The sequence below is a fragment of the Crotalus tigris genome, unplaced genomic scaffold (assembly GCF_016545835.1).
Source record: "Crotalus tigris isolate CLP2741 ecotype Arizona unplaced genomic scaffold, ASM1654583v1 scf7180000018549.3470463, whole genome shotgun sequence".
NCBI classification, from domain to species: domain Eukaryota; kingdom Metazoa; phylum Chordata; class Lepidosauria; order Squamata; family Viperidae; genus Crotalus; species Crotalus tigris.
The window spans coordinates 1-60,000 of NW_024097072.1; the positions used below are offsets into that span (position 1 = coordinate 1).

The 60,000-nt window shown below is 38.8% G+C and overlaps 1 protein-coding gene across 2 annotated transcripts; it reads left to right on the forward strand.

Moving 5' to 3' along the window:
• Positions 1-3,577: 3,577 nt before the first annotated feature.
• Positions 3,578-37,096, forward strand: ADRA1A (adrenoceptor alpha 1A). Of its 2 annotated transcripts, none has more exons than XM_039354171.1 (3): positions 3,578-3,941; positions 7,492-9,184; positions 33,562-37,096. In XM_039354171.1, the coding sequence occupies exons 2-3, from the start codon at positions 8,305-8,307 to the stop codon at positions 34,077-34,079; spliced, it is 1,398 nt and encodes a 465-aa protein (XP_039210105.1). In that variant the 5' UTR covers positions 3,578-3,941; positions 7,492-8,304; the 3' UTR covers positions 34,080-37,096. The 2 variants fall into 2 exon arrangements, with proteins under 2 accessions (XP_039210105.1, XP_039210106.1); XM_039354172.1 differs by having other exon boundaries at positions 3,578-3,773.
• Positions 37,097-60,000: the final 22,904 nt, after the last annotated feature.

A 60,000-nucleotide genomic window follows, 5' to 3' on the forward strand; every position in this document is an offset into this window, starting at 1 on the left:
GACGAGGTCTTGATTGCAGGAGACTCCACACCCATTCTAGCTGAAAGACTTAGGGCTGTCCTGTTAAGATTCAGGGAATCAGGCCTCAAGCTCAGAAAAGACAAATGCAAGATCGGGGTGCCTTCTACTGAATTTCTGGGATTCAAAATTGATGCTGCTGGGATTCATCCTGCTGAATCCAACCTAACTGCTATTTTAGAAGCACCCAGGCCAAAGTCTAAGGCCGAACTTCAGGCCTTCTTAGGCCTCCTGAATTTCTACAATTCTTTTCTTCCACATAAAGCTAGTGTAGCTGAGCCTCTTCACAGGCTACTAGACAAACAGGCTGTGTGGCTGTGGTCACAAGCGCATGAGGCTTGCTTTAAAGAAGTCCAGGCCTTGCTCACTTCTAACAGTGTTCTTGCACATTTCAACGAGTCTCTTCCTGTGTGCATCGCTTGTGATGCATCCCCCTACGGGGTTGGAGCTGTCCTGCGTCACCTCAGGTCTGATGGAACTCAGGTTCCTATTGCATACTACTCCAGAACATTGTCTTCTGTCCGAGCGCAACTACGCTCAGATAGACAGGGAGGCTCTGGCTGTTGTTGCTGGAATTAAAAAATTCCACGATTTTCTATATGGCAGGCATTTCACGGTCTTCACTGACCATGAGCCTGCTGCTTGGACTGTTTACCACACGTAAGCGATAAGCAGAGTAGGAGGGGAGAAGTAAGGAGAACAGAGAGAGGACAGAAAGAGAAAGGAGATGAGAGAACAACTATTCCCCATCATTTCCCCTAGAAAGCTTAGGTGGTCTATTTTTTTGTCTGCATATGATATTTTCATTACTCCACAAAGCCTGGGAAAAGAAATGGCCTGCTGATGGCCTCAGTAGGTTGCCTCTGCACAGTAGTAGAAGCTGCCCGCGCCAGCTTGTCCACATTCCTAATCAATCCACCTTGGCCCGAGCTTCTCTTAGTGCCATGGATGTTACCGCTGAAACAGGTACAGATCACACACTTTCACGTGTCCGCTCCTGGGTCCTGTCCGGGTGGCCTGAGCACTGCCCTAGTCCTGAGTTTCAGAGTTTCTGGTCCAAAAGGAACGAATTGTCCCTTTCTCAGGGTTGTTTGCTTTGGGGAAACAGAGTTGTCATTCCAACCTCAATGAGGACTAGGGTCTTAGAATCCCTCCACGAGGGTCATCCTGGCATTGTTCGCATGAAGGCTCTTGCACGCAGCCACTTGTGGTGGCCTGCTTGAGATAAAGATATTGAGGCTAAGGTACACGCATGCCACATGTGCCAACGATCTCGCCCAGAGATGCCCCAAGCTCCTGTGCATAAATGGGAGGAAACACAGTCCCCATGGTCTAGGGTGCACATTGACTACGCTGGGCCCTTTCAGGTCCAGTTCTTCTTGGTCCTTGTTGACAGCCATTCAAAATGGCTTGAGGTTGTGCCTGTCTCGTCCACCACCACTGCAAAGACTATTCAGGTACTGAGGGGGATTTTTGCTGCACACGGGCTGCCAGTTGTCATTGTGTCTGACAACGGCCCTCAATTCACCTCCTCCGAATTCCAAGCTTTCTTACAGGCAAACCTGATTCGTCATGCCACATCTGCGCCTTTTCACCCATCCCCCCACGGTATGGCTGAACGCATGGTGCGCATCGCAAAGGACGCCTTGAAGAGACTCACCTACGGGGACTGGCATCACAGGTTGGCTGACTTTCTCCTTTCTTATCGCACCACACAGTCCACTTCTACAGGGAGAAGTCCAGCTGAACTTCGTTGGGGGCGCCAACTTACTACGAGACTTGACCGGTTGCATCCGGACAGACTGCCTTCATCTACCTCACATCCTAGGGCACCTAGACAACTACTTGTGGGTGCCCCGGTTTGGGCTCGCAATTACGGGCCTGGTCATACATGGGTCCCCGCTTCTGTGTCCCGGATCACAGGTCCTCTCTCCTACGAGGTTGCCCTGGACAACGGTCGTGTCCTGCGTCGGCACATCGACCAACTCCGCTCTAGGCGGGACTTTTCTGCTGAAACTCCTGGGTCTTTTCCAGGGGGGGAGGGGGACCCTTTGGAGCAAAGGGAAGGGCAAGAGCTACTGCCCATCGCCACTGAGGGAGCCACAAACGGCTCGTCCCAAGATTCTGCAATTGCTCCGAAAAGGAAGTCTTGGAGCTTACCCACACAACAGGCACTCACGCCTACTCCAGCCAGGGAGTTACCCCGGGGGCATACTCACTTTCCACACACAGCACACAGCACTCCAGCAACGGAGGATACCCGGGGGCATCCCAACAAATCATTCCCCTCAAGAGAGCTGGCACACAATGCCCAAGGTTGGCCTGACCTTACCCCAAATCCTACAGGGGGTCAAACATACACAGAGCTAGTCGAGGAACCAAGTCCCGACTACAACACCCCTAGCACAAAACAGGGGACACCTGAGTTTTGGGAGAGTACAGAAACCCACACGAGCCCAAACACAGAATGGGGTTCAGGGAATAGACAGCCTCCTGACAGGTCTTGGACTGACCTAGGGGGTTCTACAGAGACGCCCAGCAGTGGCTATCACTTCAAGGGGCCTGAGGGTCTACAGCTAGGTAGGACAACCAGGTCACAAGCAACAGAAGCCCTGGCCTGACGAGCCCGGTGGGCAAGCAAGCAGGCCAGGCATCGGGGCACAGTCCTTGGAAGACACCAGGGCACAGTAGAGAGAACAGGCTCACGCCTCCCTCCAGTCAGGGGACTTATGCCAGTAACCAAGAGCTAAGAAGGTCACAGAGAGCAAAGAAATCTCCTAAGTACCTAGAAGATTACATAACATTGTTGGCAAGACAAAAGCCAGTAAACAGTGGGAACACTGGGGAGCAAATTGTCGTGTAAAATAAATGTTGTATGTTGATAGTAGTTTTCGCCCGGGGGAAAGGGGTGTTATGTCCCGAGCCTTGCAAACGGCTCGGGCGTTTGCAGGCAGTCCCGGGCAGGTGCAAAGCTGCCCGGGACCAGACAGGCTGTCGCCAGCGCCGTGCGCATGCGCGGGTGCTGGCGCGGGAAAGTAACCCATTTACCCGGGAGTTGCCTATATAAGAGGCTGTGAGGCGTTTGGGCTGAGCTGAAGCCATCTTCCTGTAAGCTGAACGCTGAATAAAAGAACCTGAGAACTCCAGCTGTTTCTCGTGTCTGTTTTCCCGCCAAGGACGCAACACATCCTTTTCTTCACAATCTTGTTACTCCTTTCTTTCCCCCCCCCCCACACACACCCTTAACAAACTGCATGTAGGTGTAATTCAGAATGTGCAAACATCCAGCATAAATAGGACAGGTGGTGTGTAAATGCAAACTAGCATCTCACCACTTGCGGTAGTAAACCTTTGGCACTTGGTTCCCTTTTTTCCCTTCTTTAAAGCAGACTGAGTATTTGCTCATCGCTGACAAGCAGACTCACACAGAAAGAGGGAGGGAGGGAGGGAGGGAGGGAGGGAGAGAGAGAGAGACAGAGGGAGGGAAAGAAAAGAAAGAGGAGTCAACAGAAAAAAATGTTGACAACTGTCAGAAATGCCCTTTCTTGTGCTGAAATACGGTAACCAGCAAGAGATTACGGTAAATCACAACAGGGACCGTAGTGCTGCCTGCATCGGCTCCTACAGCACAGTAAAGTTACTGCTTCTCCCTGACAGTCGAGCAGGGGAGCATTATTCACCCAGGAAGAGGGTGGTATCATAAAATCAGCACTCAGCCACCCTTAGCCATTGGGACAGAGGGAATTCATGTAATTGTGAGTCATCAAAATATACTACAGGGGGGTGGAAGGAGGATGCTGATTTATTTATTTCATTGTTGTTATTTGCAAGCAAAGTATCCCACTGTGCTATTCGGATGACTGCCTTTGATTCGTCCCCTTTTAACCAGCCTGCAACAGGAGGCTTTCAGGAGCCTAGAGGAGGTAAGTGGAGAAAGACCTTGGATATCTATGCAAAAGAAGTCCTTAGCTGAAGATGATATAACCTGCCTATCTTCCTTCCTTCCTCCCTTCCTTCCTTCTTTCCTTCTTTCTTTCCTTATTTCTTTCCTTCCTTCCTTTCCTTCCTTCCTTTCTTCCTTTTCTTTCTTTCTTCCTTCTTTCCTTCCTTCTTTCCTGCCTTCTTTTTCTTCCTTCTTTCCTTTAAATAATGTTGACAAGATTGACAGTGTTTCTTTCTCTGTTTGGGGTTTGCCTCCATCCTCCATTCTATGGAATTCTCGTATTTAATTGCCCGAGTCCACAACAATCAACTGAGAAGAAGCAATGAAGGGAAAATTGACTAGAAATGTGTTGCGATATATTTATTTGCTTACTAATATTCGTTGGCTCCTAAAAATTTTATACTGGGTCGCATTCCCCCCAAGCCATGTTTTTGGTGATGGTGGGGCCACATTTATTGATTCAATTACCAATTGGCTATGAAATGTTCTCCCACTAAAGGTATGTCTGGCTTTTCACCTATTTTCTCCATTGCAATCGAAGCATCGTCAGCTTCTTGAAAGAAGGAATACCTTTGGTTGGTTGTTTTTTTTAAAGGAAAAAAAATGGCTGGATGAAGTTTTTCTTTAAAAAAAATACACATTTAAAATAGAATTATCTTTTATTAATTATCAGCTCAATTATTAATTATTATCGAGGGGAAATCCAGCAAAGTTTCTATTTGCAGGAAGTGTGTGTCCGATTAAAGACAAGGAGAGTGCTTTTTTTTACTGCATGGAGTTTAGTTCATGAGATGGATGGATTGCTGTCCTTAGTTGACCAAGCTTCTACCCAAAAACAGTTGTAAACAGTGGGTCCAAAAGGCCAGGCGTCCAACAGTTCTGTTCTCTATACTATTTGTATGCAAAACCCATTTGTATCCAAAGAGATAAGTGCAATGACCCACAGTCAGAAACAACTGGCAATAACACAATGTTCTGAGCTTTGCTGCTAATTTGACCCATGCTGTAGGAAAGAAACCCCGAAGCCCTAAAAGAAACAAAATCTAAGTTTAAAATATCACTTCTAAAGCAGCACCCCTCTGACTTGTATGTATGTGTATGTATATTCAGAATCTATTTATGGAAGGCATGTTCAGACTCATGCCTTATTTCATTTTTTTCTACCATTATTAATCTTATAGGAAAAAGTTCCTATTGTATGATGTTATTCTCTTTGCTATTCTTAATTAAGAACAGCCCTTTGCGAAATTGTAGCTCAGGAACACAAAACATGTTTAAAGTCCTAGGTGCAGTTCTTGGACTGCCCAGATATAGCTGGAAGGACACTTTGCAGTTGTTCTGGCTGCCAATGCCATGCTAATAATCCATTGGTCTAGAATAGTCCTATGCCTTTTGTTTTGTTTTGCAATCCTTTGCATTGTCCATCATTTTTGCCCTCTGCCTAATAAATTTGAGTTGAACTTCTTGTTGATCAGTGGACCCTAAACATTTGTAGCCTCTGGAATTTCCCCAGATTACTGCACTGAAATTTGGCAGCAAACAAGCCGATTACCTTGGTATGATTTCCAACTGTGTTCTTTTTTCTGGGAAATAAAAAGAAATCCATAATAGGCTTAACACACCTATTGAGAATTAACCCCTCAAAATCACAGCCCATAAACCCAAGTTTCAGAATGTTGGTCCTGGTGTCTCTGATTGCATCAGCTTCAAATTCTAGAAGCACTCAACAGCCAAAGAATAATTTAATAATCTATAATGTAACACATTTAATTTAACAATAATGTTGTTTTCTCCCATCAGCCATAACATGGTTGCCCACCTCTAAAATAAAAAAATAGAGAAAGGATTTAGTGACTTCTAGGAGCTGTTTATCTATAATTCCCAACACATCTAACTATTCTGACTAGCAGTAACAGAAGTTAAAATCCAACAAAATCTGGAATCCCAAAAGAAGATTATCCAAAGCCAAGATAAAGAAATTGAGACTAGGAAAAAAAAAATCCGAGAATCTGCGAAGAAAAAACACATTTCATGGTTACAAATGGGATGAGTGCTTGGGCTTAGCGTGCTAGAACGGGGAGAGGGATTTTAAAGTCTGTGGAAACTAAATGAGTAAATTATGCAACTAACTCCTGTGCTTGCTTATTTGGAGGACCCAAAATTGAGTCTGTGGGGATATTGGTCCCTCCTCTGTAGAAAGAAATGCATGTACTTATTTCTCCAAGGATATATTTCCTATTGTGGTCTAATGTATAAGCCTAGTTGGGACACTAGGAATGACATGCTGTTGCTTGCTTGAAAACTTGCATTTGTTCAAAACAAATTCTTATATTTTTGATTTTAACCTACTGCATGCACCAGAGACAAATACCTTGTGTCCAATTACACTTCTATTCTATTCTATTCTATTCTATTCTATTCTATTCTATTCTATTCTATTCTATTCTATTCTATTCCATTTCATTCTATTCCACTCCATTCCATTCCATTCTATTCCATATTGTCTATTCTATTCTAGTCTAGTCTAGTCTAGTCTAGTCTATTTTCCATTCTCTATTCTATTCTATTCTATTCTATTCTATTCTATTCTATTCTATTCTATTCTATTCTATTTTCTGTTCTGTTCTTTGAATGCCCAGCATTCTAATCTTGAAACATAAGCAGCTTTATTTGGCCAAATCAGACTTAAAGTCCAGTAAGGTTTCTTCCCCCACTTTCTGAAGTTTTACATAAGGAATTGGTCTTTATAGTCATTGTTGTTTGTTCCTTTTAATTAGAGATCCCCAGATCTGGCCCTGGGATCTCCTGTATGTGTATTACAATATACACCATCTATGCCAAAAGTATTTTTTACTGAGCCCAGAGCTAAATCCAGATATTTCAAACAGATCATTCCCTGATACCAATCAAGCTGTCTTGATCAGACCAAATGAAAACTAGGTTGCAAGGAGAATTCCATACATAGTAAGCATTGCAACTTCAGCCATGCATCTTAAATCGCAAGCGGAGCTTTCAGAGTTACCCTCTCAGTTAACGTAAGGCACATTTGTAATGTAGAGGAGAAAATGGAAGAGAAATCACTGCAATATTGGTTTTCTTATGTTGCAAATTACCGTGAGGCTAGCATGGAAATGTCCATGATTTCTTCTTAGCATAAAGCTGCAGATTGTTTTGCTTGCAGCAGAATTAACAGAAAGAAGGCACACATAAGACCCGCTTGTTCTAAAAAGACCCAAATCTTGCCTTTTTTTCTGGGGGGATGCTGCAGGATAATCAATAGCCAATTTGTCGGAGAGCAACATTTTTATTGCCCAAGATTCGGAGGTATTTGATGAAAAAACATAAGAAGCAATCAGCCTGAAGAGCACCAACTGATGAGCAAGCAGCATTGCAGTCAACAACAGTCTGTATGCAATGTTAAAAACTCAGTAAAGTTTGATTCCTAATTTTGGAAAAAATATTGCTGTTGGAATATTGGCCAACAAGAAGCCTGGTGTTTGAAATGTGTTTTCTCCTTTTGACTTCTTTAGGAAACAGCTCATCTGTCAAGCAGAAGAGCACAGACCACCATCTCCTCCGAGTTCCTAGCAGGTCTATAACCATTGTTTGTTAAAAGGATTATATGCTGGGTCAAGTTGTCACAACTTTACAATTATTACAGCTTCTTTGGCAACTTGAGGTCATAAAGCTAGTCATGGATGAAAAGACTAGATGTTGAGAAGTGTCAACCAGAGTGACAGACAGCAATTTTTCTTTCACCTGGGAAGATTTTTCGAAGTCAAATATGAAGAAGACATAAGAAAGAGCAAATAATACTCTGCTATTATTTGTGCTGTGTCTTTCCATGAAGAACTTCTAGACAGTCTGGAAGCTGATGGCCTTTCTACATCTGCAACTTTCCTTGCTTAGTAACAAAAAGCATCTTGTGGCTCAATGGGTATTATTTTAAAAACTAAAAAAGAAACTAAGAAAGAGGTCTTTAGCTCAGTTTTAATATGGTTTCATCAACAAACATCCAGCAAGGTGTGTTAAACTTCAAAGAGACTATTTTAAAGAGAACCATTATAATTGCTTTGGAATTATTTATGAAACAAGAAACGCCTATGTTTTTCCTGGGAGCAAATGAAAAAGAAGAAATGTGGATTTTCAAATATGTTCATTAGGCTAGGGTTTTGCTCTCTCCTCTGCATTTATAAAGCCAGACTAGTATTTCCAATTAGTTTCTATCTACAATGTGGAAATAAAGCTTCTCATAACACTACCAAATATTTGCTCTTGGCTCTTTCAAAGAGAGAGAAGAGAGAATCACAAACACCCTGGATGAACATTAACCAGTTTTGATAATGGGACTGACCTCTGAGAACATCTCTGCCCCTGACTGCTTCAATTGCACCCAGACTGTGGAGCAAGTAAATATTTTTAAGGCCATATTATTAGGTGTCATCTTTGGAGGGCTGATAGTTTTTGGGGTCCTGGGCAACATTGTGGTCATCCTTTCCGTAGCCTGTCATAAACATCTGCAAAGCGTAACCCATTACTACATTATCAACTTGGCTGTGGCTGATCTCCTCTTGACTTCTATTGTTCTCCCCTTTTCTGCTATTTTTGACATCCTGGGCTACTGGGTTTTTGGGAGGATCTTCTGCAACATCTGGGCAGCCGTTGACGTTCTGTGCTGCACAGCTTCTATCATGAGCCTTTGTGTCATCTCCATAGACCGATATATTGGAGTGAGCTACCCACTGAGATACCCAGCAATAGTGACTGAAAAAAGAGGTCTCTTGGCTCTCCTGTGTGTGTGGGCATTGTCGCTTGTGATATCCATAGGTCCTCTTTTTGGCTGGAGACAACCACCTCCAAAAGATGAAACAAACTGCCAAATCAACACTGACCCAAGTTATGTAGTGTTTTCTGCTCTCGGGTCCTTCTATCTGCCCCTGGTCATCATACTGGTGATGTATTGCCGGGTATACGTGGTAGCCAAAAGGGAAAGCAAAGGATTGTCATGTGGCCTGAAGACTGAGAAGTCCCACTCAGAAGAAGTGACTCTTCGTATCCACCGCAAGAACAACACTGAAACTGCCCCTACCACCAAGCAGAAATCCAATTTTTCCATAAGGCTTCTAAAGTTCTCTCGGGAGAAGAAAGCAGCCAAAAGCTTGGGAATAGTTGTGGGATGTTTCATCCTGTGTTGGCTTCCTTTCTTTTTAATCATGCCACTTGGTAAGTAGAATATAAATACACTGGCCAATGAAAATGTGGGGTTATGTGATATGGGTGCTTCTCTGAATATCTGAGATTCTAGATGAGTTCTTCATCTGATGTAACTGGGGAATGTCTTTCTGAGTTGAGTCATATATAGTGATAGAGTAATTTATGAGGTAAGAGTAGTGTTATTTTTGTACCCCTGTGTCCTTTTTCTCTACTGTTGAAGATGTACAGATACAGATTTAAGCGGCTAGGTATTGGGTAAAAGAAGATGGGATTTTGGCACTGGCCATGGGGATCTAGATAAGGCAGAGGATAGTTCTGCTTCACGGGCATTATTTTTGATAAGAAAATCAGATAGCACATCCTGTTTGAGTCATAATAAGAACAGGAGATGATCAAACAAATGTGACTCACTGGGCATCATTCTGTGAATTCTTAATATTTGCTCAGCCATTCAGAACTTATATGGATATGTGGTCTTAATTAATAACAGAATGCCTCTGAGAACATAATCAGGCTAGGAATTCATGATCACCACACCAGAGCCAAGCTCACAATTCCTTTCATCCAAAACTCCTCCCCTTACTTCTCCTCAAACATTATTTTCAGCAACTTAGTTTATAGGCAATGAGTAACAAATCAGCTGTTTTGATGGTTAAGTAAGTGGCAAGTGTTTTTGACTTCTAGTCTTCTGCATGTCACCCCAACATTTATCTATCTACACAATTATTTCCATATCATAAAGTCCAGGTTACATTTGAGAGCATACACAGAATAATCTTCAAAAGATCTGCTCTCGAGATAGAACTTTGGATTGCATTGAATTTGTCTTACTATCATTTGTAAGAAACTATCTTTCCTGTGATTTTCAAAAAGTTTATCTTTCTGTCAAATGTATGAAACCTATTTATCAAGGTTTATCAAAACTACTTTAACACCTGTTGCTGGAGAAAATTTTTAAAAAGGTCAAGGACAACCCAATCCAACACAGCACTAGCTAAGGGGAGATATCTTCAATTCTTCTCTTATGCATGTTGGGTTGTAAAAAAAAATGAAGAAGCTACCAATGAAAGGTCTTAATGTGTATGTTTGAGAAATGAACGTGAGCAATTGAACAATCAAAATGCATCTGAAAACAGTTCAAATCCTGCTTTAAATCGATGTTATTCCCAGCTTAGAAGGAATGTTGATATTAGTTTTAAATGATGGATAAGGTTGTGGTGTCTTATTTGGTCTCCTTCAAACAGCCCAAGTGCCTTCTGTCTTCCATAATTTAGACCAGGGGTTTTCAAACTTGGCAACTTTAAGACTTGTGGACTTCAACCCCCAGAATTCCTCAGCCATTTAAGTCCACAAGATTTAAAGTTGCCAAGTTTGAAAACCCCTGGATTTAGGCATTTGAATGACAATCATACTGTCTGGGTACAGCTTAGAGTCCATTAACAAATATATGTTTTCAGATTTAAATGCTAAGCAGTTGAAGAAAAAAGCTGAATATAGGAAAAGTTTCTTCTGGAAACACATAATATTGGATTCAGGAAAAAGGAGCATAATCCAAAAAATTGGTGGTTTTAGGCTAGTTAGTCTTCAACTGCCTGATTATTGCCAAAATGTGATGTGGGGGGGAGGTGAGAGACAGACAATAATAAGAATATTAACAACAATAAACAATAGAAATTAGCCATGTAAAAGTAACAGGTGGAAATCTCCTTCGCTCATAGATCTGTTGATTTAGGGCTTGTAGCCACTTGTCTAGTTAGGATTTCTGACTGAGTGGAGTCTTTGAGTGGACTCATAGATCCCAAAGAAATCTATATGTCAATACCCAGAATGTTTTCTTTGTTTAAAAAATACACCTTTCCTTTGTAATGTTTATTAGATCTTTTTTTTTAATTGATATGAAAATAAGTTTTAATAACAGCCAAGTTACTTTGGGGAAGAATTTCACTATAAAACCAATAGACTGTGGTCCTGTCATTAAGTAGCTGTTAGTTGCAGATGGTTTACTCTGTGGTTATTAGAAGTTCCTCCTTAATGAAGTTCCTCTTGGAATTACGAAACTATGCGTTTCCAGATATATAGTGTGTGTGTTTTTCTCAAGAATTCAGCAGCCTGTTATGGATGGAAACTGTTACGGAATTCAGCAACTCACACACCCACAACTGTGGTGAACAATCCTAGCAATGCTTTAGAGCCCGTAGTCAAAATAAGTGTGTTGAACAAGTCATACCAAATATTTCTGTTTTGTATAATTATCACTCATGTTGTCTGTGGAGATTCTCAAGTCATCCAGGTCACAGTTGTCTCAAAGATGCTTTTTTCTTCAAAACTCAGCTGGACTATTTTTTTTCTTTGAGGGAGAAGTAGAAAATGAAAAGAAAAATTCTTCCTCAAAGAAAAAAACAGTCCATTTGCTTGTGAGGGGGGACACTTTTGAAATATCACTCGTGTTTTAACTTTTCCTAAGTAAAACTCTGAGAATTTTTTTTTCTTGCTTTAAACAACTTTTCCTACCTCAATTATAATCCAAACCTATAAAATATAGATTTCTACAAAGCAAAAAAAAAAAAAAAAAGGCCAAGGACTGCATACAATTCTTCTTCCTATTTTGGAAATACTTTGAATGAAACATCCTTTACAAATTCTGGATATTAAATTAGTTCTAGTTCAAACTCGTTAGAGCTTTAAAATTGCCAGCATGTAAAATCCAGAATTGTGGTCAAGCATGCCCAGAAGGATAGATTAAGAAGGATGCTGGCCTCTTATTCTGGGAAGTATAAATGCCAAAAGTGATTTAACAAAAGTTCATCAGATGGAGCCTGACTCAATTAATTTAAAAGAGAGGCTAATCTACTTTTGCTTAATTTTACTATATACATCGTACCTAGTTTGGGGCTGAAATATGAGAGTGGGCAGTAATAAATGAGAAGAATACTTTTAGGAGAAAGGAATAGCTGGAATGGCAGGATTTCATTTAATATGAACAATATGTTTTGTAATCCATGTTATGCTATTGTTTTATTACTTTCAAATAGCAAACTTAGTTTGGAAAAAAAAGCAGGCTTTGGTAAAAATGCTAAATACTCTTTCATCTATCATTTATTTCAAGGACTTGTGTTCAACAAAGTTCACTATCTTAGTAATTAAAATATTATTTAACTTCAGGTATGTTCATCAATTATTAATTTCATTCATTCTTTTCAAAGGAGAAGATGGATTTTCAGGATCATTTTTTAAATTAATATTCAATTGTTCAGCAACCTCAGGAAATGCCTTTCTATAATCTGTTCACCAATAGTTTTTATGCCAATGTTTTACTTAAACGCCTTTGAAAAGCCTGTAATTCAGTTCAACAGAGGAATCTTATTGTGTGTGTTTTTCTTCCTACAAAATCGATCAACTTATCTTAAAAAATCTTCCTTTATGTACATATCATCAAATGGTGAAATTATTAAACCCAAAGAGAAGCAGTTTAATAATCACAATTTGGGATTGTGTGAACAGCTGGTACAAATAAATGTTATGATGAGGATGTATATTAGAAAAAATTGAGTGCTAGGTTTGTTTATTTTTTTTCTTCTTTTAAAATGATTGCTTATCCATCATAAAAGACAAATAACAAATAAAAGTTAATGATTAAGAATACTGCCAGGGAACTCGTTACTCTAAAAAATAAAAACATAGTAACATGGAAAGTTTGTCCTTTAAAGCAGCTGTTTAAATTATGTTTATTTATTTATTAAGTTTATTTGATGCCCATCTTACTACAAGGTGACTCTTATGTTCAATAAGATGCGCTTGCTAGTAAATTTACAATTGTTGCTTTAGCAGCACTCATATACATTTATTTCTAAATTGTAATTGCATTATTTATAGTTACTAAATTGATAGGAATCCGCTGTTAATTGCATTTATTGATGACTTTTCTATTTAGCTCAGGTCTTAGAGATGTTGACTAAATTTGCTTTCATGTTTTGATTTTGAATTCAGCATAACATATGAACCTACCCCAGGCTTCTTAATAGGTGTTAATTCAAAATTCTACTTTTTATTTAAGAAGGTTGGCCAAAGCTAAATACATAGATGACCCAGTTCCATTGCTCCTACTGTATTTGTTCTGGCTTCCACAAATGAAGTTATTCCATTATTATATTCATTTTTTAATCTCTGGCATCATTGGGATGTGAATTGCCTTCTGAGTTATGAACGGAAATGAAGCATAAGAAGAGGGGCAGAACAGGGGTATAGAAATGCAAGCAATTGAAAAATCAACTTTGTCCAATGGTTAGGGTGAAGGATTCTCAATCAAACTGATCTCCCAGATTGTTATAATGATAAAACTGGAGTGACCAGGTGATGGGAATTGCCCTAACCATAACTTTAGAGGAAAGGTGGGCTATAAATAATGATTATGTGCCAACATGTCATTGTCAACTTAGCAATTACATAGATATTATAGATATTGACGTGACAAGCTGTCTCCAACCAAGTCTTTTAGGTTTTCCAATGGTGCATCCAATGCCATTGTAACTTTCTCTATTTGCTTTGCTGCTGATCATCCTCTTCTTCTCTTTCCTTCCACATTTTCCAGCACTATATCCTGATTTATAAAATAATAAGAAGGCATTAAGCTGATTGTTAAAGCTCTGACGAGTTTAGGAGTAGAACATTCAAATGAAGATACCGACATTCACATATATTCCTGCAGAGAGAGTTTCTTCTCATTGCTTACCATGTCAATGTAATTTCCCCTCTACGTTGCCTTTTGTTCAACAGCTCAATAAATAATGGATGAAATTCAGACTTCTGAAATAACTGTTGCATTCCATTTGAATTCATGAGTTTCACTACCATGAATGAGAGAAAGTGATCCAGTTCCCCCCGGAGATTAGGACCGCTCCCACCCTGCTGGTTTTCCGTAAGCTGCTTAAGACCTGGCTTTTCCGGCAGGCCTGGGGTTTATAAAATCTGACCCCTGGATGACTGTAATTGTACTGTTCGTTTGTCATGTTTTACATTGTTTTTATTGTTAGCCGCCCAGAGTCCTATGGGAGTGGGGCGGCTTATAAATTTTAAAAATAAATAAATAAAAATAAATAAATCCATTTTATCACTCCAAACACTAAACCATATTTGGGCTGGCATGTCCTCCATCTGTGGATGCTTCAGACCATTCTCTCAGCTTTAAAAATGGAAACATTAATGTATTTGTTCATCTGTTTATTGATTTACGTTCAATAGCTTTCTACTACTTTTCCCCTACGAGATGAAAATAATATGAACAGGATAATGTCCTTTTTTTTCTCTTCATATAGCAGTATTTTGGGGGAGACTGGGCCAAGGAAAAGTAATTGGCTCAGAGTCACTTGAGGTTAGACTTGACCATGTTTGTCCTGCATCCTGGTCCAACAGCTTAACCATCATGGGACAGTGGCAATCACAATCTTCTATAAAGATTCTCTCATGAAGATTTTGGATGGCGCAGTGCTTAGAATGCAGTACTGCAAGCTACTTCTGCCAACTGCCAACTGCCAGCAGTTCGGCAGTTCGATTCTCACTGGCTCAAGATTGACTCAGTTTTCCATCTTTCCAAAGTCAGTAAAATGAGGGCCCAGATTGTTGGGGGCAATAGGCTGACTCTGTAAACTGCTTAGGGAGGGTGTAAAGTACTGTGAAGTGGTATATAAGTCTAAGGGCTATTGCTATCAAGTACATTGATTAAGAGGTCAACGCAAAGATTCAAATTTAAATCTGATTCAATCATCCCTTCCAATTCCATCATCAAGGTCATTTAGCATGCTAAATTGAATCAGGTGCCTTGAATCAGTTCTGACTGGCTGCTGAACACCAGCCTCCATGCTTTTATCCCATCTTCAAATCTTTTTGATTCAAGGGCACAAATTGTAAACCTGAAGCGGTTTGACTCTTTGAATCAATCAAAATTCAAAATGAATGAGCTCTACAGATAAAATTGCAAATTCATATAAGATGTTGACTAGCTGTGCTCCCCTAATAATTACATTTTTCCATTGGATTCAACAGGAAGGCGAGAGCTTCCAAAGTATAAATACCTTATGCTTTTGAAGGCCCAGAAACCTTCATCTTGGCCAGCATCACCCAGTGCTTCTAAAGCTTGCATTGTCTCACATCTTCTATCTAGACCAGGGCTTAAGAAATTGAGTTCTCTTCCCTTTATCCTACTTAGGATTTTTTCTGCCAACTCAGAGTTTCCCAAGATTTCATGGGAGGAAGTCATGACAGGGAGATCTTGGTATGTAGCCTCATTGTGCTTCTCAAGATGCTGTCTCTGGAATCCTCTACTTCTGTAGACATGCTTGGCAGCATCTGGATTTTAATCATTCTTCCATCCATTTTCATGAAGTATTATGGCAAGGTTCATTTGCAAAAATAAATAGAAAGGAAATAAAAATAGAGGAACTGCTCCACAAGAGTAAAGATGTCTTGCTTTGGAAGCAGACTTAATCCATCTTTCTTATAGCAAAACCCAAAACCGTTTGTGGGGGAAAGGAGAGGAATGGGATACCATAAATCTCAAAGACATGTTTCTGAGAGTCATTGCAACCCATTTGTGCTGTCTGGGTGTTTTTAACCTCCAGATCAAAAACAAGGACCATTTACTATACTATTCAAGGCAGAAATTCACCTATTCCAGATGGTGTATCATGTTTAACTGCTCTTGAGAGATGTGGTGATCATTCAATTGCACTTTTCCTTTTTGCTTATTCTTGTCAACTTTGAATACATTGTAAACATGAATGCCATCAGCATCTTGACTCTTGTTGGGTATGATCAACCATCAAGAACCGGGATATGATGGAACAAAGAAATAACATTACAATGAGGTGATAAGGGCACAATTTTGGAACATAACACAATAACCTTCCAGCTTTGTTAATATTTCCCAAGGTTGAAACTTTAACAAATTAAAGTAAAATGCAATATTAAACATATGCATTGTTTATAATGTACCATTATTTCTCTTTCAGATCCTCTCGTAATATAGCTATATATGTGTGTGTGTGTGAGAGAGAGAGAGAGAGAGAGGGAGGGAGGGAGGGAGGGAGGGAGGGAGGGAGGGAGGGAGGGAGGGAGGGAGAGAGAGAGAGAGAGAGGGAGAGAGGGAGTGAGAGTGAGAGTTTCTCTTAATAGGAAAACTAGCCATTTGGGAGAAAATGAATTAAAAGCTGCTAATCTGGACACCCTCCAGAGGTTTTAAATTTTGATATCTCCAGATTCTAGACCTTTGGAGGATCCTCAAGTTGGAGAAAGTTGTTTCAGTTTATCATAATAATCAGTTTACCAGGGCAATCACAAGTGAGCAGAGTGGGATGTCAAAAGCTAGCAATTATAACTGCATGTCCAAACTCCTGCCCATTGTCTTTATATATACCAAGTCATGGGGCTTTGATTGAATAACTGGAACCCCAATCTTGACTTTCTCGGCCCTCTGTGGACTCCACTGGTACTTGATACACTTTTCTCTTCCATGGATGCCTTAATTTAATGGAAACTAAATGGAGTCACTGGTCTATAACCCTAACCCTCTCGATCAATACTTATATATATATATATATATATACATAAGCATATGAATACAACTCTTCAACAAAACCCATCTTCCAGTTTCCTGAATTTTTCTTCTCCAGTGAAAGTTGTTTGTATTCCTCCAGATCTGGATGCTTAAGGAAAAGGTGTAGGTTTCCCCTGTCCATTTGTGTCCAACTCTATGGGGCAATCCTCATCTCCTTTTCTTAGCCGAAAGAGCCAGTGTTGTCCGAAGACATTTCTGTCTTCATGTGGCCAACGTGACTATAAGCTGAGGTGCACAGAATGCTGTTCCCTTCCCATCTAAGTGGTATTTATTTATTCAAATTAGCATGCTTTCAAACTGCTAGGTGGGAAGAAGCTGGGACAAGTAACAGGAGCTCTCCCCATTATACGACGCTTGGGTCTTGTTTGCTTTTGCTTTTGCTTTTGCTTTTTTTTTTTTTTTTTGCAAATTGCCTTGTCTCTGAATAAAGTTCACAAATGAGTCCCATCAGAACTGAAGTGAGATGCTGGAAGTCAGGAAGGCTGATGGAAAAATATTTGAATGCGCCTACGGATTTGTTAAGCTATATAGAAAAGTGTTTTTACCTATTGTTAGAAGAAGAAAATGGAAACTACTTGACTTTCCATTACAGAATTCCAAGTCCTATAAGTAGTCACCAATGTTCCCACCACATTGATCTCTGGTAATTGTGTGACAGCAAGAGAATATCTTATGATGCAGATCTTGTTCTTTAGAGAGACTTAAAAGATTCCAGACTAATGGGAAGTGTTGCTATCTGATCGGAATGTTCTGTCTATGATGCCTGATTCACACATGAAAGTTCCCATCTCTTGCTACAACTACCACATAAACAATGCTATTTTAAGAAGCCAAGAATCTATTGCAGCAGTTGTTTTCATCAGAGGTTATAAGACAACTGCTAAGGAGCTACCCAGCTTCGTGAATACGACTGTGCGATTGTTCATTTTAAATCATGAACATCTTGCTGGTTTGACTAATTACATCATTTATCTAAACTCTATTAGGGGAGGCAATTTTTAGTAAGCAGTGAGCTAAGAGAGGATTTAGGAGAAGAAATTAGCAAAGCAGCCATTGAATGTGGCTTAAGGGAGGGGAAATGGCAAGATACATTCTGAACAGCTTGTGTCAGAACTGAAGGAATACAGAATAACGGAGACACAACATTTCTGTACTACGGCAAATTATTAATAATTGTGTGATTTGCCTTTGTTTCTATAAAAGGACTGCAATATAATTCTGGCTGCAATATACCTTATACAATATGCCAGATACTTCCATTCATTGGTCTTGCCAACTACCCACAGATGATCATTTTTAGGATATAATGATCTATTCATTCCAATGTTACCTCTGTTTACCCCAACAGACCTTCATTCTTCTCTCTTAGCACTGTGATTTGATTATCCTATGGAAGAGGAGGAGGAGGAGGAGGAGGAGGAAGAGTCTGACAGAAGCAGCCTTCCAGTGTTGCTGCCATTTCCTTTCAATCAATCAATCAATCAATCAATCAATCAATCAATCAATCAGAATAAAGCTGGAAGGGACCTTGGGGGTCTTTTAGCCCTTTCCCCTGCTCAAGCAGGAGACCCTATACCATTTCAGACAAGTGGCTGTCCAATCTCTTCTTAAAAACCTCCAGTGATGAAGCACCCACAACTTCTGAACGCAAGCTATTCCACTGTGCTCGCTGTTAGGAAGCTTCTCCTTAATTCCAGGTTCCTTCTTTCCCATCCATTGTTTCTCATCTTGCCTTATCACCATCACCTTTGGAAAATAAGTTGACCCCCTCTTCTTTGTACAGCCCCTCCAAATACTGGAACACTGCTATCATGTCATCCTTAGTCGTTCTTTTCTCTAGACTTCCTCAAGTTGTTAAATCTCATCCTACTCATAAAAAAAGAGTTGTAAATGCTAATATAAGCTCTTGTCAAGTCCAAATCAAATGACCTCACCTATCTTCACTGGTCCAATATATTTTCTCTCCCTCCTCCCAAACATTTCCCAGCATGAAGACAATCAACTTGTACAACCTGATTACGCAGCACATTATTCAAATTTGCGGGTTGATGTGGTTGGCTACCAGCTTTGCTGACTTCAAAATAGGATTGGATGTATGTTTCCATCTCCTTCCCTTACGAAATGTTAAACGTGTGAGAAAAAAATGATATCAGCCTAGTTCAACTAATCAGATGGATTTCAGCTAAGGATATAACATCAATCCTCCTCTTGATCTCATATATCCCTGCAGGATCCAATCTGGGTTAGTCACTGGGACCAAAGGTTAGTCTTCCAAACTTTTCATGGAGCCCATCTTCAGGGAACTTCTCTCTAGCAGAAAGTTAGAGAGAAGTTCCCTGAGGATGGGCTCCAACACAAGTCCAAAAGTTTAAAAAATTAAACCTCTGGTTCCGGTGACCAACCCAGATTTGATCCTGCAACATTATCCTGGGACACGTATGTTTGCCTTCTTTCATATATTCTTTTTAACTCCATAATAGAGCAGTTGGTATTAGCTAGTCTTCATTTTTGCTTTGCATGATGCCCTGTGGAATCAGCCAAAGGACGAAGCCACAAGGCAAACCAATTGTGCATGAAATTAAATCAGCATATGCAGTTCAGACACGGATCTTTTAATCTGGCATTCAGTGACAACTACTTACAGTAATCCGTAGAAGGTCTTGGCACAATGTCATTATTTTCCTTTCAGATATGTGGCCTGATTCTCAGATTTCAAATAGGCATGGGAATAAATTGTGTTAGAGCTAAAAATGGCTGTTTGTTTGGAGATAGGATGACTTGCAACGGTGTGTGTCCATATTGGGCTCTTTGGGATGTTTGTATGATCTCAGTTACACAGTTACTTGTTAGGTTGGCATAATCTTTTTTTTAAAAAAAAGACTAACTAACAAACTTTCAACAAAGTTTTCAACTGGGCCTTACAAACTCAAGCAATTTCAGAACGATCTCTAGGATCATTGTTTGAAAATAACAGGATGGTTTTTACAAAAATTGCACTCTTTTCGGTAGATAAGACTTTTGTAGAGGTTTTTTTTGTCCTATGCAATTTTCTTTGTTTAAACAAAGCTGTGGGAGTTGTTGTTTCATTCTTGAAGAGCTTAACAGAACATTCCACCCCAATCAGATAAATGGTGGATATGGGGGTGAGGAAGGCTTTTAAAGAACAGAGTCGGGGAATCATGGCAGCAAATTTCATAATAATAAGAATTGAATTGAGAAGAATAAGAATTGAATTAAAGTTGCTATCTTGAATTAAGGTACCAACCAGCTCATCAGCATAATTAAAGTGGGTTTTCTTACAGGTAGTCCTTGCTTACAACCATTTCTTTGAAGTTACAGTGGTGCTGAAAAAAGAAGACTTATTATTGGTCCTGGAAGCTGTGGCCATAATAGCACCCTTGCAGTCAGGTAACCATGATTTGAGCACTTGGTAACCAGTTCACACTTATGATGGTTGCCGTGTCTCTGGTCACATGATGTCCATTTGCAAACTCTCCTTCCAGTTTCCCATTGCACACCCTGCCTTCCCTGCTTGCTGCTCTGCTTGTGAGCCACCTGGGACTCATTTAATGACCCATGAGATTCTCTTAACAATATCAACTGGGAGTGCCAGGATCTCTGTCACTAAGCAATGCAGTCACATGGCATCTTGCTTTATAACTGCATTGCTTAGCAACGGAGATTCTAGCCCCAATTACCTTCATTAAACAAGGATTACCTATATTCTATTTCAGATCAAATTAGGAATGATAGTTAACTGGACAAAACCTGTTTTCATGAAGCACGTGTGATATTAAAGTAGAAGGCCTGTGTGTCCGGGGGGGGGGGGATATTTCTTTATATGTAAGCTTTTCTTACTAAGAAATTAGCTTTGCAAGTTGCAATGTGCTCAAAGCAAACCATTAACTGGAATGAAAGAAATATGTCTGCTGAAGGATTTGGGAGCAAACCTATGTTTTCCAGATAAAATGGATCAGAAAACATGTCATGATAAATATCTCTTTGACCCTTTAGCTCAAGGCAGCCAGTTTTTCTGCATCCAAGGATGTACTTGATTATTAATATAATTGCTCCTGAGGGAGTAATAAAAACTCCTTTAAGTATTATGACAAAGATATCAACAAACTGAGTAAGGCTGGATGTTTTCAGCCCTGTTGGGAATAAAGGATAGAAATTGATGTGCTGTTAATCCACTTCTATCTTTGTTTTGCTTAGAAGTAGCAAATATGACACCCCTGAAAATATTGTGGCTGCTGAACCTCAAGCTGTTCTACCACAGCAGTGGTGGGATTCAGCCAGTTTGTACCACTTTGGCCGAACTGGTAGCTAATATTTTGTTACCCAGGCCCAGAATGGACTTCCGGAAACAGCATCCACACAGAGAACCAGTTGTTCACATATTTGAATCCCACCAATGTACCACAGATACGCTACATATCATGGACTGTTTTCTTTTATTCTAAGAGTTAGGGTGACCAACTCAAGAAAGTCAGGATGGTGGTCACAACTGTGTAATCAAAGCCCAACTCTTTTAAAATGTGTTGAATGTAAAAAAATAAGGACAGGGATTCAATTGCACAAATGCAAATGAATCGTGGTGGCACAGTGGTTAGAATGCAGTATTGCAGGCAAACTCTGCCCACAACTTGGAGTTGGATCAAGGTTGACTCAGCCGTCCATCCTTCCTAGGTCAGTAAAATAAGGACCCAGATTGTTTGGGACAATATTCTGACATTGTAAACTGCCCAGAGAGTGCTGTAAAGCACTGTGGGACAGTATATAAATCTAAGTGCTATTGCTATTGTCATTTTTACTTTTGTGATTACTTCCCACATATGCTGGATTATTCCCTCTATAATGCATGTATATATAGAGAGGCATATTTCTCCAAACATTACTTTCTCAAATACTTGCAATTTTACCGACGTACATTGTTTTTGCAAACAACCTTCCCAAAGGACTTTATTACAGTAATAAATGTGCACATTTTAGAAGAACACTTCATACAGATGTACATGGACTTCACTGCAAAATCCACTGATGTGCAAACTTCAAAAGAATGCTAAATTTTCATGTTGGTTGGATCAAAAATATAAAATTAAGTACATTAATTCCTCTCTCTCTCTCTCTCTCTCTCTCTCTCTCTCTCTCTCTCTCTCTCTCTCTCTCTCTCTCTCTCTCATTTTTCTTTCCTCTCTCTCATTTTTCTTTCCAACAGCTAACAAAATCAGCATCAGAAGCAAAAACTGCTAATAGAAACTATCAGACAAGTAATAAATTATCAGGAACATGTATTTGTTAACACATATTAAAATACACCATGAAGGAAGGTTACAATAACTAATACTATTAACTTTGTAGTCTTCTTATTTCTTCCTTATCAAAATTAGAGTATGGGGGGGAGGAGGAAGAAAAGGAGATCTATATCATTACCAAAGGAGAAAGGGGTTAACACAATGACAAAACAGTCACTACCCCAGAGATAACTGAGAAATTTTTTTCCCATTTTTATCTAATAGTCACTATTCTTTAATGTAGGTTGCCACATTGTTAATATGGGTTGAGATATTTCCTCTTTCATGGAAATAGGGACAAAATTACTGTATTGGGGAAAAATGTTTGCAAAAACATATACATTGCTGTTAGTGGTTTTGGAGAAAACTAATCCAAAATACCACAAAAATGAAGAGAGAGAAACAAAAGGGGAGGAGAGGGAAGAGAAGGGAAGGGAAGAAATTTTAATCAAGGCACTAGATCATTCAAAAAAGAATGGGAGGCACGTTCAAGAAAAGCCAGATTACAAATGGGAGGTAGAATTCTGTGCACATTCATTAATTCTACTGTTCCACTGCACCACCAAAAGCGTGCATCTCAAAATTCAATATTCAATAAACAGCACAAGAGCTTATACTGGTCTGCAAGCATTTGAAACTTCCATTCACTCTTGTACCCAAAGAGTGGGAGATGTGCCATCACTATTTTTAACAAACTTGGCATTAACTCAGGATTCCACTTAAAGTTTGCCAGAAGTTGCATCAAAAATGAATTACTAGGGAAATTTTCTCCCACACCTAACTCTGAATGATTTCATAAATCATTTTCTGAGTTGCCTCTTGTTTACCTCGGGTGTAAGACAGTTGAAGAAGGAAAACTTAGAGGAAAATATTTGTACTTTGTTGCTACAGAGAATTAATACTGATGTGTTGAAAGCTTTTTTTTTTTTTTTTTAGTACTGGCCCCATCTACATAGCTCTGCATTTCTTCTATTGTTTTTCCATCAATATAAGCCTTCTAGTTATCTTAAACTTTGATTCACACCAAACACAAACATTGCCCAGGATTGATATATTGTTTTAGTCTTTATTATTTTTGTTAGCTTTGTTCCTGTTAGTTATGTTTCAATTAGAATACAAATCAGCAGGGTTTTGATTGCTGCTGTTCTACTGCAGCCCTAAATAAAGACTCTCTCAAGTTGAAACACTATGTAATTCGAGTAAAGTCTTATCATGGAGAAAGAGAAAGAATCAAAGAATTATACAGTTATGCAATAAACCTCCTGTACAATAAAAACATAGCAGCAAAAGTAATCCCGTTGAATTGATTGAATTTAATGGATTCTCGGTATAGAGAAATGATATATATTGATCTGCTACTAGTCTATATATATATAAGACCAATGGATTCAGAATTACGGTATGTCAATGAGCACAATCCTTTTGGTTGCTACTTTCCCCAAGACAAATATGGTCAGTTCAACATAGCTATTTGTTTGTTTGTTTTTGCTTGTTTTGTTTTATTTGTAAAATTTATTGGCTGCCCATCTTACCATCTGGCTGGGTTACAATCTTAAAATTAAAATGACACTAGTAATTAGTAATTTAAACAAAGTATGTAGGATCATAGGCCTTAAATGAAAATTACTCAGATTCAAACTATAGCAACATGCTCCATGTTACCAACAAGAGATGAATACAAAATCCCAAAAACTGCCTAACTAATCCTGCTTTTAAGTGGCTAGCCTAGGTTTTGAGGACAGCAATTCATTAAGAAACTCTAATAATCTCATAAGCAAGGGAAAAATGTTTTTCCTTGGTGAATTTGGTTCATTTCTATCACACAGATAAAGAACTGAAAACAATAATAGGCAAATCTATCTGGGCTTAGCCACAAATGCAAAATCTAGAGCCAAACAATTTGGTCAACCAAGTCTTTAATCTATAAACTTCAGGCATGATGAAAAGAAACCATATTACATACATAACTCTTTCATTGGTGGTGAACATTTTTTTTAAAGAACCTTTAAGAATCTATGCAAATTTTTATCTGGGTTTTATAAACTGATGGGAAATTAGAATAAAGGGATATGCAGTCAACAACAACAACCAACCAAAGTAAAATTGACAGTTTGCCAATATATGATAGCAACCTTAGGAAAAAAAAAACATCTGACAATATTTGATAACAAACCTTCAATAAAAAGTCTGAAATATATTCTGCATTATCACTGAAGCCCAGTACAGTAACTTTATTTCCTATATTGAAAATAGCCTCCCTTAACCTGTTAAAAACAACAGCATTTGTAAAAGAGGCAAATATGCAAAGTTAGCTACCCTGAGTGCTGAAGATAAATTATCAGTCAAAGGCTTAGGGTCTGGCTGAGCTTTTAATAGACCCAACAGCTGCCCTCAGAATTCACTGGGATATTAAAATATTTGAACACCATTATATTATCTATCTCTCGTCTTACTAGATTACAACATGGCTAAAATAAAAATGGGGCTGTTTACTGCTGCATCCTGGCCAAGTCTTCATTCCCCTAGGATTTCGTGTTTAAGTCAGTTTAGTGAATATGTTTCAGTATAAAAAGTAGTGTTGACAGATTTTGTTTTCCACTTAGAAAATAAAATAGCATGGAAATTACTCCAGCTGTTTTATAACAAAAATGGTCACTTGTTGAAAGGTATAATGAAGTCCAGATCATACTGGACTTACCACCTAGCTAGCAACTTTCACCATGGGCCATAAATATCAGCCCTTCAATATAGGACTTGTACTGGAAACAGGTTACACAATATTATCAAAATTATTAAATTAGAACACAATTTTGAAAGCTTGGCTGTGTCTTCCCTACCCTCCCTCTTATATACCAGGGTATTAGGGTGAGACAATATGAGCTTCTTTCTAATACATTCTGTTTCCTGAATTTAAAGCATGCTTCTGTTTTGTAATCATTTTTCCAAGGTCATCTTCAGGACCCTATCTCTATAAGTAGGAATGTGAAAGAGATCACTTGAAATCTAGAAAGACTTAGCTTCCCCAGGCATTAGTTAATAAATTTGCTGGAATAGATTGATTCATCCCAAAGTAAAGTATGAAATGGAAAACAAAGTCTTGGACATAATAGAACAGAGTGTCACTAAGCATCACTATAAAAGTTTCTCCAGAATAATGCATTTCACATAGGTTAAATTTAACTGCCCTGATATCTTATGATCTTAGCCAAAGAGCATACTTCAGAGATTGTGGAAACCAAATATGTCTGGTAGCCATAAGGTTAGGAAAGGTTATTACAACTTGTATTCATTTCACTTTGTGAAATCAGGAAGCATCGACTTTTTGATGCCTAATTACTGCTTTGAAGTTGACACCTGATCACCAACTGATCCCTTGGGCCAGATCCAAGTGTTTGAAGAGTATAATTTTTCAGAGGTCAGAATGCCTGCATATTGGCTCATTACAATAGGGATAAAGGGCCTCAGTTCCTGGAAGACCAAATATCTGGCAAGGTGTTATTGTATTAAAGAAGTCAGGCCATCTGTTGGCCCACCAACAGGGAAAATGAATATGATATTGTGTTTCCTCAAAGCAGATTCTGCCAACTCATAGAAATCCCATTAGGATATGCCCCAAATGATTTGTGTCATTTATTTTACATTGCATTTTTAAAATTCACATTCATCTGCCTTTTCTAACCAAGGATTTTCTGCACTCTGAAGGACAGAACTAGTTCATCATTCCCCCTTTCTGAGTTTACAAATGCTCAATTGCCAGATTACACAATCCACAGGAATCAAATTGTAAACTTTCTCAGGATTATTTCACTCCTAAACTGCAGAATGTGGGGGCAGAGGCAATTAACATCCTGAAATGTTCCCCCTAGGAAAATCCAAAATATCTCTGCGCATAGAAAAGCAGCACCTATTTCTGTCTAGGATGATCTGACGGTTTTCATTATTGTTTTTAAGTAATCCATCAAGACAACATTTGTTGTTGAGTGAAACTATATTCTTGCTTTCCATGCTTGAGGAGTTGTTCATTTGTTTTTATGGAACCATCTGTAGTTTGGAGCTTTCTCCCCATCTGTCTAATCAAAAGTTACATTTTATTCTGTAGATTTCTGCTAGAAATAAGAACATTGATATCTATGGAGATTCTCAGTCATCCAGGTCATGACTGACTCAAAGGTGCTTTTAGAAAAGGCAACTGGTCTTCTTTGTTTTTCCTTGAAGATATTTAGTTTCTTATCCAAGAAGCTTCATCAGTTCTGGGAGGATGGTCAGGGAGATGGAAGGCTTGGTTCTGACAGGAATCCTGTCAGAATTAAGCCTTCCATCTTCCCCACCCAAAACCGATGAAGCTTCTTGGATGAGAGCTGAAATGTCTCCAAGGAAAATCAAAGAAAACCCAGTTGCCTTTTGAAAAAGCACCTTTGAGACAAGAACATTGATCCAATTATTGAAAGGAGGCTGTCAAGCCTTTTTGAACATATCAGAACATATCAGAAATTATCCCCTAGGACAGTGGTGGCGAACCTATGGCACGCGTGCCAGAGGCGGCACTCAGAGCCCTCTCTGTGGGCACCCGCGCCATGCCCTGGAGATGGTAACCGTCCTCTTCAACCAGCCACCCACTAATTCGCCAAGGTCCCACGTGGCTGGATGCATCCCAGCACCCATGCGCTTGCTGGCCTCTGTGTGCGGGGGCCGATGGTGCCAGGCCCCTGCCTCGCCCTGCAACAATGGCATCCCCGCCCTGCCTCACGTCACCCCACAGGACCAGCCTCCTGCCCACCGCCCCACCTGCCAGAGACTCCCTGGATCTCCCCCAACCCTGCCCGGCCCCCACAGGTGTCCCTCCCCAGAAGCAACATCGAGTTGGCCACGCCCACCCAGTTGCCATGACCACTAGCCACACCCACACAGCAGGTCACACCCACACAGCAGCCACACCCACCCGGCACACGGCGATACATAAGTGGATTTTGGGTTGAAGTTTGGGCACTCAGTTTCTAAAAGGTTCGCCATCACTGCCCTAGGAGAAAATGATTCATTGATTCACAAAATGGCTATTGTGGTAAGCATTGCTAGTCTTAAAAGACCCATTTTTAAGAAGACAACTTATTGAGTTTCCTCCCAACCACTCTCTGTATCCTGTTTTTCCAAAATTGCTCAACTGTCCAACTTTACCTTCCTTTCTTAGGGGGTAATGCTAGTCAAATAGCAGATAACCCCCCCTCCCATTGTTTTTAATCTTATTTTCTAAGGGTGCCCCATGTGACATCTAACCATATTTCATAAAGGGATGACAACATTGGAGGTTTGTGGTTCATTTTGTGATAGGCCTGTTTCTCCTTTATTTTTTTTATAAAGTATCAATTTTTAAAACTAAAGCAGAACAACAGACTGTACTGAATGTTCTTGATAACTTTGTAGTAATTTTTTGAAACTGGGTTTGATTTGATGCATGGATTTGGAATGTTTCTCTAATGTTCAGGAGAAGTTCTTTTCTTATTGAACAATATGATAATTAAAGTTTCTGGATATCAACATCAAAATCCAATCATGAAGTGCTAGCTTATATGCATTACATTTAAAAAAAATCCGAGGTTCACATGGGACATCGTCAATGCAGGTAATATTTAAAAAACTTTGAACTCTAGAGGTATTTCAGTAAAGAATATTTATGCTTTATTTTTCCACATACTCAATATTCTGTCTAAATGGCAGAATATTTGCAAAATCTATCTAGCAATCAGAGTGTACAGTGCTGAAAAAAATTACTAATAACTTAATATTGGCAGATAGCCATATCTTAAGAATTATTTTAATTCAATGATTAATAATATTAAGTAATACCTATTGAAGGATAATAATAATAATAATAATAATAATAATAATAATAATAATAATAATAATAATAATAAAGTTGGAAGGATACACTAGGAGTTATGTGTATCTCAGTTCTGAGATTCAATCTGAAAATGAAGGTGATTCAAAATGCTGAATCAAATATTTTTACATTGAATTAGACAATTTGGATGAGAGTCTATGTGTGTAGAAATAACTACATTCCAAAATGTTTTGGAAATATAAATCTTTCAATTGGAATGTCCAAATGAAATTGAATTAATGTTCTGAATTGATTTAAATCAGTTATCTTTGGTCTGATTATTCACACAGGACTTCTGAATAAGAGACTGTAAACTAAGTTTATAGTTTAGAATAAGAGAAAACCATCTGGCATATTAATCAAAATGTATCAGGAAAGGCCAAGAAAGTGGAACCGGTATAGAAACTAAAGTGGAACTGGTATAGAAACTAAACAGATTGTTAAAAAGGAAAATATTGATTGGATGAACCTTCTCAAATATAATCCAGTTATGACACTTAAACAGCTGATCATCTGAAATAAGCAAATTCCATCTTTTCCTGATTGTGTTTGTAACCTCCAGGTTACAATAATACCTATTTCTTGTTGATAATGGTGACAATGGCTTCTGGAACAAACCCTAATAAAATCAAATGTCACCTCTAGATGAGATGGGCAGCATAGAAATCTAATAAATAAAATGACACACATATGTGCTAACTTCATAATACAATTACCATAATCCTACACATACATGTTGACACAGTATGCAAGTCAGGGCATTGATGTGACAGTATGAGCCCACATATGTCACTACTGACATATCTTAATATACTTAATATTATATATTAATATATTTAGACACAAGACATACTGTCTTATGTCTAAGTATATTTACCCATGTAGTATGGCTGTATTACTATTATCCTCATCTTTTCTACTAGCTTCTCTTATTGGTATCATTATGATTATTACTTTTTTGTTGTTTTGTACACACACTGAGAGCTTATGTGCCGGAGACAAATTCCTTGTGTGTCTAATCACACCTGGCTAAATAAAGTATTCTATTTTATTTAAAGACATTCAAGGATGGTGGGAGTTTTAGTCCATAGCACATGAAAGATCCCACTTTGGAAAATGCTGCAATAATTCCATAGCACATGAAAGATCCCACTTTGGAAAATGCGGCAATAATCTTATTTTACAAGATGCAAATTATCCAAAGTGCACTCTCTCTTTTTCAAAGATGTAATCAGAATGTTTGATACACCTGTTAGCTTACTCTTTACTTACATGAAGATAGAATGGCACTGTTATTAAGAGAGGGGGGTGACAGATTGCTAATTTTGTGTTAAGAACAAGCTGAAACCATTTTTCTGATGGGAGTTACTTTACCTCTACATATCTTTCCTACCCACCACCCACCACTGCTAGAGAATTTGAAAGACGGGCTTGGCTCTGTGCCATTTTGCTTTCCACATTATAATTACTTCTTTCAGTGTCGGAGTTAAAAGCTGCCCTTGAGCACTCAATGCAAACTCAGGCAGAAACGAAGATAATATAACAGTATTTTAAAAGTTTTTGGGGAGAGGGATAAATTCAGCATGGCGAAGACGATATTTGCTTAGGCAAAGACCCAAGTTTTGCTCTCAGCATTCAGGCTAAAAAGTTTCAAGATTGCATGGCTAATAAACATTCCCCTAATATCTTGATGTTGACCTGAATGAGTTCATGCAAAGTGCTATTTTTCTATTGCATTTCTAGTTTCTAATACTACATACTTGGTTTCTCTCTCTCTCTCTCTCTCTCTGATATACCCACACATACTTGTCACATATGCCATTGAGTGCACCATCTCATGTAAACCTATAATTGTAGGAGATGACCAGGATGAGCCGAGGGAAGAGTCAAACGCATCATAAACGATGAGTCCTTGAGCACCCACAAGAAATTTAAGTCTGGCCCACTTTGAATGCTTTTATGCCCATCCATTTTTCTTGACTGTTAGTAGGTCAGATTTTTGTAGAGAGCTTAAGACTGTAATAAATCTTTATACTCATTTGAACTGCCTGAATCTCCTGATTACCCTGGCACTTGACAATAATATGCTTTGGAATTAGTCATCCTCATGCATTAACCATGCTATGTGACAATTGCTGGATTAATGCAATATACTTGGTTACTGAATTAGCACATTTTTCTACGTTTACAAACATTAAATCATGAATTAACTGAACAGTTTGTGCTCACACACCATTACTAAGCCACAAAAAAACTTACCAAGGTTAAAATTAAGCCTAAAGGCAGCCACTGGGCCTTTGATCCATTTAAGCATATCATTAAACCATGAATGGTCATGGTGAACCATCCCAATTGTGATTTTGCTATTTTATAATAGCATATTTCTGTTCTAGTCTTGTTTTAATAGAGTTGTTAAAGAGATCGCCTGAAGACTTTTGCATAAAGATGGGTAAGAAACCTTGGACAGATACACAACAAAATAAATAACTTGTGGGATTTGAAAAAATAAATAAAAAAAACTTATTCTGATGCAAAATATAACATCCAGTTGATGACTCCAAGACAGCAGGGGATTAATTCTCCAAACTATCTTCATTGATTTCCCATCTGTTTCTGGATCCTATTAAGAATGATAATTTTACTCTTTAAATCCCTAATTCAGCCACCTGAGCTGTTCCAGATGTTGCCGAATAGCAACTCCCTAAATCCCACTGTCTCTTACCAAATTCTTGAAATATTACCTCTTGGCCTTTTTAATAAAGGAAAGCAATCCAGCATTTTAAGACCTAGATGAAATTAATTCACCACGTTTCTGTTTATTTTGGCAGGCTACCAGCAACCAATTTCTATGAGTTTCATAGAAAGAAACTGATTAAGACGTCCAGTTTGTACAGCATAGAATGGAAAGATGAAAATAGGTTTGCAGATGTTCCTTAGAGTCTTTTTAAAAGGGGGCTGAAATTAGGAATGATTATTAAATTCCATTAGAACTCTCTGAAGTGTCCTATACTGTATGCTGATTTAAACTTGAAGCATTTGGGAATGTCATCGTACAATGCTGAAATTTACCATTAATGCTCAAACTGAATAGTCAATTAAACTGCATGGAAACAATAGCCTTTTAAAAAGCTGCCTTACCGAATGCCTCTTAACTTTGTATTTAGTTTAATTATTATAAGCGTTAACCACTTTTCTTGCAGAAACAACTGTAAATAGTTATTATCTCAGTTTCTGAATCTCTTTACCTTTAACAAGTTCAGACTATCTGGCCTCTCTAAAACCTGGCCTTTCTGTTTTTCCCATCTTCCTTTCTATTCACTTTAAGCTAATGAAAGGTCTAATAATTCAGCTATTGATTTCAATATCAGACCTGTGCATTTGAGATATGAGGAGACATTAAAGCTCAGTGTTAAGCAAAATAATTATAGCGCTAGATCTATCTGGCCATTACTGCTGTGCTCTGCAAATATATCGGTCTGCTTGTATATTATGTTTGATAAATGTTATTCTACGTCTACTACTTAGGACACATCTAGTTTGAATGATCCAAAAGGCCATTTTAACATCTTTTCTTCCAGTCCGAAATATTTGCTTCACCTGAATAGCCTCAGTAACAAAATTCTGGTTGGTACCAATCATTTACTGCAGGACAAGTTAAGATGTGGGGATTAGTACCTATGTTTCTCTTCACACCAGTGTCTCAACATAAGCAATCTTAGCCAGGTTGATTGATAGTGCCACGCCCTTCATGTTCCCCTCCCACTAGCAACCCAATGGATCACCTGCAAAGCTTGATCCTCCATCACTGTCATCCCAGTCTCACAGATCAGATGTTGGAAATGATTCATGCAATTGGGCAGCAGTTCAGAAGCACAACCTGTCTGTAAGCCGATAAGCAGGTCATGTACTGTTCATCTAAAATTACTTCCAGCCAATTTAGCTTCTTTTGAACTCATATTCACGTTCTCCTTCCAAGTCTCTTGGAAGTTCTTCTGATAGGTGTGCTGATACACCACACAGGAAAGGTAGCACCGGGTAGATTTTAAAGGAAACGTGATCCTCTGAAATAAAACCTGTCTCTACAACACAATTCCATGCAGGTTTGCTCAGAATTGACTCCCATAAATCCAAGGGCTTATTACTAATAAAGAAGAATATTTGTAGCTCAGGCTTGAAATGAGGGATCCTTGGTGCTCTCTGAGCCTAGTTGTTTTCTGGCAGATGTTTCATTACCTAAACTAGGTAATATATCATAAGTGCTAGCACTAGCACTGATGATGTTACCTAGTTGGGGTAATGAAACGTCTGCCAGAAAACAACCAGGCTCAGAGAGCACCAAGGGCTTATTATCAAGTAGTATTTTTTTTTTGTCTAAGACTTCTATAGGATGCTTTGGCTGTCTGAAGTAGAATGATGTTTGCTTTGTAATACTTGTAGTGTGTAATGAACATGATTCAGGTATAGCGAGGTTCTGTAGCCAAAATTTGCAGTGAAAATGGTTTCTACTTCACTTGGATTAAGCTTAATTATGTGCAACAATGACATAATGATAATGGGACTGGAGGCTAAAACATATAAGAAATGGTTGCTGGAATTGAGCATGTGTAGTCTAATGAAGAAAAGGACTAAGGGGGACATGATAGCAGTGTTCCAATATCTCAGGGGCTGCCCCAAAGAAGAGGGAGTCAAGCTATTCTCTAAAGCACTTGAAGGCAGGACAAGAAGCAAAGGATGGAAACTAATCAAGGAGAGAAGCAACCTAGAACTAAGGAGAAATTTCCTGACAGTTAATCAGTGGAACAACCTGCCTCCAGAAGCAGTGAATGCTCCAACATTGGAGGTTTTTAAAAAGAGACTGGACAGCCATTTGTCTGAAATGGTATAGGGTTTCCTGCCTGAGCAGGGGGTTGGACTAGATGACCTCTAAGGCCCTTCCAACTTTAGTAATAGTAGTAGTAGTAGTATCAGTATCAGTATCTACATCTAGTTCCCTACTCCTAGGTAATCTCATTAAATAAGGCTATGTGTATTTTGCTTCTATGTATAGGCCATTATACAGATCATTGGTAATGCAACTAAATAGAATGAAATGGAATAAAATTCAGACAGAATTAAGCCTATCGATTGTATCAATTTCAATCTTTCAACCTCTCCTGGCAAAATAAATAGGGACTTAAAACATTTAGCTGGATTTTTTTTTATGTTATGTTCTGAAATATTTTTCCCAATTCCAATAGAAGAGAATATCTGTAGCTCGAGGATGAACTGTGGAGCCCTTAGTGGCCTCTGAGTTTGATTGTTTTCTTGAAGATATTTCACTACCCAACTAAGAAACATCATCACTACACACTACTCACCTAGATAAGACACAGCGTATACTAATGATATTACATTGTCAGGTAATGAAATGTTGGCAACCAAACAACCAAGCTCAGAAAGCACCAAAGACTCCACATACATTTTTTTTTTTGCCCAGAATGATGACTCATAATGGCTCACAATTAGAAATTTTGAAAAAAAAATTCACTTTGATTTCTTACCCCTTGATCCTCTAAAGTTGCTTATAAATCCATTAATATTCTTTGTTTTGCTTTTCTTTCCATTTCAGGTTCTTTCTTTCCTAACAGCAAGCCCTCCGAAACCATTTTTAAAATTGCCTTTTGGCTTGGCTATCTAAACAGCTGCATCAACCCCATCATTTACCCTTGTTCGAGTCAAGAGTTTAAAAAAGCATTCCAAAATGTCCTGAGAGCCCAGTGTCTCCGCAGGAAGTATTCCTCCAACAAATACTCCTTGAGCTTCACTCTCAATCACCCAAGCAACCACATTGCTGAAGCTCCCAAAGATATCGTACGTATACCTGTTGGCTCTGGAGAACACTTCTATAAAATTTCCAAATCGGATGGCGTGTGTGAATGGAAACTTGTTTCAGCCATGCAAAGCATGTCAACCAAGAGCAGTGCTCTGAAAGAGAGGTCCAGCTGTTCTAGGGCCAAAGTGAAAAGCAAAGGTTTCCTGAGAGAGTGCTGCTGTGCAAACACATCAGGAGAAAACCCAAAGGACCAGCAAATACCCACCATTAAAATACATACTGTCTCCATCAGTGAAAATGGAGAAGATGTTTGAGGACCTTCCGCCATTTTGGTGGGAGTTCTCCAGTTTTACAGTGTGTTTTCGTGTTGGCGGTTTGATCACAAAAGGTCCGCATTTTCAGTGGGTCACAACAGGAAGGTCAATAAAGTTCAAATCAGGTCAAACTCTGTAGAGATGGAAACCATGGAAAGACTTCCATCCAAGGCGATTGCCGTCCCATTGGATTCTATGGGAAGTAGAACTGGTGTCCCTTGGGACTGGACTCCTTCAAGTTATTCAGATTTGATTTCTTACTCTTTTAAAGGTTTTGTTGTATCTTGCTATTTTAATTCAAATTATCTAGCCCTTCTTTTTGTAATGATCAGTGGCGTAAAAACATTCTTGCAATATATCCCACAATAGACAACCATTAATATATGTTCCAGCTTTCATTGCAAGTGCTTTTTTTAATTGTCAGCTTTTTTATTGCAGAATAACTCTGCATTGTGAAGATAAATTTGACAAGGCTGCAGTGTAAGCTAATAGAGAAATTTGAGAGGGAGGGATATGACATGAAGGTTTTTAACTTGACCCTCACCTTTTTATTAATGCAATGATTGTGGTCCTGTGAAATTGTGAGTAGCATAAAGACTCAATTGACGCAATGGGAGCTTATATCTAAGCCATGACTTGAATTTTTACTTTTTAAAGTTTGAATATAACTGTCTTTCCCCAACAGGCCTAGCTATACTGCTGAGTTTTATTGACTTAAGGCCAATTTAATTTATGCCTTCCCATCAAGAATGCTGAGAATTATAATGCATTTTGAGCGTTCAAAATTGTCTTTCTCTACCTTAGACTTAATAGAGTAACTTTGGGAAAAGAGGATTGTTATTAAATTTGTTAATATTTGTGGTATAGTAGGGCACAGAGCTTTCTTTCAATTGACTTTAGCTAGATTAAATTGCTTTCCTTGAGATTACCAAACCATACATCAATCCTCTACAAATTAAATGAAATCACTGATCTGCCAGTTACTTATTTTCTATCAGATATTTTCCTCATGAGTATACTATTAAAAAAGGAATGCAGTACTTTCTTGTTAATCCAGAATATTTGAATTTGGTTTATAGTCCTAAAGACCTGAGCCAACCAGGAAATCATGGCAATGCAAAGTTCTGAATGTTTTCCATTTATGAATGGATCCCAGTACAATAAAACCTGATTGTCTTCTACTAGTTTCAGCACTGAAAAATTATCCTCATTCATAAAGAGTTGTATAGAAAATTCCTCAACACTCAGATTAATGAGAAATCCTCAATTTATGTGAAACTCTTGGCAGGCTCATGTGTTTATATTTCATACGTTGTCTCCTAGAAAATCAAGTGATGAGCGAACAGGTAATGGGGCCATTAGAAATTAAAACAAAGTGGATTGGATCTAGGCAAATGTAGTAACAAAGTACATTCAGAAGCCACGCAGGGGTGTCTTGGCTTCAGCTTAAAGTGTTGCTTAAACCCAGCCATGGTTTAGGGAAAGGTATGGGCCTAATCACATAAATTCATAAAAAGGGGATTTATTTTAACCATTACTAACTTGGGAGCCACAGGTTTTGATGGGAAGAAAGAAAAAATAACATGGCAATTCTCACCAGCACTTTAAAACAATAATATATAGATCATTAAAACAGAGTTCATCTATACCATTCCAGACAAGTGGCTGTCCAGTCTTTTTTCAAAAGCCTCCAGTGATGGAGCACCCACAACTTCTAAAGTCAAGCAGTTCCACTGGTTAATTGTTCTCACTGTCAGGAAGTTTCTCCTTAGTCCTACGTTGCTTTTCTCCTTGATTAGGATTTCTGGATTATTAGAACTTTAGGACAGTATCATTAAGTGACACGGGGTTGGGAAATGCAATCTAAACTATTCCGAATCCAGAATATTCCATATTCACATATACATTCAGTTGCCAGGATTATTCATGGAAAAATAAAGTATAGATAAATTGTCCCATGTGTGTTATCTGGGAACATGCAAGACCAAGGCTTTTGTGTCCATTTAAAGGCCTATTATTTGGGATTGCTAAATCATTATTATTTTTTTCTGGTGACATCAATTTATTATTAATTAATGTTAATCCAAGTTCTAAAGAAGTCAAAGAATGTTCACATTTCTCAGCAATTTTCTGTTGCTATAGTGTCAAAGGATTACACAGAATAAATTACCCAAAATAATCACAAGTATAATAGAAATTAGCCTACTGTTCTTTTTTGCTACAGCCCCACACTTCCCTTCTGCTGTAGGATATACGCCAATTCTCAAGAGGAGATTAAATGGTACAATTTTTTAAAAAAGGAGACGTCCTATCCATCAGAAGTATCAAATAAAAAGGAAGTTCATATATTAAGTGTCTCTCTGGAAGTAGCTATTGTAGAAATTTCCCAGGACCAAACTGGAATTGACTGAGTGGTAATGTTCACATGGGATGTTTACCCTTGGAATGTTACATTCTTTTTTTTAGTTTTTTTTATTTTTCATTTAATTTTCCTGCACGGTTCTTCTGTTTATACTGATGTCCTGAGAATCAAGAAAAAAATACTTAGAATGTGGATTAAAAAACCGCTGCTTTCTTTTGGATCCTAGATTTTCCATTTTATTTTATTTTATTTTTTCCACTCAGGTCATTACAGAATTGCCTGGTGCTACTATTTTCATGCTGGAAAGATTTAGTATAGAATCTTCTTACTGTACACATTTTTTCTTGCTTGCCTGCAGTGCTAATTTGCTAGCAAGTGAGGTGGAAATGCTTCTAGACTTTATAAGACAGAAAAGCAAAATGATGGCTGTAGGTATGGCTATAGCCTATGCGCCCTTACCTCTGCTTGCAAACATTTAGTAAAAAAGGAGTCACTGCAGATTTTACTCCACTAATTAGTGCCGACTATAGGAGGTGGTGCTCATTTCCATTTCAAGGACATTGAGGCAGCATTGTCCAAAGACAATTTCCATGGTCATGTGGTCAGCATTACTATAGGTCAGGGATAGGCAACCTTGGCTCTTTTATGACTCCTGAACTTCAACTCCCAGAATTCCTGAGCCAGCATGGCTGGCTCAGGAATTCTGGGAGTTGAAGTCCACGAGTCATAAAAGAGCCAAGGTTGCCTATCCCTGCTATAGGTTGAGGTGCATGGAACACTGCTATCTTCCCACCAAAGTGGTACCTATTTACCTACTTGCACTTGCATGCTTTGGAACTTCTAGCATGGCAGGAGCTCGGGCGGAGGACAGGCGCTCACCCCGTCGTGTGGTACTCAAGTCTGGACTGCCGGCTATCCAGCCGAAAAGCTCAGCATCATAACAGATAATCTAAAATGCCGATTTCTGTCCAGAATCTAAATTGGGAACCAGAGTCTACCATTATTGTTTTTAAATTGTCGTGTGGCTGTGTATGTAACACTTAGTGCACTGGAAATAGAAATGGATCTCTACTCAAAATGCTGAACAACTGTAATTTTTTTTTCCTGGCTTGCATTTTCATGATGGAAACTACTATGTTGTGGGCACAGTAAAAAAAAAATGTGAGAAACTTCAGTGCGTGTCTCAGAACTATTTATTTTGGAGGAGTCATGATGTAATGATAGAGTACATTTTCTCATGGAGAAATTCTTTGCTTTAAGCCTCATACGTAAGATTGGAAAGAAACTTTGGATTGGTGGAGCTAATGCTATGCTAGATGGACCAATAAGTTTATTTATTTATTTATCTATGAGACTTATATGCCGCTTTAAGTGCAAGCACTCTCTAAGCGGTGTACACCAGTAAGCAATGTATATATATATATTTAAATTGCCCCCAACAATCTGGGTCCTCATTTTACCTACTCCAGAAGGATGGAAGGCTGAGTCAACCTTGAGCCGGTGAGATCTGAACCGCTGACCTGCTGAACACAGTCAGCTAAAGTGGCCTGCAGTACTGCACTCTAACTGCTGCGCCACCTCGGCTCCTAGTTGGTGCACTATATGCTTATTTCCATGCACCATCATCTGAAGATGGAATATACATTATTGTACTTAAGAGAAATCTTCTAATAATGTTTACCATTAGTCATTCTGATAGGGTTCAATGGGATCTAAGATCAAATAACCAGAGGAGAATGAGAAAATATATCTGGCTAGCACATCTATGTAGAAAAATGTCTAGATGATGATAGTCCAATGTGATTTGTTAGTATCTCTGTATAACTGTCTAGTGGTCATCCAAATTTTTGCAACATAGGTATGGCAGCCCTAACATACTGTATGTGGTTCTCTTTGTTCATGTCGGATTAAATCAGGAGTGAAAAACCCATAGTCTCCAAATGTTACTGGATGACAATTCTTTGTGACCACTATTGAAGGCTATTATTAGCTGTAGCTCCACTACATCTGGAAGGAAACATTACAGAATGAAAGGAAATCACCTATCAACTATCTCAAATTCTGGGAATCCTCAAAAAGAAGAAAATAGTTCACACAAAATAGGTAGACCTTTTTTGGATAACATAACTGTAGCAAACAGAGAGGCAGCTTGTGCAGGGGTCTTCAAACTTGGCCCTTTTATGACTTGTGGACTTCAACTCCCAGAATTCCTCAGCCAGCATGCCTGGCTGAGGAATTATGAGAGTTGGAGTCCACAAGTCATAAAACGGCCAAGTTTGAAGACCCCTGGCTTAGTGTATGCCTGAAACCTTGCATGAAAAAGGGTTAAAATTCCACCTTTGGCATCTCCAGATTGGTCTGGAAACATTTCTACCAGAAATCCTGAAAAGCTATTGCCTGTCAATATAGTGGCCAATCCAGTATGAGTCCATTTGCTGTGCCTTTCCCATGTATAAATCAGCTTATTTATTTTTATACCATGGAATCTCTTGCAGCTCTCTGGCTTTATTTAGCATGTCTACAATATTTTTAGTGTTCAGAAACACTATCATGCAGATCTTGTTTTGACCTTGCAGAAACTGTTTTTCATTAGGGACTGAAAGTCAGTGAGGTTCAGTCCATTTCCAGTGGTTGAAGGATCTCATGATTAAATATTGAAAATTAAATTAAACAAACCTGCAAAAATAACGCCATTAGGGCGGGGGGGGGTGGAAGATCAAAATTTGCCACTCGCAACTCAAACACGCTTCTTCCAAGGTGGATTTTTCTAAAAGCAAAAATAAAGTATGAATTAGTTTCTTTTCAAGTTCTTTCAAGTCACACCCAGGATAATGTGGAGCTGGGAATTTTAATAACACATTCTGAGATCAAAGCAGTTGCTTGGGTATGCAATACAGGAAGTCTTCGCCTTGCAACAGCACTGAAAAAACTGGTCCTCACATTTAACAACTGTTGCAGCATCCCCATGGTCACATGATCAAAATTCAGATAGTTGGCAATTGGCCTGTATTTACAATGGTTGAAACATCCTGGGATCACATGATCACTGTTTGCAATCTTCCCAGCTGTGTTCTGACATGCCAAGTCAATGGGGGAAGTTTGATTTGCTTAACGACTGCCTGATTCATTAACAGTGAATCACTTAACAACCCCAGCAAAAAAAAGGTCATAAAATTTATTTAACAATAAAACTTCTGACTGTACTTATTCAGCACTCAGATTCACATAGCTGCCTATCTCACCCAAAACAACTCCCTTTTGCAGTGATCAGGTGAATATTGAAAAAAAAAGAAAACTGGACACAAATTCAGTGACCCACACTGGATCTCAGCACATTACTCTGTTTGAACAACCCATATGCTCTTAAAGGTAATACACGTTTATGTAATCTTCGTGAATGATACACTTGCAAAATTACATTATCCACATAGTTCAATGCAGAAAAATCTAAAAAGGTTGCCAAGATTGTAGATGAGAAAAACAAGCTCCTAACATTGTTTGCAAAAACTCTTTCTGGGTGATTACAATGTAAGTTCCTAAATAAATTATAGAATATCATTGCAGCATAATAGCCAAAAGAAAAAAGAAAACCTCAAGTTGAAGCACAGAGACTCTGGATTATAAATAAATAAATTTAAGTAGCAGAGAGTAGTTCTGGATGTAAAGATAATATATAACTTGAAGGTTCGGTATACTGCAGCTTCATATGTCTTTCTGGGAGATGCAGCCCCAGGAGCTGAGATTGCAGCTCTCTTGACACAGCCAAGAAATTGCAGATAAATTCAAGAGCTTGTAGTAATCAGCCAGGCTACTCTGTTCAGTAGACAAACACTAGGTAAAAACCCTACATTTGATAACTATATCTTCACTTAAGGTCACCCCCTGAGACTCTCCATCTGCAGCTCACCTACAACGTGTGATGAGAACAATTATAAAATAGATCAGGCATTATCATATTACAATACAGACACCCTCAAGTTCAACTCATGGTGACTACATGGATGGGTTTGTATAGATTTATTGGCAGTACTATGGAAATGTTTTGCTGTTGCCTTTGCCAGTGTATTTTTTCCCCTCTCTCAATCTAGCCAGCAACCCAATCATTTCCTGTTAGTCTCTTATCTTGGGGTGAGCAGAGCTGGTCCTGATGCCACCACCAGTAGATTTTACTCTATTAGCTGAATTGAATTAATCTGACTCAATTTTAATTAGGTTTTCATGCACATTAAATGAAGTCAAATTACTTTTTTTAGTCTAAAGGTAAAGGTTATTCCTGTCCAGTCATATCCGACTCTTGGAGGCAGTGTCATCTCCGTTTCCTAGCAGAGGGAGCCAGCATTGTCTGAAGATGCTTTCTCGGTCATGTGGCCAGCATGGCTATAGGTCAGTGATGGCGAACCTTTTAGAGACCGAGTGCCCAAACTGCAACCCAAAACCCACTTATATATCATCAGGTGCCGGGAGGGCATGGCCCATTGGGTGGATGTGGCTAATTGGGTGGGCATGGCCCATTGGGTGGGCATGGCTTCGGTGGTAATGGCAGACTGGGTGGGACTAAAAAGTTCAATCAATCAATTCCAACGTTGCGAGATCTTTTTTTTCCCTCGAGAAATTGAAATTGATTGACTGAACCTTTTTTTTTTTTTTGCACACGGCGGCGGAGGCCTAAAGCGAAAAGGTTTTATAGAACCAGCTGAAGGCCTAGTGTGCACGTGCCCACAGAGAGGGCTCTGCATGCCACGTGGCATGCGTGCCATAGGTTTGCCACCACAGCTATAGGTCAAGGTGCATGGAACGGTATTACCTTCCCACTGAAGTGGTACTTATTTATCTCCTTGCTTTCAAATTGCTAGGTAGGTAGGAGCTGTGGCAAGAACATGATGATGTGGCGCTTGGGTCTCAAACTGCCAACCTTTTGCTCAGGAAGCCCAACTGTTAGGTCACTGCATCTCCCCCTTTTTTAACCTACACTACTGAATTTTCAGATTGTACATAAAAAGACCAGTGCACACTTAAGTTAAATTTCTGCAAGAAGCAGAGTATACTTGCTGGCAAATCAGAAGAGACAATAATAAAATTCATGCCTTAGAAGTTGCTTCATTTTTAGGTTACTTGGGATAGCAATAGCTAGTCCACCCTGTTCCCAGAAAAACTTGACTACAGTCAAGCTGTTAAGTTAGCTCTTTGAAAAGAGATAGGTAAGCAATGGTAGATCAATATGAAAATGTGCTTTGAATGCAGAAAACCTCAATTTCCAGGTTTAGATATGTGGTGTCTTCTATTGTCTCAGAATTCTGGAGGTGCTATTAAGCAGAATAAGGAAAAAGATGAGAACATTCTTTTGGGAGGCAACAATCCCCACAACTATTTAAGCAAGCCACATATAGACATCTGCTTCTGAATCTATTTTGATTGATGATTATGTGCCTGCAAGTTAATGTCAACTCTTAGCCATAATATAGATCTATTTTCTCCAGGAGAATCTGTCTTCAACCTGGTCCAGTAAGAGGCATCTAATGGCAAGCTTTGGCAATCAACCATTTGCATTCATACCTGCAAAACGTGTTCCTTGCTTCAGTCTCCCTGTAGGGAAGAACAGCCTGTAAATGGCTCTGTTCCTGGGCTTTATGCAGCGAACAAAGTATGCTAATCAAATTGATAGACATCTGGATCAATGTTTACACAAAACTATTTCAGGGACTTTGTGAGGGAGAGAAAAAAAAAGTCCAAATTACTCAGCTGTCCATTAAATTAAAGAGCCACCTCTCGTCCTGTTCTAAAAGTTACTATCTGATTGAAGAATAAGAAACAGCTCAGTAATTTTCTATTTTCCAGATGTAAAATGGGGAGGGTAATTATTTACAATAAGAAGAGATCCCAGGAGGAAACAATGCCAAGCCCTTTCCACACTACTGCCAGGATATCCACATAGATGTGTCCACATAGTCTTCAGGAGTTGAGTTCAAGACAAGGAAAGCTTTCTTTTCATGATAAACAGGAACCATCGAACAGATGATGATTATTAAAAGGCTAAAATGGGAGAAAAGAAACATACCTTACTGGATAATCCAGTTAGAAAAAGAAACTTTACAAATTGATAGACCACAGAATAAGAGAGTTGGAAAGGGACCTTAGAGGTCTTTTAGTCCAACCCCATTTGAGCAGAAGACCCTATAGCATTTCAGACAAATGATTGTCCAGTCTCTTTTTGAAAGCCTCCAGTGATGGAGCACCCACAACTTCTGAAGGCAAATTGTTTCATTGGTTGATTGCTCTCACCGTTAGGAAATTTCTCCTTCATTCTAGGTTGCTTCTCTCCTTGGTTATTTCACCCATTGTTTCTCATCTTGCCTTTAGGTAATTTGGAAAATAGTTTGACCCCCTTGTTTTTGGAAAGAGCCCCATAAATATTGGAATACTGCTAGTGAAAAGGCCTTCTTTTCACTAGATTAGACAAACTCAATTCCTGCCACCATTCTTCATATGTTTTAGCCTCCAACCCACTAATCATTCTTGTTGCTTTTCTCTGCACTCTTTCCAGAGTCTCAACGTCTTTTTTATAGTGACCAGAACTGGATGCAGTATTCCAAGTGTGGTCTTACTAAGATTTGGTCTAAATCTTCCTCTACCTCTTGCCTAGCCATACTTTTCCAGCCTAGAAAAAACTTCCTAGAGGAATTCTCCAGTGAAGCTTTGTTTTGGACTTAATGAAAGCATACGAAGTCAGAAAGATTGTACAATGAAATGGGCCACATAAATAGGTGCAAGAATGCCACACTCCTGCCATGATAATTTGTTTCCAATGTGTTGTTCTCACAGTATCCCATAGTTTTTTTCTTCCTCTGAAATGAATGCATATATACTTGAACATATTTTTTAAGGAAATATAGGATGACATCGCATTCCCCTAAGAAACTGTGCTAAGAATCTGTATTTGTAAGTTTTGCGTTAGAGCCAAAAGGAACAAAGTTCATCTCCATTTCTTGGCCAAATGTTTTCATAAGAACCAACAATAAGTTCTTAGAGAAGGACAACATGGCTTCCATTTGAGATTTCTGATAGCCTTTTGTGACCCAATCAGCAATTTTAGCAAATAACCAGAAGAATAATCCTGCCCTTTCGAACTTTCCAAACACCAAGTTTTGTGAGTTGAGTATCTTTAGAATAAACACTCTATAAATTCAACTCAACCATCTATCCTTACGGAAGGTCACCTCTAATTTCAGAGCATTGCTTATAATTATTTGCAGTTTGCAAAAACTAACAGAACAAGTTTTTTTTTCCCCAGGGATATGGTTTCAAGAGAGTCTTCTGGAAGCCTTGAACATTGCCTGGAGTCCTTACCACATCATTATAACTTGCGATATGGTCAAATTCATCAATTATGAAATAGGGGAGAAATAATCTTCTCCACTGTATTCAATTTAATTTCAGTTGAAGAGTAAATCAACAATAGATTCATCCTTATCCTGTCCTGTCCTAGTTTGCTTTCTTGCAACTTCTGTACTCTGGTTTCTGGCATGCACTCCAAAGCCCATATGGAATTTCAGTCATGTAAGCAACATGACATCTTTGTCCAATATAACTTGTATTTTTCCATTGGACTACTAGATGTACTTGTGACAAGATGGATTCCTAGTTCAGTCCCTCCTACCTTGCTACTTTCTTCTTCTCTTCCCATGGAATGAAAATATCTCTTCTTGTTTTGTGTAAGCTATGATTTGATCAAATCCTCCAAAAATAGCTTATGCACACAAATCAAGACCAAAAATTGGAATCTGAGTGTTATTTCCAAACTACCGTGGCTGAAGTGCAATTTCCTGTAATGATTGAAAGGGCAAATTGACTTTTTCTCTCAAGCCAGAGAGAAAAGAAATTAAAAATAATCGTTTAGGAGCACACTCATTCCAAGGTGCTTAAACTGTCAAACTACAATATTATACCACACCTGAAGCAACCTACCACAAAAGTAATATAGGCCCAAAGATATTTCCTTGCATTTTCAATAATAAATACTAAAACTCTGAGATACATGATGTACTAACAGGGAAATCAGTAATTTGTAACTACCCTTTTCAAAAAAGTTTTTCAAAAAAGACAGAAACAATTAATCAATGGAACAACTTGCCTCCAGAAGTTGTGGATGTTCCAATACTGGAAGTTTTTAAGAAGAGATTGGACAACCATTTGTCTGAAATGGTATAGGGTTTCCTGCCTGAGCAGGGGGTTGGACTAGAAGACCTCCAAGGTCCCTTCCAACTCTGTTATTCTATTCTATTCTATTCTATTCTATTCTATTCTAATTCTTTCAGATGGTCTAAACCAGTGGTTCTCAACCTTTTTAATGCCGTGACCCCCAACTTGTCGTAAGTCGAGGACTACTCAACTGGTGCAGCACCGTTTGCAGAATGGGACTTTTGGCGGGCTCAGCAGGGCAGAGACAGCCTGGACAATTCCTATTGGCTTTTGAAAGCCAATAGAATTAGACTCTATTCAAGAGAGTCTATTCTATTGGCTTTCAAAAGCCAATAGAATAAAAGGGAGTAGCACAGCTAAGGAAAAGGGGAAAAAAATGGCGGACTGCGTTGTTTGCGACCCCCGTGAAATGGTCGTTCGACCCCAAATGGGGTCCCGACCCACAGGTTGAGAACCACTGGTCTAAACCTAAAAAGACAAATCACTCTACTGGTGGCTCGTGCTAATTTTTATCTTTGTTTCGAAGTCATTCCATGCTATTTTTGTGGGGGGAGGGTGGGGTTTACAAAAATACTCTTTTCATGAAAGTCTATTTCAATATATATTATTAAACCTATTATTCCCAACAATATATATTTCTGAATGCATTTTTTCTTGAAACGTATGATTAAAATGCATTTCGATAGTATTAGGGAATGAGAATTACATTGCTTCATTTGCACGTTTTGTTTGCATCATCCAGCACTTACAAAGTCTGGGAGAGGCTTGGCTGGGAATAATGGAAAGTACCTTTATACAAATGAAGGCAAAATATATGTGACCCAGAATAATGATGTGAAATTAAATTAGGGTCAGGACCAGAATCTTTTGGATTCATGCTGGAGTCTATTTTCAGGGAATTTCTCTACCGAATAGGTATAAATACAGTCCAAAGTACATATTGTAGTAGAGAAATTCCTTGAAGATGGACTGCACATGAGTCCGAAAGCTTGGAAGAGTAATCTCTGGTCCCGGTGTCCGACTCAAATTTGATTCAGTACCTTATTAAGCCAAGTCATGTCATCTTCTTGCATCGATGAGATGCATCTAATTCAGATTTCAGATTCAAAGAATCTTGCTGAAGCCATCAAAACCACCTAACGTTGCATGGATGAATGAATGGATTTGATAGATGGCTGGGTGGATTTATAGTGTGTATACCACTAGGAGTGCATCATACATATACACAGCCTTCCCCTTCTAGCCCAGACACATTAACTAAATAGAACTTCCCCCTCAGCACAAGCATCTTAAGTAACTTATTAGCAAAAAGAACGCAAAGGCAAAGTCCTAGACATTGGCTGAATATTTTTGCATGCATTGGGACCACTACACCCAGAGATTTCCAAATGTAATTAATTCACCATGATTTAATTACATTTGGAGTCGCCCGCAAGGCTGCATTGCAAATGCTTTGTGCTGGAAGAGAAGAAGGAACTATTGCTGGAGAACAGATAGTGATATAAAATATCCAAGATGCACAAAGACATAGGCAAAACTAATCTGCCACATGCTCTCCCCTCCCCCCCCCCTTTTTTTTTTTTTTTGCTGACACTTTGCAGTAAAATCAATGACTAAATGTATGGTTCATTGTAAACAAAGAAGACTAATGCCATTTCCAATTTGACATAGACAGGGAGATTTCCGCAGGAAATATTCCCTTTTCTTTCTCCACCCTCTGTACTGGAATCTAAAACTAGAGATGAGAGAGTTGGCATTTCCTTTTCTTATAGGATGCTCCCTTATCTTGAGTTGCATTGTTGCTCCATTTAACTCCATTGGATGTAAATGGATGTGAAAACGAGACAGAATCATTTTACATGCTGATGAGAGTACTCAGCATTCTGTTGATATGTGTAGTTTTGAATATTTTCTGGGTTTTTAAAAGCATCTCTCCCCTTCTCCCTCTCTCTCTCCCCCCTTCTCCCTTTTCCCCTCTCCCCCCCCTCCTTCCCTCTCTCTCTTTCCCTCTCTCCCTCCCCTTCTCTTTCCCTCCCTTCCTCCCTCTCCCCATCTTTTCTCTCTCCCCCTCTCCCTCTCTCCCTCTTCTTCTCTCTTCCCTTCCCCATCTTTTTCCTTTCCCCATCTCTCTCTCCCTCTCTCCCTCTCTCCCTCTCCTTCTCTCCCTCTTTCCCTCTTTCCCCCTCTCCCTCCTGCAAAAAGAAAATCAACTTCCTATTAATGCAATATAGAACAAACTAGTGTGGAGCTATTAAACCAACAGACCAAAGAAAACACCAAGTGTCAAAATGGCAAAATACTTCCAACTAATACTTGATCTGGAAAGAAGCACTGTTTGTCATCCTCCCCCCCCCCCATGTTCTTAAATACATCTAACAAGAATATCCATATTTTTAATCTGTTAAATGCTGGAGCAAATGAAACCCAGGTTTTCTGACTGCAAATGCAGAGAGATGTGCTCATTTGGCTCAGAGTTTTCAGGCATCTTGAGCTGAATGTCAAAATGTTCTGCTATTGATCCAGTGGTAGATTTAGATATGGCTATTAATTTTTGCCAAAGACCCATCTGTGTTATGTTCACAAATCCAACCAGCAAGTTTTTGCTTTTCTGGGACTGACTCAGTTGATTCCAAGCAATCACAACTGCTGAGCATGTCTCTGGTTTTCATCCCAAGTCAATAAACCTATGGCCCTGGATATGCTGCATTGTGTTAAAAATGAACACAAGCAGACATCCATTCTTTCTATGTCTTGCCAAGCCATGTGCTTTCCTTGCTCTGAAAATTAGTGTGCAAACCCTTCAGACTATAAACAAAGAGTCCATAGTTTAGAAAAAAAACATATATTTCCTCAGGATAAACACTATATTACTTGAATATGAGAGAGTTAGAATAGAAACTTGAATATGCGACATCTCCATGGGAAGCAGTGAGGTTCCCATGGAAATAGAAAAAAATTGGTTCAAGGCTCAGTGTAAGTCTCTATTTGTTGCCAAATATGCATACAAGCCAAGGAAAGTCGCAAGGAAAAAGCATTGAACTAGACAAAGGTTTTTACTCAGCACACTGCTCAGTAAACCCAAAGAGACACTGATTTGTACATTCTTGTTTTTCATCCCATCCTGTTCATTTCTTTCATTTCTTCCTTTCTATTCATAGAACATGGAATAATAGAGCTGGAAGGGACCTTGGAGGTCTTCTAGTCCAGGGCTTTTCAACCAGTGGTACGGGTACCACCTGTGGTACATTGGCACCTGGCAGGTGGTACGCGACCATCCTAGAAAAGTGGTAGCGGGGGAGGGGAATGAGCTGAACCGGTGGCAGCACCGCACAAGCCTGAGCATGAAACGGCTGGAGCTGCAGGGCTGTCAGGGCTCAACAGAAGCGCTAGGATCAGTGCCACTTTCCAGCTGATCGGCGCTTCTTCAGGGCTGTCAGGGTTCAGCGGAAGCGTCAGGATCAGCGCCAGGCTCCAGCTGGAGCTTGGTGCTGATCCTGGTGCTTCTGCTGAGCCCAGAAGAAGCACCGATCAACTGCAATGTTACAGCATCTCCAGGGTCTTGTGATTTACATTCAGATGCTTGGCAACGGATTCATATTTATGACGGTCACAGTGTCCCAGGGTCATGTGAAGTGACCAAAACCTGCTGCAACCACCCAGCAGGCAGGGGGGAATAAAAACCAAACACCCACCCCCATCCCCCACTGCCAAACCTCAACAGAAATGCTCACAACAATGAAAACCTCGGACAAGAGAAAGAGCGCCGCTGGGTGGACAGGCAGGTGTCTTGCTCAGCGGTGGCTTGGGGGGCACTTTTTTCAGTGCCATTGTAACTTCGAACAGTCACTAAGCGAACTGTTGTAAGTTGAGGACTACCTGTACTTTATCACTTTTTTCCTTTTTTTGTCATCAAGTTTTTGACACCTTGCTAGGCGACTGGTGGTTCTCAGATACTGCCATATCCTAAAAGTGGTACAATGGGTGAAAAGGTTGAAAAGCCCTGTTCTAGTCCAACCCCCTGCTCAAACAGGAGACCCTGTACCCTTCTGGAACAATGGTTATTCAATCTCATCTCGAAAACATCCAGTGTTGGAGAACTCACAACTTTGAGTGGCAAGCCGTTCCACTGATAAATTGTTCTCTTTGTCAGGAAATTTCTTAGTTCTAGACTGGATATCTTTAATGTTCTTCCAATTCCAATATTCAATTATCATCCAAGGTAGGTTTAAACACCTCAAGGGAATAAAGAAAAGAGTACATGGGAAATATTGTGGTGAGAAGTTGGAAAAAGCTTTTTTTTTCACAATAATTCCTGCACTCTATATACCTGAAGCAATAACTTGAAGGTATGGGAATTTTCTCGTTCCACCTTTAGAATCCTAAAACAAATCAACACAAAAATCTATTTGTGCAATTCCCTTTCAGTCAGTTGCATCTAAAGAAAGAATGTCTGAGTGCATAAAATGCTAGTATTACTCCATTTTCTGTTATCATTTTAATAGTTTGCTGTATCTGAAATGCCTTGAACTAAATCAAATTAGTACACACTTCAAACAAAAGATTTGGCATATGGAACACCAATGACCTGACTAATAAACAACAGAAATGTGTATTTGGAAAATTATTTAATGTGTCCATAATTGTTTTGATGGTTTCTTGGATATTGTTGCTGACTGTGACTCTGTATTATGCACTTTATTTTTATCTCTAAGGGACTTTGACATTTGATATGTTCAATCCTGTGTGAATAAACCATAGGAATTTAAAAGAAATCTAACTGTAAATAAAATGGTTTAAAGTTGTCCATTTTAAGTCAGAATGACTGCCTCCTTTCTTTTTGTATAACTGAACATAATTTTTATTAATAATTTTTATTGCAATTGTAGAAAAAAAAGATATTTTAATTGTTCACAATGGCCTGAAAATCTCCGGATATTAGAAAGAATCCATCTTTTTTTTTTTTTAGAAAGAGAACATTAACTACAAGAAAGGAAGCGTGAATTCAAAAGAAAAGTTGTTTAACTTTTAGATTAACTGTATTCGCTCTTAATGAAGCTTCTTTGTTGATTGTATTATCTATGTTATTTATTCCAGGGAGGAAAAAATAAGATTTGGCATGTGGTCGGTTAGTTAGCAGGAGACGGTTTAAAATCTCAACAGCACCCACATGAGAGCTATACAGATATTCCAACTAATGCAATCTAAGTAATTATGGGCTGTCAAAAAACAAAAACAAAAACCCATATTAGAAGCTACCAATCTTCAACTCTGCAAGTTAATTGTACTATCCAGCTGCAAGAATCGATCACTCAAGTCTTTATAGCTTGAGAAGTTTAAGATACAGAATGTCAAGGTGCTAACTGAAAATAAAATAATTAGGAAGGCTATCTGTTCCATATTTAAAGAAACCCCATCTCTGTTTTACTTCAGACATCAGCCAAGCAGTGCATGAAGCCACCTGGATTTTAAAATATATTCATTCCTTTGAAACTAATCTCTTATGTTCTACAATGAAACATCCTTTTTTTTCTTAAATCATCCTTTGAATCAAAAAATAATTTTATTTCATTTTAGTAAAATAAAAATGTAACAGATGATATGTGGCTGGTGTAACATGATCTCACATTCACACAGTCACACATGACTGATAAATCTTTACCTCAAGGGCTCATAAATCTATTGTTAAGAAAGAAACCAAATTCTCCTTTTCAGAGCTGAGATAACATGGGCCCATGCACTATTTTTATACTTTTCTACCTTATTTGTTTAGCCATTAATATATCATGACAGAAATTTATGAATTTATCCCTGACTTAATACATTTTTGCTTCTAAAATATATTTTTCTGCCAAGCATCTTTAGCAATGGGAGAAATAAAAGTTACATAAGCAACATTAAACTCACAAACCCTGGAATACAAGTAGTCCTTGACTTACAACAGTTCATTTAGTGACCATTCAAAGTTACAACGGCATTGAAAAAGGTGTCTTATGACCATTTTTCACCCTTAACTACCATCTATCGATGGATAGATGGATGGATGGACGGACGGACGGACGGACAGACAGACAGACAGACAGACAGCCGGATGGATGTATATATTAAGTTTCAACAAAAAGTAAAATACAAAAAATGAAGAGGTGAGGGAAAGAGGTTAAAACAACCAGGAGATTTTGAGACCCAGGTGGTCGTTAAAGAGATAAAATGAATTGATTAAAAGGGGGGGACTCATTATTTTTGTCCCTTCCTGAAACTCACAATTCAGATATCTAAACCGAACAATATGATTTTTTTCCTTCCAGCTATCTAGAGAAATGTTTGGGTATAGAGAACTGCGATAACATCTACAAGGCCCACTTTTCTTGGTTCTATTTTTGGATCTTCCTGATCATGTTTCTCTGGAGTCAGAATCTGACCCTGTGGGAATTTGACCACCCTGACTTAAAACAGTTGGTTGTTTTCCTTTTTCGAGAAGAAAACTGAATGCTTCCACATTGCATTTTCTTGCCATTGCATTATGTATACAGAGCTGACCTTCACCACTGAAATTAGGTGACTAATATGTAGAATGAGAGACACAAATAAAGAGCTGGGATGGGATTTTGCAACATTTAAATCTCTTGCCAAATCAGGGGGATTAGAGATATTTTTATATGCAGTGGGAACTGTGCTGCAATTGGCTGACATGGGATAACTATGGACTCAGCTGAGATAAGGTTATAGAGTAATAGCTCGCCCCTTAAAAGACTTGGGTTGCAATGTGTTCTCCCTAGAGAGATACGAACTCCTGTGACCCATACATGTTCTCAACTGCTTCCAGCGTCTTCAGTTTATATAAAAGGGTATGGTCCTTGTTGGTAAAAGCTTGTTCTTAACACAGCAGTTCTTATACACTTAGAACAGTGCTGCCAGGCACATCAATCAACTGAATTATATCAGATATAGGCAACGGAGGTCAAAAATTCACCATACCCATGAAAAAGTTGCATCGGTGTAAAATAGATTCCCTCTTGTCACTCAAAGCTGCTTTTTCAAAAGGCAAACTGTTATCGCAGTTCTCTATACCCAAAATTTTCTCCAAATAGCTGGAAGGGAAAAAAAATCATATTGTTCGGTTTAGATATCTGAATTGTGAGTTTCAGGAAGGGACAGAAATAATGTCCATGAAGACATTCCGCTTCTCATCCAAGAATTTGAATGGAGCTGAAGGAATTTCTTGGATGAGAAGCAAAATATCTTCAAGAAAAAAACAAAGAAAGCCTTTTGGCACAACCAAGACCTGGATGACTGAGAATCTCCGTAGAGATTTCTCTCACATCACTGCAACAGAATGAAGGGGGAAAGACTAAAATGACTATATTAGCTACATTTAATTAATAAATTTATTTTTTTAATATATTTTATTGATTTTTTGCAATCTTTAGTGCTTAGTAAACAGCGTGTTGTCTGGGTTCATATATTTGAAAAAAATAATAATAATTAATTTCTATAGCTCCACGATCAATATATTAATCAATAGTATGTTTCCTTGATCCTCCCTTCTTCCAATGTTATTCTCCTTTATCAACATTAGATAAATATAATCATATTATCAGTACATACAAGGCTGAATATAAACATTTTTGTGTTTGTACAGATAACAATAACATCCATATACAACATCTTTTCTAATTAACTTATGTTTCAATTGTATTTGGGCCGGCAGTTTGACACCCCTGCTCTAGACAGTGTACAATCAAGCATCAAAATCAAAAACAGTATACAAAAATTAAAAACAGTTAACATTTTAGAATTAAAAATTTAAAACATTATAAAAAACTTTAAGGAGGCCAGAATCATGAAACCCTGTAAAAATTAGTTGACAAAGGCAAAGGGGGAGAGGGTTTCATGGCATTAGCCAACTATACAGAAAAGGCAAAGTCCCCCACTGTCTACACAATAATATTGTAAAGAGAAAGTATAAATATGTTTGCTATATACATGTGTCCCAAAATAAAATCAAACCCTTTGTTACAGCTTGTTTAATAAGTTTTCTTTAAAGACATAACACAGTCTGGGATGCAGTGGCATATCAGCTTAATGACCCTGGAACGGCTCGCCAGAAATGGTTTGCATTCCAGCGGTTTGAGCCCAGCTCTGTGAGATGGGGTGAGCTCCCGCCCCTCGCGTCCCAGCTCCTGCCCACCCAGCAGTTTGAAAGCAGGCAATGTTGCAAGTAGATAAATCGCTACCATTTCAGTGGGAAAAACCTAGCTGCATTCACGTGTGCTGAGAGCAGAAGCCGATGCTGGACCTGGCCGGATGCACAAGGCAACGCAACATGAGGCAAGGTGAGCCAAAGTGAGACCGGTGAAGAAGCCTGGAAGAGCCAGCAACCCAAGCATAGCTAGTCAGCTGGTTTAAGCTAGTTCATCCCCTGCGGTGCAGCAAGTGCTGAACAGTATGAACTAGCAATTTAGGCTGTCAGGACTGCATTGTGTCTAGCATTTATAGCTTTCCCTGACATTGTACTGTATGCCATACGCTAAATAAAGAAACATGCAGTCTAAACTTCAACCTTAGGTAGGATGCATACAACAAATGCTAGCTCAAGATCAGGCAACCTGGAAAGTGACAGACAGGCACTGTGCTCTCTGCTAGGGTAATTCTTTAAAATGAGATAAATATATATCTTCTGAGTTTCCCTGTAAAGCGAGCAACAATGGAGGGATTAGGAATTCCACAAAGCTATTTCCATATGAGCAAACACATTGCTGAAAAGAAATGTTTTATATCCCACCTACGGGCACACACAAACAAACACGCAGAGAACTGTAGAGGGTAGCGCATCCAGAAAAGGATTTGTAAGAACCCAACGATTCATCACATTTTCACATTATATAAGAACTCATTTGATCTGCTTCAGTTAGCTGTAACAAGGCCAATCCTTCTTATAGATCAGTTTTTGAACTAAACTGCAACATCAGTTGGCCAAGTTCAATAGACAAGCCACAGATTGAATATCTTCAATTCAACCCAAAACGTTAATTTTGCTGTTCTCTTTCTGCTAATATTTCCATCTGCTCTTGATTTCTAAGATGGGTAGCTAAATTGATCTCTACTTTATTGTAAGTGCCAAGCATTTGCCATTCTTCTTGTTGTTATCATTGAAAGGGGCTTAGGAAGCATTAATGAAGCTAGTCTGCTAAATAAATTGCATGAGTTGTTTACTCTGAAGCATGAGATAAATTCCTTTAAAAGGCAAGTTGCCGATGGAGATCCATTTCTCTGACAAAAAGCGATTCAAAGGAATGATTCAATGGATTCTTATAATCTTGTAGGACTTCTCATAATCAGGCAGCTTCCATCCACATGCAGTCTTCTTTGTACAGAGTGAGATAGTCTTGGGAATTGTCAGGTGCGAAGAATCAGGTGTGAATTGTCAGGTGTGAAGAAGTTGTGGGTGCTCCAACATTGGAGGTTTTTAAGAAGAGATTGGACAGCCATTTGTCTGAAATGGTAAGAGTCTCCTGCTTGAATGAAGAGTTGGAACTGAAGACCTCCAAGGTCTCTTTCACTCTGTTATTCTATGTGAGAGGCAGAAAATAGATCCTCGTTTGTTGAATTTAGTAGGATATGAAATTTGCTTTCTCTGTCTTCAGCTCTGCCACCTCTTGTCTATGATTTTTTTTTTCATTTTGTAAAAATTTAAAGTCTTTGAAAGTATGAAGGATAAAACAGCATTTATTTCATGTTGCTTAATTATTTTAATAGTTTTTTAGCTATAAATTTCCCCCTGTGAAGCTGATCATGGAACAGAACAAGGCAATTAAATTACGAACAAAACAACAAGGGGTCTTAAAACAGATAAGGAATTCAACCCAAACTTTCAATTTCATAAGTATACATGTTTTTTTTTCTGGATTTAAACACATTAAGAATGAAAATATCCTCAATTTTGGGTAAAGAGAATTCACTGATACCTTCCCATCAAGTTTTTTTTAGTAATGTAATTCTAAACACAATCCAGCCATAATCTATGTACAAATTTATGTGGGGAAAAAGTTACTCAGCTAAAATTCAAATATATTTGCATGGATGATTCAAGTCAGTTTCCATACACCCAAACCATATTAGCTTTTATTCTGTGATATTATGGAAAATTTCATGCGTCTTGAATATGTATTTATTTAGCAGTCATAGTTAATTATCATACTGGTCTGATTTCGCTGAAACATTTTATGGTTATTTATTCCTTATTTACACTCAGCAATAAAAGCAATAATCTCTAATCCCCGGACCACACTGCATAATTTCAAAGTAATAAAAGATACTAAAGAAGAAAAAGGCATATACAATGAATTCAGGAGAAGAACATCAGATATTGTATATACTAGTATTGATGGAGAAATTCAGGGACGTGACTTGAAAGAATATAGACTCCTCTCCATGGCTGAACAAGTTTACAGAGCTTTTTCATTTTGCAATATCTTTTTGTTTAGGTCTCCATGCTGGTTGTTACTTTTATTTTTGCCAGCAGCACAAAACAACTTTCAACCCAGTAATTGCAAGCTAGAATAAAAACAGAAATAGGAATCAAAGCTATGTGAAATATACGACATTATTAAGAAAGTTGTCAACGGATTCAGGCAGCATCATCAGAGATCTATTGAATCTTCTGCTGTTTTGTTCTGGGAGGTGAGGATATTTTGACAACAGGTTCAACAAGCAACTGTCATTCCACTTGTTCTACAGGAAGTACTCAATTTAAAACCACAACTGAGCCCAAAATGTATGTTGCTAAGTGAAAAGTTTGTTAAATGAGTTCTTCCCATTTTACGACCTTACCACAGATGTTAAGTGAATCACTTTAGTTCCTAAAGTTAGTAACACAGTTGTTATGTGAATCTGGCTTTCCCATTGACTTTGCTTGTCAGAAGGTCGTCAAAAGGGATCACATGACCCCAGGACCCTGCATAAGTACATGTCAGTGGCCAAGTGTCCTCATTTTGATCATGTGATCATGGGGATGTTACAACAGTCACTAAATGAACTGTCGTAAATCAGGGATTAACTGTAATGCATGAGACAAATAGCTGGGCCAATTACCTGTAAGTAGAACAAAATCATGGAGTTGCTATTAAGTAAGGGAAAGAGGCAGAGAGAGAGATGACATAACCTGCATGCTTTTGTATAAATGTAGTGTGTATGTGTGAGAGAAATAGGATGCTTAGTATATACAGACTGAGATTATTTTTGTAACTAGGATCTTTTGTTTTACAAGCAGTTTTAATTTGCATATTTGACTCCAAGGTTTGATATTTGGAATGTTCATATCCTTTTGAGCAAGCCACATGGAAATGCATGGCAGGATAACAAAAACGGATCCTCGGTGCCATTCTTATTGCTAAGAGACTAAGCTTTCAACATCAGAAATATATATTTATGTCTCAAATTATTCAGGGATTAAAAACCTGGTGTCGCTTGCAGTTTATGTTGCTTACAGATGTAGAGTGGGTATGGATAATTATAATTAACTATGCAGATGTTCTGTAAATAAATGTACATGAATATTTACATTTGTATAGACAATGTGGATTTATATGGCTTTCTCTAATCAATTAAAGACCTTACAAAATAACTAGACTGTCAATATTAGCAGCTTTGACATAGAGTTTTATTTATTTGTTTGTTTATTTACTTATTTAGGGGGGATATCCAAACCTTGCCCATTTGTGGTAGATGACAGGGTACAAACTCATACTGTACATACACCTATTTACCTCTCTTTCACTTGCACATATTTATTTAAGAAGTCCAGGACTGATTTCAGTTGGAGAGGACAACCCTGGTTGGACAAGGTGAAAAATGTGGGCATTATACACAATGTATACCTGTGTTCCCAAGGATGTTTTTTCAGGAGGCAACTGGACTTTCTAATTTTTCTTTGAAGACATTTCGCTTCTCATCCAAGAAGCTTCTTCAGCTCTGACGGTGGGGAATGGAAGGATCTAGTGAAAAAGCTTCTTGGATAAGAAGTGAAACGTCTTCAAAGAAAAACAAGAAAGTCGAGTTGCCTCCTGAAAAAGCAGCTTTGGGACAACCGTTGACCTGGTTGACTGAGAATTTCCATAGACGTCTTCCTTTTAAGTTAATTTTACAATTCTCTCCCTCTGTGTGTCTCTGTGTCTCTGTGTTTCTAAATGTGACAGAGTGTGTGTGTGTGTGTGCTCTGTGTATATATAGACATTTTCTTTGGGTTTCTTGCCAAAACCTATAATAAAGGCAATTAACTCTTGTTCTAAAAGCCACAGAAGACTGGAACCTGGCAGGCATTTGACATCATGATAAATGTGCCTGCCTGTTGAACAGAAGGTGCTTCTTCATAATTTCTGTAGCCCTTCTTGGTATTGGCATTTTTTGCACCTTCCATTTCATTGATTGATTTACTTATTTAAACTTTAAATGCAATGACTGGAATATGTGACCCTCTTTTGAAATTACATAGCAGTGCAACCCAAAACCATTACCAAATTGGATAGATGGATACTATTTCATTCAAATTAAAGCAGTGAGACCGTCTTTTTGTGGATCTATCTGAAACTTGCAAACTCTGCATCCATAACTTCTGGAGGCAAGTTGTTCCACTGGTTAATTGTTCTAACTGTCAGGGAATTTCTCCTTAGTTCTAGGTTGCTTCTCTCCTTGAATAGTTTCCATCCGTTGCTTCTTGTCCTGCCTTCAGGCGCCTTGGAAAATAGCTTGACTCCCTCTTCTTTGTGGTAGCCCCTGAGATGTTGTAAGTCATCCTTCTTTTCATTAAATCCCTTACCATTGCCTATCCTATCTGAAACTGATGTCTGAAATCTAAAATATTTAGAGGGCACTCAGTTGCCTGGCCCTGCTATCACTGGACAAGAACAAGAACAAAAAGGTGTTTCCTTGTATTGTCCTTCTATGGTGCTCAGCTCATTACAAAGAACTTTACTGGGAGGAACCAAGCTAGCCTTTGAAGATCTTACAAACTATCCAAAGAATCAATATATGCATGAATAGTAAGGAAACAATCACAACAGTTTTTTTAACTGCTCATAAACTTAATGAGGGAGGGCACTTGAACAGACAGTGCTTGTGTTCTCATACAAAGCTCCATTTGTGCATTCTCCCCAGCACCTACCTCCCCAATTTATTTATATTTGTGTTTGTGTGTATGTGCGTGTATGTGCATGTGTGTGTATATTATACACACACACATATATACACAAACACATACATAAACATATATGCCTCCAAGAGTTACTCTGTGGCAAGATGGACAGCTAATAACTTATTTATATTTATATTTATACAAAGTCTACCACCAAGCCCCACCCCAAATGTAATAAGTAGCAGTTTAAAAAAATAAACTGGGGTCCCACCAGTGATATCTCATCATTTTTGAATTGTTTGAATCCAAAAATGTCACTGAAATTGCCTTTCCTAGAAATCTTTTTAACTAGCAGAAAATCTCATCATACTGTATTTAAGTTCCTCATTTCATCTAAGCCAGAGTCAAATGTTTAAAAAGATCATTGCGTGCCTGGATGATAATCCATTTTGCTATGTTATCTGAATGGACGCTTCTACCGTACAGATTTGGCTTCATGTTGTTGCAATGCAGCACACATTTGCCATCCCTCAGTAGCTGCCAGCTCAGCTTTTTTTTTTTACTTTTTACTTTTTTGATATATGAAACAGGGTTGAAAGACAGTTGAGAACCAGGAGAACTAGTTGAGAACCATTCTGAAAGAGAAATACACTTCAGTCAGGAGTAAGCACCCTCTCCGTTAATCTCTCCTTTTAGCCGCATTCAGAATATTTACACTTTAGCACTCCTTGATTTCCTTCTCTGGTGCAGCAAGCTCTAAGCAGCATTGCAACATCTTTCTCCTTTTTTACCTAGCTTGGGTAATGAAATGTCTGCAACAAAACCAGCAAGCTCAGAGAGCACCAAGGACCCTTCATTTCAACCTTGATCTACAAATATTCTCCTTCATTAGAGAGCCTACCTAAAAGTAAGCGAGATTTTCTGATAGTAAGAGAAATTAATCAATGGAATAGCTTGCCCCACCCCAGAGTTGTGGTGCTCCATCGCTGGAGATTTTTAAGAAGAGATTGGACAGCCATTTGGCCAGGATGGTATGTATAAGGTCTCCTGCCTTGAGCAGGGGGTGGGACTAGATGTCCCCCAAGGTCCCTTCAAGCCCTATGATTCTAAGAACAGCTATGGCTCATTTGTAAACAATACCTATCCAAAAATGAAAACTTGCAATACATGTTACAGAATATGTGAACATCTATAAATTATGCAGAATATGTGAACGTTCATAAAAGATATTGATGCTCTCATACATACCCTTTTTCTTTTAAAATTGGCTGCAGCTTTGAGGACCCTAACTGCTAATCCTATGTCACAAATGGCATTTATTTAAAATTGCCCCATTTCTAAACCGACACTCTCTTTCAAGAAGACTTTCATCTCTTAAATAACGGAGGATCATCTCCAGTGATCTCCCAGACATTGAGGTCAATGGATAATTATTTTCGTGCTTGGAGTTATGAATCTTTTTCTGTAGAGCTGATGACCAGCTGACCTGAATTTAAATGAAAATTGTCCTTTGGCAAATGGCAACATCAAAGTCAAGACAATACAAATGGCATGATTTAAAATGCTATACAGATTAACATAAGAAGACTATCAAAACTGTGCCCTGGATGGTAACCGTATCTGATTTAACTGACTTACTCTGTACAACTTTCCATTCAAATCAATTGAGATAGTAAGATTTTAAAATGGAAAGTTTTTCTCTTTTTTTCCCCTTCTTCCCTAGCAATACCACCAAGTCTGTGGAAAACTGTATTTATTATGAACAGCAAATTATCTAAATGTCTATGGAGATTCTCAGACATCCAGGTCATGGTTGTCTCAAAGGTGCTTCTTCAAAAGACAACTGGACTTTCTTTATTTTTTCTTGAAGAGATTTCTCTTCTCATCCTAGAACAGTGGTGGCGAACCTATGGCACACGTGCCAGAGGCAGCACTCAGAGCCCTCTCTGTGGGCACGCACGCCATGCCCCAGAGATGGCAACCGTCCCTCTTCAACCAGCCGCCTGCTAATTCGCCGAGGTCCCACATGGCCGGATACATCCCAGCACCCATGTTCTCGCTGGCCTCTGTGTGCAGGGGCTGATGGTGTCAGGCAGCAGCCGCCCCGGCCCCTGCCTCACCTTGCCTTGTGACAATGGCACCCCCGCCCTGCCTCGCCTTGCCTCGCCTCACCCCGCAGGATGAGCCTCCTGCCCACCGCCCCACCTGCCAGAGACCCCCTGGATCTCCCCCAACCC

Coding starts and splice junctions, on each gene's coding strand:
- ADRA1A (XM_039354171.1), top strand. CDS start 8,305: ATGGGACTGACCTCTGAGAACATCTCTGCCCCTGACTGCTTCAATTGC. Junction 9,185..33,561: donor CTTTTTAATCATGCCACTTG/GTAAGTAGAATA, acceptor TTTCCATTTCAG/GTTCTTTCTTTCCTAACAGC.